The sequence below is a fragment of the Triticum aestivum genome, chromosome 4B, assembly GCF_018294505.1.
Source record: "Triticum aestivum cultivar Chinese Spring chromosome 4B, IWGSC CS RefSeq v2.1, whole genome shotgun sequence".
Lineage (NCBI taxonomy): Eukaryota > Viridiplantae > Streptophyta > Magnoliopsida > Poales > Poaceae > Triticum > Triticum aestivum.
Window position 1 is genome coordinate 439332895 of NC_057804.1, and position 72089 is coordinate 439404983.

General features: G+C 46.4%; 1 long non-coding RNA gene across 28 annotated transcripts; it reads left to right on the forward strand.

Moving 5' to 3' along the window:
• The first annotated feature begins 53591 nt into the window (after nucleotides 1–53591).
• Nucleotides 53592–59955, forward strand: LOC123092594 (uncharacterized). Of its 28 annotated transcripts, none has more exons than XR_006444772.1 (8): nucleotides 53596–54283; nucleotides 55614–55738; nucleotides 55917–56221; nucleotides 56672–56789; nucleotides 56868–57535; nucleotides 57614–57831; nucleotides 58330–58427; nucleotides 59391–59955. It is a non-coding gene; the product is annotated as an uncharacterized lncRNA (long non-coding RNA). The 28 variants fall into 28 exon arrangements; XR_006444773.1 differs by having other exon boundaries at nucleotides 53597–54283; nucleotides 57614–58427; nucleotides 59391–59465; nucleotides 59570–59955; XR_006444775.1 differs by having other exon boundaries at nucleotides 53597–54283; nucleotides 57614–58427; nucleotides 59394–59465; nucleotides 59570–59955.
• The last annotated feature ends 12134 nt before the right edge of the window (nucleotides 59956–72089 follow it).

Genomic DNA, 72089 nt, shown 5'->3' on the forward strand with positions numbered 1-72089 from the left:
ATGCACTTATGATTGGAACTCTAGCAAACATCTGTAACTACTAAAGATCATTAAGGAAAAACCCAACCATAGCATTAAAGTATCAAGTCCTCTTTATTCCCATACACCATGACCCACTTATCCATGTTTGTGTTTCATTCACTCACGCAACACAGACAATAAGCAAACCATGAACATATTGCAAACCCTATAGTGGAATCCCTCACGCTTGCGCGACACGGAGAGCGCCATGGGACAACACCAATAATAAAACATGCAACTCAAACCAATCACGATCATCAATCAACCCATAGGACAAAACGTATCTACTCAAACATCATAGGATAGCCATACATCATTGGGAAATAATATATAGCGTTGAGCACCATGTTCAAGTAGAGATCACATCGAGGAAAAGGGGTGTTACACTACTGCATAGAGGGGGAGAGAGTTGGTGGTGACGGCGACGAAGTTGTTGGTGTATATTATCGTGGTGATGATGGCCCCGGCGGCGTTCCAACGCCACCGGGAGAGAGGGGGAGAGAGCCCCCTTCTTCTTCTTCTTCCTTGACCTTGCCCCTAGATGGGAGAAGGGTTTCCCCTCTGGTCCTTGGCTTCCATGGCGGCGGAGGGGCGAGAGCCCCTCCAAGATTGTATCTTTCTCTCTGTTTCCTTCTGTTTCTGCACTCCCAGATTCTGGCCTTTCACCGTTTCTTAAATTCCCAGAGATTCGTAACTCCAATTGGGCTATAATTTTAACACAATTTTTATCCAGATATTAGCTTTCTTGCAGTGAAAGAGGGGCACCAACTACCTTACGGAGTGGCCACAAGGGCCCAGTGCGCGCCTTACCCCCGGGGCGCGCCCTTCGTCCTTGTGGGCCCCTCGGGCATCGTCTCGCATTGATTCCACTTCCAAAATTCACATATATTCCAAAAAAATATCTTGATAAGTTTTATCCTGTTTGGACTCCATTTGATATGAACTTTCTGCGAAACAAAAAACATGCAACAAATAGGAACTACCACTGGGCATTGGATCAATATGTTAGTCCAAGAAAATCATATAAATTGTTGCCAAAAGTATGTAAAAGTTGTAGAATATTGTCATGGAACAATAAAAAATTATAGATACGATGGAGACGTATCAGCATCCCCAAGCTTAATTCCTGCTCATCCTCAAGTAGGTAAATGATAAAAAAGATAATTTTTGATGTGGAATGCTACCTAGCATAATCTTGATCATATAATCTAATCATGGAATGAATATTAAGACACAAGTGCTTTAAAGCAATAGTCTATCATTTGACATAAAGACAATAATACTTCAAGCATACTAATAAAGCAATCATGTGTTTCTCAAAATAACATGGCCAAAGAAAGTTATCCCTGCAAAAGCATATAGTCTGGCTATGCTCCATCTTCATCACACAAAGTACTTCATCATGCACAACCCCGATGACAAGCCAATCAATTGTTTCATACTTTTAATGTTCTCAAGCTTTTTCAACTTACATGCAATAAATGAGCATGAGCCATGGATATAGCACTATTGGTGGAATAGAATATGATGGTGGAGGTTGTGTGGAGAAGACAAAAAGGAGAAAGTCTCACATCGACGCATCTAATCAACGGGCTATGAAGATGCCCATCAATTGATGTCAATGTGAGGAGTAGGGATTGCCATGCAACGGATGCACTAGAGCTATAAGTGTATGAAAGCTCAAACTGAAAACTAAGTGGGTGTGCATCCAACTTGCTTGCTCATGAAGACCTCAGGCGTTTGAGGAAGCCCATCATCGGAATATACAAGCCAAGTTCTATGATGAAAATTCCCACTAGTATATGAAAGTGATAACTCAAGAGAGTCTCTATATGAAGAACATGGTGCTACTTTGAAGCACAAGTGTGGTAAAAGGATAGTAACATTGCCCCTTCTCTCTTTTTCTCTCGTTTTTTTGTGTTCTCTTCTTTTTTTGGGCTCCCTCTTTTTTTGCCTATTTTTTCGTCCGGAGTCTCATCCTGACTTGTGGGGGAATCATAGTCTCCATCACCCCTTCCTCACTGGGACAATACTCTAATAATGATGATCATCACACTTTTATTTACTTACAGCTCAATATTATAACTTGATATCTAGAACAATATGACTCTATATGAATGGCTCTGGCTGTGTACCAGGATGTGCAATGATCTAGCATAGCAAATATATCAAAAAACGGACAAGCCATGAAAATTTCATGCTAGCTATCTTACAATCATGCAAAGAAATATAACAATGAACACTCAAGTCATGTATATGATGATGATGGAAGTTGCATGACAATATATCTCAGAATGGATATGGAAATGCCATGATAGGTAGGTATTGGCTGTTTTGAGGAATATATAAGGAGGCTTATGTGTGACAGAGTGTATCATATCACGGGGTTTGGATGCACCGACGAAGTTTGCACCGACTCTCGAGGTGAGAAAGGGCAATGCATGGTGCCGAGGAGGCTAGCAATGATGCAAGGGTGAGAGTGCGTACAATCCATGGACTCAACATTAGTCATAAAGAACTCACATACTTATTGCAAAAGTCTATTAGCTATCGAAACAAAGTACTATGCACATGCTCCTGGGGGGATAGATTGGTAGGAAAATACCATCGCTCGTCCTCGACTGCCACTCATAAGGAAGAAAATCAAAAAATAAATCATGCTCTAGCTTCATCACATAATAGCTCACCATACGTGCATGCTATGGGAATCACAAACCTTAACACAAGTATTTCTACCAATCCACAATTACTCACTAGCATGACTCTGATATCACCATCTTTATATCGCAAAACTATTGCAAGAAATCAAACATATCATATTCAATGATCCGCAAGTTTTATGTATAATTTTATGACTAACCATGTGAATGACCAATTCCTGTCAACTCTCTAAATAGATATAAGTGAAGCAAGAGTGATAAATTCTTTCTACAAAAGATATGCCCACACTCCAACAAATATAAGTGAAGCAAAAGAGCATTCTACAAATGGCGGTTTTCTGTGTGTAGGGAAATAGGCAATCCAAACTTCAAATGATACAAGTGAAGCAAATGAAGCATTCTATAAATCCATACTCAAAAGATATAAGTGAAGTGCATGAAGCATTCTATAAATCAACCAAGGACTATCTCATACCAGCATGGTGCATAAAAGAAAAGTGAAACATAAAAGACGCTCCAAGATTTACACATATCACGTGAACGAAACGAAGACGAAAACATACCCATACTTGTTGAAGAAAGATGGGATGCCTTCTGGGGCATCCCCAAGCTTAGACGCTTGAGTCTCCTTGAATATTTACTTGGGGTGCTTTGGGTATCCCCAAGCTTGAGCTCTTTCCTCTCCTCCTTCTCCACATATCGAGACCTCCTCGATCTTTGATCACTTCATCCACACAAAAAAAACAGAAAGCTCGGTAAGATCCGTTAGTATAATAAAGCAAATCACCACTCTAAGTACTGTTGCAAACCAATTAATATTTTGTTTTTTCATTGTAACTACTATAATATAACTTTTCCATGGCTTATACCACCGATAGAATCGATAGTTTCATCAAAACAAGCAAAACAATGCATCAAAAACAGAATCTGTCTTAAACAGGGCAGTCTGTAGAAATCTGAACACCTGCCATACTTCTAGTACTCCAAAAATTCTAAAAAATTAGGAAAAAATAAAAAATTTGTATAGAAATACTGTGCACAAAGTTTCAGAAAGGTTTGACGTTCCAGTAAATAATGAAAATTCATGCGCTACAACAAAAGTTTCTGTTCCTACACCGCACATACCAACAAGCAATCTAATCATCCTAAAGGCAAATCTTGGCACATTATTTTTATAATACAATAGATTTGTACAAGGGGATAATTATTTTTTTGAGAATCTTCACAAAAAATTCTACATTGTTTCCATGAGCATGAACACAAGTGTTCAAGGTCGACCCTAACTTCACCAATGCATCACCTTTTAATCCTTCTCTTTTTGTGAAGTTTTAAGTTCCCCTCTATACTTTTTTGTTTTTAAACTTTATAAAAGCACTCAACAGAAATAAATGACTCTCTACAACTTCCGAGTTGTCTCCCTGGCAGCGCTTTCTTTAAAGCCATTAAGCTAGGCATATAGTGCTCAAGTAATGGATCCACCTGGATCCCAAGGTATACAAAAGCCAATTTTAATTAGCAATGATTTGGCATTTAGTAGTGAGCACAAAGCAACATAAATCATGCAATGACGAAGTCTAACTCTCTTCCTATGCATTGGCATGTCATACAAGAACAATTCATGCACATCAAGTAAAGGCCAATACATAGCATAAGTAGTTTCTTGCAATTTTATCGTGTTGGAAACATAGAGAGGTGGAGATGTAGTTCCTCTCTCATAATAATTGCAAGTAGGAGCGGCAAGCACATGCATATTACATTCATCAAAATTATCATGTGCAATGGTAAAAGGCAACCCATCAATATAATCCTTAATACGAACAAACTTCTCCGATATAGTGTAGTTTGGAGAATTCAAAAAGATAATAGGACTATAATCTATGGGTGCAATAGCAACAATTTCATTCTTAACATAAGGAACTATAGCAAGTTCATCTCCATAGGCGTAATTCATATTGGCATCTTGGCCACAAGCATAGCAATTATCAAGTTCATCAAAAAGGGACATTTCAAATGAAACGGGATCATAGCAATTATCATAGCATTCATCCTTCGGTAATAACGAAAGGACATTAAACAATGTATGAGTTGGAGGGTTACTCTCATTAGAAGGTGGGCACGGGTAGCCAATCTGCTCTTCCTCCTTTTGTTCTTCGCTCTCCTCATCATCTCTTTCATCCAATGAGCTCACAGTTTCGTTATTTTCTTCTTCCATAGACTCCTGCAAAATGTTAGTCTCTTCTTGGACAATGGTTTAACATAGGCATTAGAAGCATAATTATCATAATAATATTTAAGTATGGCAAAAATTTCAGATTTGTAAAGAGTATCATCATACTTTTTAATCAAAGAAGCAATTTCATAAGCACCCTTAAAAGCAACAAAATCTTCAATTTGTTGAACATCATAGTAATTATAAACACCCTTAGCATACGAAGATATGATTCCATTATCACTAAACTCACATTGGTAGGGAAGGTGTTTCTTAGGGTCTTCAGAACAACAAGTAAAATCATATATTTCACATAAATTCCAAGCATATCATTGCAAACGATGAATTTGATCAAGTAAAAGTTTCCCTTTTTGAGATAAGCGGTGTCGCACATAACAAGCATGCTCATCTAAAGATTTGCCCTCAACTAAGCTAGTTGGGGTTTCAGCACAAGCACATAGGGATCAAAGATGATCCAAGTAAAAAGCTTCAGCAGTATGATATATTTTGGGTGGTTCTTCAACCATTGGTTTAGTAGGTACAACTAATTTTTTTGGTATTTTGTGTTTCTTACTCATAACTAAATATAAAAAACAAGAGCACAAAAAAAATTACTTAGTGGTAAAGCAAACAAGCACACACGAGAATATTCACCCCACGCTATTGCTCCCCGGCAATGGCGCCAGAAAAAGGTCTTGATAACCCACAAGTATAGGGGATCAGTTGTAGCCTCTTTTGATAAGTAAGAGTGTCGAACCCAACGAGGAGCTAAAGGTAGAACAAATATTCCCTCAAGTTCTATCGACCACCGATACAACTCTATGTACGCTTAACATTCGCTTTACCTAGAACAAGTATGAAACTAGAAGTACTTTGTAGGTGTGAAGGGATAGGTTTGCAAGATAATAAAGAGTACGTAAATAAAAATTAGAGGCTGTTTAGATAAAGAAACAACTAAGTTAGTTTTAGTAGAGAGCTTTTTGTCATGAGAAAGTTATTTGTCCCTAGGCAATCGATAACTAGACCGATAATCATTATTGCAATTTTATATGAGGGAGAGGCATAAGCTAACATACTTTCTCTTCTTGGATCATATGCACTTATGGTTGGAAATCTAGCAAACATCCGTAACTTTGAAAGATCATTAAGGTAAAACCCAACCATAACATTAATGTATCAAGTCCTCTTTATTCCCATAAACCATGACCCACTTATCCGTGTTTGTGTTTCAGTCACTCATGTAACGCAGACAATAAGCAAACCATGAACATATTGCAAACCCTACAACGGGGATCCCTCACGCTTGAGCGACATGGAGAGTGCCATAGGACAACACTAATAATAAAACATGCAACTCAAACCAATCACTATCATCAATCAACCCATAGGACAAAACGTGTCTACTCAAACATCATAGGATAGCCATACATCCTTGGGAAATAATATATAGCGGTGAGCACCATGATAAAGTAGAGATTATAGTGTTGGGGAACGTTGCACAAAATAAAAAAATCCTACATTCACCAAGATCAATCTATGAGTTCATCTAGCAACGAGAGAGGGGAGTGCATCTACATACCCTTGTAGATCGCGAGCGGAAGCGTTCAAGAGAACGAGGTTGAGGGAGTCGTACTCGTCGTGATCCAAATCACCGGAGATCCTAGCGCCAAACAGACGGCACCTCCGTGTTCAACACACGTACGGTCAGCGTGACGTCTCCTCCTTCTTGATCCAGCAAGGGGGAAGGAGAGGTTGATGAAGATCCAGCAGCACGATGGCGTGGTGGTGGTGTCAGGACCCCGACTCAATGCCACATTGATCTAGCATGTAACACCTCATATCACTTTGCGGCCTCACGCACGGTATTCCCACGGGTGTTGCCTTACCTTTGCCCGGGACCATTTGTGCCTTTTGGCACACGTATATGATAGTGTCGCTAGCATCCATATGATAAGGAGCCCGGGCTGACATGGCTAGTCGTGAACCCAAAGTGGCACAAACCTACAGGGACAGGCATCCATGACCCAGCATCGAACATGTCGGTCATCAGCGAGTGAATCCAGGCTGTAGCACTGGGCTAGCAGGACTCCGGTGAACCGGGCTGTAGCGGGCTAACAGGACTCCGGTATCCATCGCGTGACATTTCCCTGAGGGGACAGACACAGGAACGAAGAAGGACACATGTCGGTCAGCCTAAGTGTTCCGGAGCAGTAGCAAGCTACCATGGCTCAGAATGAGATTATCGTCCATTTAACTACCAAGCAACGGAGTTGCTAGCAGTATTGATTTCACACACCACGATTCACTTGTCGGCATTCCGGTTACAATAACACAGGAACCGAGGAATGAACAATGATGGCAAGAAGTATCACTGTACCAAGAGTTCATAGGATGGTGTGCAATTCCTACAATAATCCCGATATAAAAGATGGTAATACTCCAAGGTAGAACAGAGCAAAAGCTGGATTGGCATTTTGATCTGCGGAGTACAATTGTTTTGACCCAATCCTAGATATGGATGAGGTACTGGAGTTTGTTTCTCCTAGTCATTCCGGAATAGAATGGCTTGACTGACCACAAGAGTAATAGGTATCGATGAACGAATGCACGCATACTCTTGACTATCAAATGATAGACAGGGGTATGAATACAACTAAGAGGGACAACTCAAAGAACATATAATTTTCTGAGTTATGGATGCATAGATTAGTATGTCGAACCAAGTTCAACATGTTTCTTCCGGATAAGCCATGCAGAGAGGTAGGACTGGCAGAGTCACGATTTATGAATGGAGAACTCCTCAAGAGTACTCTAATTGTGATCTATTGATCCAATAAACATCTGCCATAAGCGGTTCATAGTATTTGGAAGAAGGAAATACCACGGACCTCGAGGACTATCGCAAAGTTACTAATATCCTAAAGGAACTAGCAAACACTATCAACATGAAGTAAGTAGAGTGAATCTCGGGTTCAGAACCCAGAAATAGAATGCCTACTAACTAAATGGCATCACGAGATGCTTTCGATAATGACGGCCAGAATCATCACACTGGAAACACAGATCATGGCTAGACCACTAGATGATCCTCTAAGCACTTAGGGTCATAATAGGAACTCCAACATATATGTCAAGGCAATAGAATACCTTAACTCAGCAATTAGTGTGATTAACCTGGCCCAAGGAACATAAAAACCAGAGGGAAAGGACTTGCAAGTGCATCAGATTGTTTAGAAACCTGGGATGACTCGGACAGCATAACGGATGTAAATGCTCAAAAAGATTTGAGACAATCACAACAATGGTGGCATAACCACTCAGAAGCACAATATCAAGGTTTCGAGATCAATAGTTAACGTACGGGAGTAGTAGAAACTGAACAGAGGCTTAAGTCCAACAATTCTATAAGTCTACGGATTAGTAACACGTGATCCTGATAGAAAGAAGAGAAAGCCTAGTTCCTTAGCCCCGTAGGAAAGATAAGATGACTCAGATCAGAAGGCCATGAGGTATAAGGAGTAAAAAGAGCCTTACGTTCCATCCCACAATCAATTCCCTTACATAACTAAAGCATTTCTAGACTCGACTTCGACCAGTTTGGCTTGGTAATCCTACAGGCAGTCAAGCTCTGATACCAAAGCTGTTAGGACCCCGACTCAATGCCACATCGATCTAGCATGTAACACCTCATATCACTTTGCGGCCTCACGCACGGTATTCCCATGGGTGTCGCCTTACCTTTTCCCGGGACCGTTTGCGCCTTTTGGCACACGTATATGATAGTGTCGCTAGCATCCATATGATAAGGAGCCCGGGCTGACATGGCTAGTCGTGAACCCAAAGTGGCACAAACCTACAGGGACAGGCATCCATGACCCAGCATCGAACGTGTCGGTCATCAGCGAGTGAATCCAGGCTGTAGCACTGGGCTAGCAGGACTCCGGTGAACCGGGCTGTAGCGGGCTAACAGGACTCTGGTATCCATCGCGTGACATTTCCCCGAGGGGACAGACACAGGAACGAAGAAGGACACATGCCGGTCAGCCTAAGTGTTCCGGAGCAGTAGCAAGCTACCATGGCTCAGTGGAATCACTAGGAGACATTTCCCGGTAAGAGAGGCTACTAAGGATAAACAACTAGATAGTCAGATCCCACACATACCAAGCATTTCAATAACATACACACAATATGCTCGATATGTGCAAATACAACATGGCATCACAACATGACTCTATGACTCAAGTATTTTATTCAATAGGCTCCGAGGAGCGAGATATTACAAACAGGGGTCTCATGACCCAACATTCAGAGCATACAAGTCAAAACACAAGCGGAAGCTATCATGTCTGAGTACAGACATCTATAAATGAAAAAGGCTGAGAAGCCTGACTATCTACCAAATCCTGCCGAGGCACAAGATCGTAGCTGAGGTAACAAGCTAAATGTCGAAGTCCACGCGGAACTACTAGCGAGACCGAAGTCTCTCTGCAAAAACATAAAATAGGCAAACGTGAGTACAAATGTACCCAGCAAGACTTACATCAGAACTAACTACATATGCATCATTATCAACAAAGGGGATGGTGGGGTTTAACTGCAGTAAGCCAGCTTTGACTCGGTGGCTATCCTAAACTACGACTGCAAGCAACTCTTTTGAGGTGGCGCACACGAGTCCACATATTCACCATATCAATACACCACTATGGATCCGCTCCCGTCTCCCTACGAGAACGCCATCCATAGCACTCACGCTTATCTTGCGTATTTTAGAGTATCCACTTTCACTTGTCTATGAACTGTACAGGCAACCCAGAAGTCCTTTTCCGTGGACACGGCTATTCGAATAGATGATGTTAACCCTACAGGGGTGTACTTCTTCACACACGCTCTCACCACTTACCGCCGTTCACACGACATGTACTCGGCAACCTTCAAGCGGAAGCCCAACGTGGGTGTCGGCCACGGCCTACCTAAACACTCAAGTCTCTAGTCCAGGTTTATCGCCTATTCGGGTTCCATCTATGAGGAGATCCGGCCGGAGTTTCGCTCACAGCTCCAAACGATGTGTGCAGGGTTCCCGAGACACCAAACGGGCGCTCGGTACACCGGGCCACGGTGTATCTACCGCATCACAGCCCACCCCTCCGGTCAGCGTTGTCCACGGCCTCCAACACATATCCTACAAACACCAGAAACTAGTTGCAACTCTTGGACAGAGAACAAGGGTGATTAAGAAGCCGAGAGGGTCCATTGGTTTCGGGCCCAATGCGTGGTAGTATCTGTTTCATGGATCACAAACACAGAACTCAGTTCCTGAGGACGGCTGCAATGAGACAACCCACCATGTACTCCTACATGGCCTCTCACCGCTACCTTTACCAAATCGTATTCACACATATTAGGACATGTTCATACACCTCTGATTCATCCCCGATGAATTAGACCTGACTCAACTCTAAGCAGTAGCAGGCATGACAAACAAGCATGAATGAGTAGGCACAACAGGGCTCAAACAACTCCTACTCATGCTAGTGGGTTTCATCTATTTACTGTGGCAATGACAGGTCATGCAGAGGATAAAGGGGTTCAGCTACCGCAGCAAGTAACAGTTGAATCGTTGTTGTCCTAATGCAGTAAAAGAGAGCAGGAGCGAGAGAGTAGGATTGTATCGGAATGAACAATGGGGTTTTGCTTGCCTGGCACTTCTGAAGATAGCATTGAGTCTTCATCAGTGTCAACGATCACATCATCGGTATAACGTCTATCAAGGGGGAACAACACCGGCAAACACAGAAGAAACACGATCAATGCAATGCACAATATGATGCATGCTATGACATGGCAATATGAATGTGTTTTGGGCTAATGCACCTAGCTATGATTTAAATGAAGTTGGTTTGAATACATGATTCAAATTCCAACTCCATATATGGTTATTTAAATGCCCTTTATTTGTTTTGTCCAAAATAGAGGACAAACATTGTTCAAACATGCATGAAAATGGTACATATGGGTTCCTTGAATTTTTCTGATAATTTTTCATATATAATTTGTCTCATTTGGAGTTACGGTTGATTTTATATGATTTTTAGAAGTTTAGGGCATTTTCTGGAATTTCCTATAAAAGAATAAATCCAGAAAATGAATTATTGCATCAGCAGTGCGTCAGGGTGACGTCAGTGGTCAACGGAGCTGGTCCAGGTCAAACCTGGCCAGTGGGGTCCACACGTCAGTGTCTCTGACTGGTTTGTGTCGCTGACATGTGGGCCCAGTCAACGGCCACGTCAGCGCGGTCAAAACTGACGTGTGGGGCCACTGCGATTAGATTAAACTTAATCTATTTTAGTTAGCCGGTTGGTTAGGCGGTGGGGCCTGGCTGTCTGTGACACGGTGCCGTGATTAGTGGCTAATTAAGCCAGCCACATCAGCAAGTGACGCCGGTGACGACGGCGTCGGCGAGACCTCGCCGGAGTTGCTCGGGACGGCGCTACAGCCCGCGGCTGGTCGCGCTGAGGGCACCAAGAGGGAGCCCGTGCTCCCGCGCATCTAGGGGCGCACGCAGCTGGGCACAGGGAGACCGGGGTCGACGGCGGCGACCACTTAGGCGGCGGCCGGAGCTTGGGGGTTCGCGGGACCGGCGCTGCGGTGTGCAAACGAGACGGTTGTCGCGCTAGTTTTACTCTACGGGACGTTGCGAGTGCAACGGACGCACGCGTGGGACCAAAAGGTCACTGGGGCTTCGCCGGCGACGAGCCCGTGCGGCGGAGCATCTCGGCTCCGGTGGAGGGGGCGGCTAGAGCTCGAAATCGGACATGGAGTTAGGGGGAAACGAAGCAGGGGCTCACGGAGATCACGATGAGACGGTCGGCGTGCTCGGGGAAGGCCTGGGGCGACAGGACGGCGACGGCGATCTCCGGCGACCGAAGCTTGAAGACGAGTCGAGGCGGTCGAGTTGGGGCGTCCGAGCGCTCGGGGCTTGCTCGAGGTGGCGTAACGGGCGGTGGCGGAGCTTGCAGACTGCACGGGGAGGCGAGAGGAGCATGGTGGGCGTGGTGGCAGCGAACGACGGCGGCGGCTCTCTGATCGGGCGAAGAACGAAGAGGAAGAGGGGAAGGAGAGCAGCGAGTGAGGGAGAGGAGAGAGGGCCACCAGGGGGGTTTGTGGCATCGCGGTGGCGTGAGGGGGAGGCTCGGGAACGCCTCGGTGGAAGCAGGAGGTGGCCACGGCGAGCGTGCGCGCGGGCGACACGCCTCTGTCCTTCTGGCGAGGGAGGCAGACGACAGGGGGGGAAGCGGCGGTGGGCTGGGCCGTGCTGGGCCGGTTGGTGGCACCAGGTAAGGTCCAGGTACTAACTCTCTCTTGTTTTTCTATTTCTTTCTGTTTTCTAGTTTTTGCTATTTGTTTTGATTTAGTAATAATACCAAACCATTTCATAAAATCCTGGAAACAATTATGGGTGCTTTCTGAATTATTTCAGTGACCCTTAACAATTTCCAACATTTATTTGAACATTTAAATTATATATAGTATTTAAATGTCCAAAGTCAAATACAATAGGATTTAATTCAAAAATCCAGAATGGCCTAGAAATATGTGCATCATTGTTGGCAGGGGTTTTCACCTTTAACAAAAATAATGAACTTTTCTAATGGGCATTCTGGCTTCATTGAAAATATTTTTATTTTGATCCTAATTGCATTTTATTTAGTGCTAGGGTTTGTCATCCCCATTTCAAGTTTAAAAGAAATTTAGACATGATGCAGCAACCAAGCTAGCCCAAGTGCATAGCAAAGCCAGGGATGTGACTGGTGGATGCAGCAGGGATCCCAGCAGGGCTCCGCCAAGCGTCTGCGGGAGAGAGAGGTGTAGCAAGGGGGGAGGGAGGCGCCAAGTGCAAGGGTGCGGCTGCCCTCCCTCCCCCCCTCTTTATATAGGGTCCCCAGGGGGGCGTCGGCGCTAGGAGATTGAATCTCCAAGGGGGGGCGGCGGCCAAGGGGTGCCTTGCCCCCCAAGGCAAGTGGAGGCGCCCCCTCCCCTAGGGTTCCCAACCCTAGGCGCAGGGGGCCCCAAGGGGGCGCACCAACCCACCAGGGGCTAGTTCCCCTCCCACTTCAGCCCATGGGGCCCTCCGGGATAGGTGGCCCCACCCGGTGGACCCCCGGGACCCTTCCGGTGGTCCCGGTACAATACTGGTGACCCCCGAAACTTTCCCGATGGCCGAAAATCGACTTCCCATATAAATAATTTTTACCTCCGGACCATTCCGGAACTCCTCGTGACGTCCGGGATCTCATCCGGGACTCCGAACAACTTACAGTTTGCTGCATACTAATATCTCTACAACCCTAGCGTCACCGAACCTTAAGTGTGTAGACCCTACGGGTTCAGGAGACACGTAGACATGACCGAGACGGCTCTCCAGTCAATAACCAACAGCGGGATCTGGATACCCATGTTGGCTCCCACATGCTCCTCGATGATCTCATCAGATGAACCACGATGTCGAGGATTCAAGCAACCCCGTATGCAATTCCCTTTGTCAATCGGTATTTCACTTGCCCGAGATTCGATCGTCGGTATCCCAATACCTCATTCAATCTCATTACTGGCAAGTCACTTTACTTGTACCGTAATGCATGATCCCGTGACCAGACACTTGGTCACTTTGAGCTCATTATGATGATGCATTACCGAGTGGGCCCAAAGATACCTCTCCGTCATACGGAGTGACAAATCCCAGTCTCGATCCGTGTCAACCCAACAGACACTTTCGGAGATACCCGTAGTATACCTTTATAGTCACCCAGTTACGTTGTGACATTTGGTAAACCCAAAGCACTCTTACGGTATCCGGGATTTACACGATCTCATGGTCTAAGGAAAAGATACTTGACATTGGAAAAGCTCTAGCAAACGAACTACACGATCTTGTGCTATGCTTAGGATTGGGTCTTGTCCATCACATCATTCTCCTAATGATGTGATCCCATTATCAATGACATCCAATGTCCATAGTCAGGAAACCATGACTATCTGTTGATCAACGAGCTAGTCAACTAGAGGTTCACTAGGGACATGTTGTGGTCTATGTATTCACACGTGTATTACGATTTCTGGATAATACAATTATAGCATGAATAAAAGACAATTATCATGAACAAGGAAATATAATAATAATCCTTTTATTATTGCCTCTAGGGCATATTTCCAACAGTCTCCCACTTGCACTAGAGTCAATAATCTAGTTACATTGCAATGAATCAAACATCCATAGAGTTCTGGTGTTGATCATGTTTTGCTCGCGGAAGAGGTTTAGTCAACGGATCTGCGACATTCAGATCCGTATGTACTTTGCAAATATCTATGTCTCCATCTTGAACATTTTCACGGATCGAGTTGAAACAATGCTTGATGTGCCTGGTCTTCTTGTGAAACCTGGGCTCCTTGGCAAGGGCAATAGCTCCAGTGTTGGCACAGAAGAGAGTGATCGGCCCCGACGCATTGGGTATGACTCCTAGGTCGGTGATGAACTCATTCATCCATATTGCTTCATGCGCTGCCTTCGAGGCTGCCATGTACTCCGCTTCACATGTAGATCCCGCCATGACGCTCTGCTTGCAACTGCACCAGCTTACTGCTCCACGATTCAACATATACACGTATCTGGTTTGTGACTTAGAGTCATCCAGATCTGTGTCGAAGCTAGCGTCGACGTAACCCTTTACGACGAGCTCTTCGTCACCTCCATAGATGAGAAACATGTCCTTTGTCCTTTTCAGGTACTTTAGGATATTCTTGACCGATGTCCAGTGTTCCTTGCCGGGATTACTTTGGTACCTTCCTACCAAACTTACGACAAGGTTTACATCAAGTCTGGTACATAGCATGGCATACATAATAGATCCTATGGCTGAGGCATAGGGGATGACACTCATCTTTTCTTTATCTTCTGCCGTGGTCGGGCATTGAGCCGAGCTCAATCTCAAACCTTGCAATACAGGCAAGAACCCTTTCTTGGACTGATCCATATTGAACTTCTTCAATATCTTATCAAGGGTATGTGCTTTGTGAAAGACCTATGAGGCGTATCGATCTATCCCTAAAGATCTTGATGCCTAATATGTAAGCAACTTCTCCAAGGTCCTTCATTGAAAAACACTTATTCAAGTAGGCCTTAATGCTGTTCAAAAGTTCTATATCATTTCCCATCAAAAGTATGTCATCTACATATAATATGAGAAATGCTACAGAGCTCCCACTCACTTTCTTGTAAACGCAGGCTTCTCCATAAGTCTGCATAAACCCAAACGCTTTGATCATCTCACCAAAGCGAATGTTCCAACTCCGAGATGCTTACTGTCGGTGTCAAAACCGGCGGATCTCGGGTAGGGGGTCCCAAGCAGTGCGTCTTAGGATCAATGGTAACAGGAGACAAGGGACACGATGTTTTACCCAGGTCCGGGCCCTCTTGATGGAGGTAAAACCCTACGTCCTACTTGATTAATATTGATGATGTGGGTATTACAAGAGTAGATCTACCACGAGATCAAGGAGGCTAAACCCTAGAAGCTAGCCTATGGTATGATTGTTGTTGTATATGTCTATCAACTAGCCTAGCCCCGGTTTATATAATGCACCAGAGGCCTAGGATAACAAGAGTCCTAGCCGAATACGCCGGTGGGGGAGGAGTCCTTGTCTTGATCGCCAAGTCTTGTGGATTCTTCCTTGTATGCGGCAGCTGTCCGGACTGGCCCATGAGTATACGGCCATGGGGGTCCTCGGCCCAATCCAACTGATCGGGAGACGACGCGTTGAGTACCCCCTAGTCCAGGACACCGTCAGTAGCCCCTTGAACCGGTCTTCAAGTTAGGGACGCTCCTCGATTCTTCTGAACTGTTCTTCATCTTCGGTTGCCAGTCTTGAAAACTGGTTCAACAAATCTTCTCATCTTCTATCTTGAGGATCGCCGAAATGCATTCGACGAGTTTACACATTGGGTATCCGAGGAGCCCCTTTAAGTTTCGGCCTTTATCAATGCCTTGTTATTTTTATGCCATGCCTCGGGTTTGAGGTTGTTCCCGGGTGGCAACGTCCTCTTGCGTCCGAGCTCCAACGCCGGACTGCATTCGAGGTATCTTTTGTAGCCGAGCACCAATGTCGGACTGCTTCCCAGCTCTAACGCCGGACTATGTATCCGAGCTCCAACGCCGGACGGTATCCGAGCTCCAACGCCGGACTGTATCCGAGGTGTCGTAAATCACCTTGGTTCAAAGAAGTTTGAAGGAGTTTAGCTTAATGCCGGAAGTGCCCTCTATGGAGCCGGCCACTAGCGCCCGAGCTTTACGCCGGACTGCTTCTGAGGTGGTGCACCACCCCGAATGTGGGCCGATTTTTGTCAATATTTTTGATTGGTGCTAGTAGCCCTCAAGGTGGGTATCGGTCTAAAACCCGAGATGCACATGAAGGATGACATAAGACCGTTGATCCCCGTAGCCGCTGAGACTCATGTTGATTTGCAAAATCGGTCTGAGGATCAAGTCCTAGCTCGGCAGAATACTTCGGGACACAAAAAGCGGCATGCTCAGTCCTCGAGACTTAGGTTTTGTGCGGCCGACCAACCTAAGGATCAAAATCTCCTCGAAAACTGTATTGCACTTAAAATTTTCTGTATAGAACAGGCAATGCAGTAGCCCCCGAGACACTGGTCACATGGCAACACCAGATCAGGGGATCGATGTGCCTCTTTAATATTTGTAAATAATAAGCCCGAAGCCCAGTAGCCCCCGAGCCTTAATGCGGGCACGGGAGGCCGAATTAAGGATCGATATCCATAGTAAAATCACAAATTATGTGTAATGACTCTATGTATCCAAGTACTTTACGTCATTAATGCTCGGATCCGCATTGTACAAAACTTTGTTGACCGACCATCGGCTTCCACCTCCTCGGCCAATAGCCGAGGAGTGTTTGTCCTACTTTATAAAGCCTTTATGAGGGCAAAGATTTACAACAAACAAGGCAATCTGGCCATATGGTTTTATAAACAAAGGTACGCGGAGAGACATGTTATATTACTGTTTAACAGAAGAAAGGTCTTCCAAAGAAAATAGTCCCGCTATCGGTTCCTTTCTTTGGGTTGTCATGCTAAGCATGATCATGAAACCTCAGCTCTAATGGAAGAGCCAAATATTGAGGATTTAGTTTGGGGGGGCAGTTACTAGCCCCCGGTAGTGTCCGGCGACAGTCGAGGTCAAGCCATAAACACTTCGGCCAATGTTATGAACGGCCCGTTATTTAATATATTCATCGAATCGCTGACTAGTTTACGCCTATTGTGACAGTCAGTTTTCGGCTTTCTCCACTGAGGTGCTTGACCATGCGAGCTGGAAGCACAATCGCAGTGGTTCTCCCTTGGCACACCTAGCCGAACAAAGCGGAACGTAGGTGGCAAACACAGGAGCCGGGCAACCCAACTATTGACCAAAGACACAATTCGAAACCGATGCATATATAGCAATATCCGAGAATGTTTTTACCGAATCTCTAAAGGTGTCCGGCGATGCACTGCGAGACTTGTGCTGAAAACAGACAAATAGTTTAAAAGTGCCATGGGCTCAAAAAGCCAAAAAACTTATTCAAAAGGTTAATGTCCGAACTAGATCAAGTGTTCGGTGCCAATCCGAAAATTGGACTTTAGGAAAAAAAAAGGTGCTTCTGCCGTGCTTTGACACATCCTATCTCAAAACTTCAAGCGGGTCAGCCTACGGCTTCAACCTCCTATCCCGAAGGTGGAGTAATTCTTACTAGGCCAGTTTAGCAAACTAAACTCTAGCGGCTTTGAGAGAGAAATTAGGCTCCCCAGCTAGTGACCGCACACTTGTGTCGAAAAAAGGAGTGATAAATAATAATAATAATAACTTTGCAACGACTAAGAAGAAAAACACTTATCATAAAACGACTCATATAAATTTAAGAGCCCCCAAGTGACTTGGGTAAAAGAATGATTGCATGTACCGAAGTACTTATATCATATCTATGTTCAACCGAACTTTAAACGCGTCTTAACCGACCGTCGGCTTCTCCCTCTTCGGTCAAGGACCGAAAAGTGTTATGTACTCCATCTGTCGAGAATATCGACGGTGTTTCCAATAACCAGGCAATCAGGCCATAAGGCTGTAACAGACAAAGCGCGCTCAGGGAACTTATGCTATATTACTGCGAAGTGTAAGAAGCATCTTCGAAGAAAATAGTACCCCCACCGATACCTTTCTTCGGTGCTCATTGTTATTATGAGACTTGTGCAATAGATTTTTTGTACTCATGAGTTCCGTTGTGTGCCGACCATGATTGAAAACAATAAGAGCGCTAGCTTTCGGCTTCACCCAGTCTGAGGTCCGGCTCGGTTGACCCGATCGTGACAATCGCAGAGGTGCTCCCTTTACTCCCTAGCCGAACAATCGGGAACGTAGGGGTAAGCACAGGAGCCAGGCAACCCAGCTTGCAAATCGCTTAAGTCAATATGGTGCATATTGTGGCGTAATACACGAACAAGGAACGAAGCCGTACAAGTATAACCATATGCAAGAGGAAAAAGCTTCATGAAGGAAGCCCCCAAGTAAACGGGGTATTTGAATTTGCGCGTCACAAACAAAGTTTGGACAAGGAAATTTTTACAAGCAACTTTTTTCCAAAAAAGTATAATGCTTGGCCGAGCCAAACACAAGTTAAAAATTTAAAACTTTGAGCATGAAGACAACTTAGCTGGTTAATGTGTTCGGTATTGATGACGCGGTCCGAGCTTGATGCGGGACAAGGTTCCATCCCCGAGCCGGTCCCGAGGTGGCGGAGCAAAGAGCTCGGCACTCCGAAGTGGTGACATAGCACGGTCAATGCAGGACGGCAGGGTGATGCCGAAGTCCCCGGCATGGGGTAATGAAGTGTTGACGAAGCCCCCCGTCCAGCCGAGGTGACGCCAAAGGATATAGTCCGGCTGGATCATTTTCCTGTGCACAAAAAATAGTGCAAACCGGAGATAATAGTAATAATAAAAATAAAAAAAATTCGTTGCATAACAAATAATTTATGCAAAGTGAGTAATAAAAGAAATATGGCCTGGCGCCGAAGTCAATGTCGATGCAGGGCGGCGGCGTGATGCGGTAAAGGCATGGCAAGGCCTGAATTCACAGGTCGGTTCGAGTTCCGGATGCGGCGTTCGCCGGACTATGTACGGAAACTGACCGAACCACCATGCGACCGTCGTTAATGCGGCCACCATTTGATAGACCTGCGTACATATGACGGACAAACCAGAGTAATAATTCATTGGAAAAAATGAACCCTAACAAGCAAAAAATACTAGGATTAATAGCACCTGGCTTATTTGTTGTAGCAATCCGAAGAAAGGTGATTCCCAAAATTGGGACTCGATCCGCACACCTATCGCCTGATGGGCGATAAAGCAACGGCATGGCGATGCTGGCAAAGGTTGGCTCGCCGAGGCAAAGCCCTCGGTCCAGCTAACGTGACGGAGCTGGTCGGCCAGCGACGCCGAAGTCTCCGGAGTAGGTTGATGAAGAGATGATGAAGCCCCCGGTCCAGCGATGCAGGTCGTGACGTGGTCGATGCCGGCTTGATGAAGTGACCGTGTGGCGATGCAGGTGTGCCCGCTCCGTGTAATCCGTGGGGCGGCGATGTTGGTGACGATTTATCCTTCGCAATGCCGAACTATTGTTCAGCTGGCTGAGATGATGATCCGAAGAAATTGAGCTTGGCTCAACAAAGCGACGACGTGTCTAACGCAGGTCGGCCGCCGTGGAGTGATGTTGTCGGGCTGGTTTGACACCGGCGCGACGGTGAAGTTCGTATTGCAAGAATACTTTTAATACTACTGGGATGTGTTTGAGAATAAAACACAACACCCCATACAAAAACTTCCTTCAAAAAGGATGTTCGAGATCCCGTTCATAAAGAAGATGAATTCGGGTCGGATTCGTTCTCGCGCAGAAAGCAGATCCAAAAAGTGATGCACTAATCGGAAGTTTCCCGGAGTTTGGACGGTCGGATCGAGCTGAATTTTGGCAGGTGGTAGATATGGGAATTCCGCAGCAAATCAACGGTTGGATCCTCCAAAGGACATCCGAGCTAGATGCTGGATACCACGCCCTAAACTCGTCCGGATTCTCGTCCAGATTCAACAGGGCTCCGGTATATCGGAGATTGCCGGAGATTCCTCCATCGGAACTCGACGAAATTTTTGCAGGGTTGTTGTAGACTTAATTCCGCATAATTCCACCGAAGTAATCGTTTAAGCGACACTCGAGGAGGCGGTGGCGGCGGATACAAGTTTGTTGTCCAGAAAAACAGCATGGTCGCCTGAGGGCAATGTTGACGTTGAGCCCCCGAGCTCCATGGATGACTCCTCCATGATCTTGATAGAGATCGGAGTTGGTGTTGATGAAGGCCTCATCCGAACATGACGATCGGAGGTAGGGCGCAGTCCTCGGTCAAGCCAAGGTGACCAGTCGAGCTGGTGATGAAGAAGCCAACATCGCAGTTGACCTGCAGTCGAGCCACTGATCCTTTCACCGATCACACAGCGGAACTCTCAATGAAAGCACCAATGTCGGTGTCAAAACCGGCGGATCTCGGGTAGGGGGTCCCAAGCAGTGCGTCTTAGGATCAATGGTAACAGGAGACAAGGGACACGATGTTTTACCCAGGTTCGGGCCCTCTTGATGGAGGTAAAACCCTATGTCCTGCTTGATTAATATTGATGATGTGGGTATTACAAGAGTAGATCTACCACGAGATCAAGGAGGCTAAACCCTAGAAGCTAGCCTATGGTATGATTGTTGTTGTATATGTCTATCGACTAGCCTGGCCCCGTTTTATATAATGCACCAGAGGCCTAGGATAACAAGAGTCCTAGCCGAATACGCCGGTGGGGGAGGACTCCTTGTCTTGATCGCCAAGTCTTGTGGATTCTTCCTTGTATGCGGCAGCTGTCCAGACTGGCCCATGAGTATACGGCCATGGGGGTCCTCGGCCCAATCCAACTGATCGGGAGACGACGCGTTGAGTACCCCCTAGTCCAGGACACCGTAACTTGCACCAGCCCATAAATGGATCGCTGGAGCTTGCATACCTTGTTAGCATTCTTAGGATCGACAAAACCTTCCGGCTGCATCATATACAGTTCTTCCTTAAGATAGCCGTTAAGGAATGCCGTTTTGACGTCCATCTGCCATATCTCACAATCATAGTATGCGGCAATTGCTAACATGATTCGGACGGACTTCAGCTTCGCTACGGGAGAGAATGTCTCATCGTAGCCAACCCCTTGAACTTGTCGATAACCCTAGCGACAAGTCGAGCTTTATAGATGGTAATATTACCATCCGCGTCCGTCTTCTTCTTAAAGATCCATTTGTTTTCTATCGCTCGCCGATCATCGCGCAAGTCTGTCAAAGTCCATACTTTGTTTTCATACATGGATTCTATCTCGGATTGCATGGCTTCAAGCCATTTGTTGGAATCTAGGCCCGCCATCGCTTCTTCATAGTTCGAAGGTTCACCGTTGTCTAACAACATGATTTCCAGGACAGGGTTGCCATACCACTCTGGTGTGGAACGTGTCCTTGTGGACCTACGAAGTTCAGTAGCAACTTGATCCGAAGTACCTTGATCATCATCATTAATTTCCTCTCCAGTCAGTGTAGGCACCACATGAAAATTTGCACTACTTTCCGGTTCAAGAGGTAGTACTTCATCGAGTTCTACTTTCCTCCCACTTACTCCTTTCAAGAGAAACTCTTTTCCCAGAAAGGATCCATTCTTGGCAACTAAGATCTTGCCTTCGGATCTAAGGTAGAAGGTATACCCAATGGTTTCCTTAGAGTATCCTATGAAGACGCATTTTTCTCACTTGGGTTTGAGCTTTTTAGGTTGAAGTTTCTTGACATAAGCATCGCATCCCCAAACTTTTAGAAACGACAGCTTAGGTTTCTTACCAAACCATAATTCATACGGTGTCGTCTCAACGGATTTAGATGGAGCCCTATTTAAAGTGAATGTAGCTGTCCCTAGAGCGTATCCCCAAAATGATAGCGGTAAATCAGTAAGAGACATCATAGATCGCACCATATCCAATAGAGTGCGATTACGATGTTCGGACACACTGTTACGCTGAGGTGTTCCAGGCGACGTGAGTTGTGAAACGATTCCACATTTCCTTAAGTGCGTACCAAATTCGTGACTTAAATATTCTCCTCCACGATCTGATCGTAAGAACTTTATCTTTCGGTCACGTTGATTCTCTACCTCATTCTGAAATTCCTTGAACTTTTCAAAGGTCTCAGACTTGTGTTTCATCAAGTAGACATACCCATATCTACCCAAGTCATCAGTGAGAGTGAGAACATAACGATATCCTCCGCGAGCCTCAACGCTCATTGGACCGCACACATCGGTATGTATGATTTCCAATAAGTTGGTTGCTCGCTCCATTGTTCCGAAGAATGGAGTCTTGGTCATTTTGCCCATGAGGCATGGTTCACATGTGTCAAATGATTCATAATCGAGAGACTCTAAAAGTCCATCAGCATGGAGCTTCTTCATGCGCTTAACACCAATGTGACCAAGGCGGTAGTGCCACAAGTATGTGGGACTATCGTTATCAACTTTACATCTTTTGGTATTCACACTATGAATATGTGTAACATTACATTCGAGATTCATTAAGAATAAACCATTAACCATCGGGGCATGACCATAAAACATATCTCTCATATAAGTAGAACAACCATTATTCTCGGATTTAAATGAGTAGCCATCTCGTATTAAACGAGATCCAGATACAATGTTCATGCTCAAACTTGGCACTAAATAACAATTATTGAGGTTTAAAACTAATCCCGTAGGTAAATGCAGAGGTAGCGTGCCGACGGCGATCACATCGACCTTGGAACCATTCCCGACGCGCATCGTCACCTCGTCCTTCGCCAGTCTCCGCTTATTCCGCAGCTCCTGCTTTGAGTTACAAATATGAGCAACGGCACCGGTATCAAATATCCAGGAGCTACTACGAGCACTGGTAAGGTACACATCAATTACATGCATATCACACATACCTTTAGTGCTGCCGGCCTTCTTGTCCGCTAAGTATTTGGGGCAGTTCCACTTCGAGTGACCCTTCCCTTTGCAATAAAAGCACTCAGTTTCAGGCTTGGGTCCATTCTTTGACTTCTTCCCGGCAACTGGCTTACCGGGCGCGGCAACATCCTTGCCGTCCTTCTTGAAGTTCTTCTTACCCTTGCCTTTCTTGAACTTGGTGGTTTTATTGACCATCAACACTTGATGTTCCTTTTTGATTTCTACCTCTGCTGACTTCAGCATTGAAAATACTTCAGGAATAGTTTTCACCATCCCCTGCATATTGTAGTTCATCACAAAGCTCTTGTAGCTCGGTGGGAGCGACTGAAGGATTCTATCAATGACCGCCTCATCCGGGAGGTTAATGTCCAGCTGGGACAGGCGGTTGTGCAACCCAGACATTTTGAGTATGTGCTCACTGACAGAACTATTTTCCTCCATCTTACAACTATAGAACTTGTCGGAGACTTCATATCTCTCGACCCGGGCATGAGCTTGGAAAACCATTTGCAGCTCCTCGAACATCTCATATGCTCTGTGTTGCTCAGAACGCTTTTGGAGCCCATGTTCTAAGCTGTAAAGCATGCCGCACTGAACGAGGGAGTAATCATCAGCACGTATCTGCCAAACGTTCAAATCGTCTTGCAGTGCTGGGAGAGCAGGTGGGTCACCTAACGGTGCTTCAAGGACATATGCTTTCATGGCAGCTATGAGGATGATCCTTAGGTTCCGGACCCAGTCCGTATAGTTGCTGCCATCATCTTTCAGCTTGGTTTTCTCTAGGAACGTGTTGAAGTTCATGTTGACATGAGCGTTGGCCATTTGATCTACAAGACATTTTTGCAAAGATTTTAGACTAAGTTCATGATAATTAAGTTCATCTAATCAAATTATTTAATGAACTCCCACTCAGATTAGACATCCCTCTAGTCATCTAAGTGTTACATGATCCGAGTCGACTAGGCCGTGCCCGATCATCATGTGAGACAGACCAGTGATCATCGGTGAACATCTCCATGTTGATCGTATCTTCCATGCGACTCATGTTCGACCTTTCGGTCTCTTGTGTTCCGAGGCCATGTCTGTACATGCTAGGCTCGTCAAGTTAACCTAAGTGTTTTGCATGTGTAAATCTGTCTTACACCCGTTGTATGTGAACGTTAGAATCTATCACACCCGATCATCATGTGGTGCTTCGAAACAACGAACTGTCGCAACGGCGCACAGTTAGGGGGAACACTTTCTTGAAATTATTATGAGGGATCATCTTATTTACTCCCATCGTTCTAAGTAAACAAGATGCAAAAACATGATAAACATCACATGCAATCAAATAGTAGTGACATGATATGGCCAATATCATATAGCTCCTTTGGTCTCCATCTTCGGGGCTCCATGATCATCTTCGTCACCGGCATGACACCATGATCTCCATCATCATGATCTCCATCATCGTGTCTCCATGAAGTTGCTCGCCAACTATTACTTCTACTACTATAGCTAACGGTTTAGCAATAAAGTAAAGTAATTACATGGCGTTAAATCATTGACACGTAGGTCATACAATAATTAAGACAACTCCTATGGCTCCTGCCGGTTGTCATACTCATCGACATGCAAGTCGTGTTTCCTATTACAAGAATACGATCTCATACATCACAATATATCATTCATCATTCATCACAACTTTTGGCCATATCACATCACAAAGCAATTGTTACAAAAACAAGTTAGACGTCCTCTAATTGTTGTTGCATCTTTTATGTGGCTGCAATAGGGTTCTAGCAAGAACGTTTTCTTACCTACGAAAAAGCCACAACGTGATTTGTCAACTTCTATTTACCCTTAATAAGGACCCTTTTCATCGAATCCGCTCCAACTAAAGTGGGAGAGACAGACACCCGCTAGCCACCTTATGCAACTAGTGCATGTCAGTCGGTGGAACCTGTCTCACGTAAGCGTACGTGTAAGGTCGGTCTGGGCCGCTTCATCCCACAATACCATTGAAGCAAAATAAGACTAGTAGTGGCAAGAAAGTTGACAACATCTACGCCCACAACAGATTTGTGTTCTACTCGTGCAAAGAGAACTACGCATAGACCTAGCTCATGATGCCACTGTTGGGGAACGTTGCATAAAATAAAAAAATTCCTACGTTCACCAAGATCAATCTATGAGTTCATCTAGCAACGAGAGAGGGGAGTGCATCTACATACCCTTGTAGATCGCGAGCGAAAGCGTTCAAGAGAACAAGGTTGAGGGAGTCGTACTCGTCGTGATCCAAATCACCGGAGATCCTAGCGCCGAATGGACGGCACGTCCGCGTTCAACACACGTATGGTCAGTGTGACATCTCCTCCTTCTTGATCCAGCAAGGGGGAAGGAGAGGTTGATGAAGATCCAGCAGCACGACGGCGTGGTGGTGGATGCAGCAGGGATCCCGGCAGGGCTTCGCCAAGCGTCTGCGGGAGAGAGAGGTGTAGCAAGGGGGAAGGGAGGCGCCAAGTGCAAGGGTGCGGCTGCCCTCCCTCCCCCCTCTTTATATAGGGTCCCCAGGGGGGCGGCCCTAGGAGATTGAATCTCCAAGGGGGGGCGGCGGCCAAGGGATGCCTTGCCCCCCAAGGCAAGTGGAGGCGCCCCCTCCCCTACGGTTCCCAACCCTAGGCGCAGGGGGGGCCAAGGGGGGCGCACCAGCCCACCAGGGGCTGGTTCCCCTCCCACTTCAGCCCATGGGGCCCTCCGGGATAGGTGGCCCCACCCGATGGACCCCCGGGACCCTTCCGGTGGTCCCGGTACAATACCGATGACCCCCGAAACTTTCTCGATGGCCGAAACTCGACTTCCCATATATAATTCTTTACCTCCGGACCATTCCAGAACTCCTCGTGACATCCGGGATCTCATCCGGGACTCCGAACGACTTTCGGTTTGCTGCATACTAGTATCTCTACAACCCTAGTGTCGGTGTCAAAACCGGCGGATCTCGGGTAGGGGGTCCCGAACTGTGCATCTAGGCGGATGGTAACAGGAGACAAGGGACACGATGTTTTACCCAGGTTCGGGCCCTCTTGATGGAGGTAAAACCCTACATCCTGCTTGATTGATATTGATGATGTGGGTATTACAAGAGTAGATCTACCACGAGATCAAGGAGGCTAAACCCTAGAAGCTAGCCTATGGTATGATTGTTGTTATTGTTGTCGTCCTACGGACTAAAACCATCCGGTTTATATAGACACCAGAGAGGGCTAGGGTTACACAGAGTCGGTTACAATGGTAGGAGATCTACATATCCGTATCGCCAAGCTTGCCTTCCACGCCAAGGAAAGTCCCATCCGGACATGGGACAAAGTCTTCAATCTTGCATCTTCATAGTCTTGGAGTCCGGCCGATGATGATAGTTTGGCTATCCGGACACCCCTTAATCCGGGACTCCCTCAGTAGCCCCCGAACCAGGCTTCAATGACGACGAGTCCGGCGCGTATATTGTCTTCGGCGTTGCAAGGCGGGTTCTCCTTCAAATTCCATGTGCCTGCCGAATAGTGTCCGACTTCCTTATAAATGTTGCGCTCCTTGGCTTCCACGTCCAATAATGGCCCTCTTCCACGTGTCGTATGAATGCAAAAAGCTAGGGTATTTATGCGTTTTACCCCCTAGCCGCGCAAATGAGCTGCCTATAAGAGAGGCGAGGATCTAGATCCAACTCACACCATCCTCCTTCCGCAAGTACTCATCGAAGCGCCTCTAACAAAAATCCATTCCATCATGGATAGTCGATGGGGCTCCTCCTCTCGCGCTCCCAGCCCTCAGCCAGGAGATTGGGGGAGATGTTCAGTTCCACACAGCAAGCTAGTGACGCTCCAAACCGAGGGATATCTTCCCCCAGCCTTCATGGTTCCGGTTCGAGCCGGACTGGCCACCTACAGGGGTGGAAAGCAGGCGGAGAGCGTCCCCAATCCCTCCAAAGGAGAGCGGGTATGCTTCATCCCCTATCTAATAAGGGGACTCGGATTTCCGATACATCCATTTCTCCGGGGGCTCCTGGAGTTCTATGGACTCCAGCTTCACCACCTTACACCTGCCTCCATTCTGCACATCGCGGGCTTTGTAGCTCTTTGCGAGCTGTTCCTGGGCGTCGAGCCCCATTTTGTGCTGTGGAAGAGATTGTTTTGCCTCGTACCCCGTTCTCACGAGGGGTCAATATATCAAGTGGGCGGAGCCAAAATATGGTGCATCGCCGGGACCGGATATCTATCCGGAACCCCTAAGAAGGCGTCCGAAGACTGGCCTTTGGAATGGTTTTATATGAGGATGCCCCTCTGCCGGATCCAGTTCGGATCGGCCTCCTAGAGTTCAGCAACGCTCCCTTGAAGAAACGCCTGAGTTGGCGCCCGCGGAGCCCTCAACGGGAAGATGATGGGAGCGTCCAGTATCTGATGGGCCGGATAAGGTTACTGGCTCACTCCGGATTGACCATTATTGGAGTCATGGCCACGTGCATTATGCGAGGGGTGCAGCCACTCCAATATAGGGGCCACCCCATGTGGGATTTCAACGGGGAGGATGACGCCACCCGTCATGGCCGCAAGGGGCCGGGATCGGCCGCCGATCTGGTGAAGATCCTGTCTGGCTTGTACAAGGGGGAGAAGGAGGACTTCCTCCGCATGAGTGCATTGAATGGATTCTCCATGAATAACCCTCGGAGCTGGGTAAGCGGACGTTTATCTGTCCGATCCATATTCCCAAAGTCAAGTGTCTCACTTTGTGATTCTGACGCAGGAGCTGCGCTGGGACGTGGAGGGCAAACAAAGCCTGACTCCACAGCCCAAGGATCCGGGACGATCCCTTGATCCGGCCTCCGAAGAGGATCCGGACATAAAGGTGGAGCTGATTGACGGGGTGTTCCACCAACTTAGCATGGACAATGCTTTAGTCGCCATTACGGCTGACTACCCCGGTTGTATCTCCGGCTTCCCAGGTGACTACGATCAGAGTCCTGACACCATCATTTGATCCATGCTCATTTCTGACCATCGTATACCAATGGTGCATCGCAGGAGGCGCCTTTAAGGCGAGAAGCCAAACCCGCGGAGGCTGACCAGCAAGGGTCAGTTCGGTCCAGCAGGCGGAAGAGGAGTGCGGCGTGAATCGAAACGTCACCGCAACGGTACGGCGCACCGCTGTTTTTAAGGGAAAGATCCCTAGGAGGTATATTGACTCTCATGATTTTCCCAGGAAGAAGAGTGCTTGCCGGACAGTGTCCGAAGAGGTTGCCAATCAAGCCTCTGCCAGCCATGCTCCAACGCGTGGTCCGGAAGGGGAGGCGAACACAAGGCATGAGCCAGATGCTCCTCCAACGGAGGATGCCGATAGGCTATCCGCCACCAGGTCTGAGGTGGAGAGCGCCATGAATCACAGGCGTCGCCGGACGGTTCTTCATGACGCGTGTTTCTCTCCGGAGGCATTGAATGCCTTTAATGCGGGAGACGCGCACCTCCGTGCCGCTTGAGATGGTCTAACCAGAGCCACGGAGCAGTATGTGAAAGACATACGGGTGAGGAATTTTAATAGTTATATATGCCAGTAGCCCCTGAGACTTAAAATAGTTAGAATAACTGATTTAATGATCATTTGTTTATGCAGGATCTTACGGAGAAGAACACCCGTCTGTCCCAGGAACTTCAAGAGTGCAAGGCCCAACTTGAGGCCGCACTAGCCGCCACAGGAGGAGGCACAGAGACTCCCTCTGGTAATACATGCTTCGAAAAGATAAGTAGTTTATGAAGTGCGGCGTGTGCGTAAGTCTGACAATTGAATTGCAGAGGGTGCCGGATTGGAACCGGACAAGCAACATCTGCTACGCCAGCTGAAGGCCGGCGAGAAGGTGCTTATGAGGGTGCAGCAGGAGAGGAACAAACTCCAAGATGCCAACACCCGGCTGGGCGAAGAACTAAAAGATGTTCAGGTCCAGTTGGCTGACTCCGTAAAGGAGAATCGGTGGCTTCGTCGCGGCATTTACAGTAAGTGCTTGAGAAAACTCTTTTGAAAAGAAGAGTTCGGTGAGGAAGTCGATTGACAGAAATGTGTCTGTAGGTGTGCTCACGGGTCGTCCGGCGGAGGAAATGCCTGCTTCCACGGGTGACCTTCTTCCCGAGCTGCTGCAACTGCACGAACGTATTCGGCAGGCGATGAGCGGCGTCGTCCAGGCCTTATGGCCGTCCGTCTCCCTACCCGAGGGTCTTGGAGGGCTTGCTGACAAGCTTCAGGGAGTACGGCAGCGCTTCCGTCTGTGGAAGATATCGGCCTGCCGTCAAGGCGCCAGAGAGGCCTGGGCCATGGTGAAGACGCGGTACACGAAGGCTGATCCAAACCACATGGCCGAGGTCGGACCTGTGGGGCCCGATGGGAAGGAGATCCCTGTGAGCTTAATGTACGGCCAAGTAGAGTTGGCCGCGAAATATTCCCAACGGGACTATAAACTAGACAGCCTGTTAGATGGGATTGAAGAGGAGTTCAATCAATCAATTTGACGATGTAATTTTAAAATGACATGAAAAATGCCTTCTAGCCGGATTGTAGATCGTTTGTCTTTGCGGACCTTTTCGCTTCAACCTCGGTACCCAACAGTCCGGAGTGTGTCCGAATACCCTAGCGGTTAAAAAAACCGGGGCATGCATGGAGACCAGGCGTAGGGGTCATTAGTGCTTTATCGGACAAGTGCCCAACTAGTTATGTTATATTACATGGTTAGTAAGAAACATCTTCCAGGGAGAATAGTTCCGTTAGGGGTTCCTTTCCCTGGGAGGCATGCCCTAAGGTGCATGTTCGTACTGCGAAAAGAGCAGAGAAGGCATCTGGGGGCAGATAAGTTTAAATAAGTAATAAATCATCTTTCAAGTCACCGACCGAATATTCCCTTAAGAACGCTAGCTTTCGGCTTCACCCAGTCTGAGGTACATATCCGGCTGACCCGGCAGTAACAATCGCAGAGGTGCTCCCTTTACCTCCTAGCCGAACAATCAGGAATGTAGGGGTAAGCATAGGAGCCAGGCAACCCAGCTTGGCCAAAACTTAAGTCATATCGATGCATATAATGGTGAATAAAAGGTACATGCGGAAGTATGACACATGTGTTGGGCATGAAGCCCGTATAAATAAGCTTCTGTTAAAGAAGCCCCCAGGTATAAGGAGTGCTAGTAGCACATCAAGTGTGTGCGAACAATGCGCAGATCAGCCCATCAAAGGCTTTTAAAAAAGGGGGAAGAAGGAGGGGAACAAGAGACAGTGAAAATGTAAAAGGTGGACGGAGGAGAGAGACGAACTCTGAGTCCGGCGCTAGGCGTAGAATCTTCGGAGACGGGCTGCGTTCCATGGGTTCGGCTCGAGTCGGTTGTCAGATGCGTTACGTAGACGGTATGCTCCGCCGGTCAGGACCTGGTCGATGATGAAGGGAACCTTCCCATTTGGGCTTGAGTTTGTCCTTTTTCTTGTCCGACAGGCGTAGAACAAGTTCGCCAACATTGTAAGTTTTGGCCCGTACTTCTCTGCTTTTTCGAGCCTGTTGCTGGTAAAATGCGGAACGAGCTTTTGCCACGTCCCGCTCCTCCTCCAAGGCGTCCAAACTGTCCTGCCAATCCAACTCGGCTTCTCTTTCTTCGTACATGAGCACACAAGGTGAGTCATGAATTATATCGCAGGGCAAAACTGCCTCTGCGCCGTACACCATAAAAAATGGTGTGAATCCGGTAGTGCGGTTCGGCGTGGTCCGCAGCCCCCAGAGTACGGAGTCGAGCTACTCTATCCAGTGCGTGTTAGATTCCGTGAGGGACCGCACTAATCTGGGTTTGATGCTGCTCATGATTAGACCATTTGCTCGTTCGACTTGACCGTTAGTTTGGGGGTGATAGACTGAAGCGTAGTCGAGTCTGATGCCCATGTTTTTGCACCAGAGTTTAACCTCGTCGGCCGTGAAGTTTGTGCCGTTATCATTAATGATGTTGTGGGGGACACCATAACGGTGTACTACCCCGGATATGAAGTCTATCACGGGTCCGGATTCGGCCGTTTTAACTGGCTTGGCCTCTATCCATTTGGTGAATTTGTCCACCATGACCAGTAGGTATTTTTGCTTGTGGGTTTCCCCTTTAAGGGGTCCAACCATATCAAGCCCCCAGACCGCGAACGGCCAGGTGATGGGTATAGTTTTGAGGGCGGTGGGTGGCATGTGGCTTTGATTAGCAAAGAGCTGGCAACCGACACATCGTTGGACTAAGTCCTGAGCATCTGCCCGGGCAGTCGGCCAATAAAAACCTATACGGAAGGCCTTGCCTACAAGGGCCCGGGCTGCGGCGTGGTGCCCACCGAGTCCGGCGTGAATTTCAGCCAGGAGATTTTGCCCTTCCTCTTCGGAGATACACCTTTGAAGGACTCCGTTTGTGCTTTTCTTATAAAGTTCTCCCTCGTGGACCTTGTAGGCTTTAGATCGCCGAACTATGCAGCGGGCCTCATTTTGATCTTCGGGGAGTTCCTGCCTAGTTAACTAGGCTAGGAATGGTTCCGTCCATGGGGCGATTACTGCCATTATTTCGTGGGCTGAGGGTGTTATTTCATTGGCTGAGCCACCGACTGTGTCAGAATGTTTCGTGTTGGGTGGCGCGGTTGGTTCCGGGTTGCTATTTCCGGACTCCTCTTCACATAGTACGGATGGCTTAAAGAGCCGCTCCAGGAAGATGTTTGGAGGGACGGCATCGTGTTTTGCGCCGATGCACGCCAACACGTCGGCTGCCTGGTTATTATCCTGGGCTACATGGTGGAATTCGAGTCCTTCGAACCGAGCTGACATTTTTAAGACGGCGTTACGATAGGCTGCCATTTTCGGATCCTTGGCGTCAAAGTCTCCATTTACTTGGGATATTGCGAGGTTTGAATCCTCGCGCACCTCTAGGCGTTGAATACCCATGGAGATTGCCATCCAGAGACCATGTAGAAGGGCCTTGTATTTGGCCACATTGTTGGAGTCCGTGTACATTATCTGAAGTACATATTGGACTGTGTCTCCGGTTGGGGATGTCAGTACAACGCCAGCCCCCAAGACGGCCAACATTTTGGAGTCGTCGAAATGCATGATCCAATTGGAGTATGCACCGTACTCTTTAGGGAGTTCGGCTTCGGTCCATTTGGCGATGAAGTCAGCCAAAACCTGCGACTTTATAGCTCGCCTTGGTTTGTAAGTCATGTCAAATGGTAGGAGCTCAATGGCCCATTTTGCAATCCTGCCCGTCGCGTCACGGTTGTTTATAATGTCGTTGAGAGGTATTTCGGAGGCCACTGTTATCGAGCACTCTTGAAAGTAGTGTCGCAGCTTCCGGGATGCCATGAACACCGCGTACGCTATCTTTTGATAGTGTGGATACCGGGACTTGCATGGAGTTAAGACAGTGGATACATAGTACACTGGTTTTTGAAGAGGGAATTTGTGTCCTTCTGTTTCTCGTTTGACGACGAGCGCTGCGCTGACAACTTGATGTGTTGCCGCGATATATAATAACATTGGTTCACCTAGGTTGGGCGCGGCCAGGACCGGATTTGTTGCTAATATGGCCTTTATTTCTTCGAGCCCGGCCGTGGCAGCATCCGTCCACTCGAAGTGTTCGGTGCGCCGGAGGATGCGATAGAGAGGCAATGCCTTTTCTCCCAAATGGGAGATGAAGCGGCTTAGAGCCGCCATGCATCCTGTCAGTTTTTGTATTTGTTTGAGGTCTTTTGGGGTATCCAGTTGTGACAGAGCTTGGATCTTGGCTGGGTTTGCTTCAATTCCTCTACCGGATACAATGAAGCCCAAGAGCTTTCCGGCTGGTACGCCGAAAACGCATTTTTCCGGGTTGAGCTTAATGTCATATGCTCGGAGGTTGTCGAATGTGAGCCTCAAATCGTCTAATAGAGTTTCGATGTGTTTGGTCTTAATGACCACATCGTTTACGTATGCCTCCACTGTTTTGCCGATCTGGGTAGCCAGACATGTCTGAATCATGCGCTGATATGTTGCGCCGGCGTTTTTAAGTCCGAAGGGCATTGTGTTGAAGCAGAATGGTCCGTATGGAGTAATGAATGCCGTTGCGGCCTGGTCTGTTTCCGCCATCTTGATTTGATGGTATCCGGAGTATGCGTCGAGGAAACACAATGAATCGTGCCCCGCGGTAGCATCGATGATTTGGTCGATGCGGGGGAGGGGGAAAGGATCCTTTGGACAGGCCTTATTAAGGTCTTTAAAATCCACACAAAGGCGCCAGGATTTGTCCTTTTTTGGTACCATTACCAGGTTCGCTAGCCAGTCCGGATGTTTTATATCTCTGATGAATCCGGCTTCTAATAGTTTGGCTAGCTCCTCTCCCATTGCCTGTCTTTTGGGTTCGGAAAATCGTCGAAGAGCATGTTTGACTGGCTTGAATCCTTTTAGGATATTTAGGCTGTGCTCTGCCAGCCTGCGTGGGATTCCTGGCATATCTGAAGGGTGCCAGGCGAAAATGTCCCAATTTTCCCAAAGGAATTCTCGTAGTGTGGCTTCTACATCAGGGTTTAATTGTGCCCCAATGGAGGCCGTCTTTGTGGGGTCCGTTGGATGGACCTGGAATTTGACTATTTCGTCTGCTGGTTTAAAAGATGTGGACTTAGATCTCTTATCGAGTATCACATCGTCCCTATTCACCATGGAGCGTAGTGCAGTGAGTTCTTCTGCCGCTAGGGCTTCGGATAGTGCCTCTAGGGCTAGTGCGGCTGTCTTATTTTCAGCGCGGAGTGCTATGTCCGGATCACTGACCAGAGTGATGATTCCATTGGGCCCGGGCATTTTGAGCTTCATGTACCCGTAATGGGGTACGGCTTGGAAAATTGTGAATGCCTCTCGCCCTAATAGAGCGTGATATCCGCTGCTGAACGGGGCCACTTGGAACGTGACTTCCTCGGACCTGTAGTTGTCCGGCGAGCCGAACACCACATCTAGTGTGATTTTTCCTGTGCAGCGTACTTCCCGACTAGGGATTATTCCTCTAAAGGTTGTGCTGCTTCGCTCAATGCGGCTCCAGTCTATTTCCATTTTTTGGAGGGTTTCCTCGTAGATGAGGTTTAATCCGCTGCCGCCATCCATGAGTACCTTGGTAAGACGAAAGCCGTCCACTATGGGACTGAGGACCAATGCGGCTGGTGCTCGGGCTGTTCGGAATTTAGGTTCGTCGCTGGCATTGAAGGTGATAGCCGTGTCGCTCCATGGATTTGTTGTTGCTACTTGGTAGACTTCGGCGAGGCTGCGGATTGTTCGTTTCCGCATATTATTTGATGCGAAAGTCTCGAAGACTGTTAATACCGTACTAGTACTGTTGGGCTGGTTCTCCGGGGCTAGAAGCCCTTCGCCACTTTTGGCCACCTGTCGTAGTATCCAACATGCCGGAGGCTATGTGTTGGAGTGGCGCCTTCTGCATTATGGATTTTGCAGGGTCCGCTGAGCCATCCCTCCAGTACGGTTCCGTACCCTTTAGGGGTTTTTTGCTTTTTGGTTTTTGACCCAGGTGCTTGAGCATGGTGCACCCTTTTATTCCGGACTAAGGTTGTGTTCAGGGCCGGATTGTCCCAAAATCTAGTTTTGGTTTTCCAGGCACTCTCCATCGCACAGTATTTTCGTACTATGGTCGCCAGGTCGGCGAAGCGCGTGACCTCGCGACGACTTATGGCGTTCATGATTCCCTTGTCTGTGCAATTATTGCAGAAAATAGAGATTGCGCTTTCCTCATGGCAGTCCTTTATCCTGTCCATAACCAGGAGGAATCTGGCCCAGTAATGATGTACTGTTTCATCGGGCTCTTGCCGTATTTGAGATAGATCGCTTGTGTTTGGGTGGGCGGGTGGAACTAAATTCGGAACCCCGCCCAATCTGAGGCTCAAAGGCCGAGGAGTTTCCGGATTTGGAAGCTTGGATTGCTGGAGGTCGTCCAACGAATCTAGTCCGCTGCCTGACTTTAGGTTCAGTACTCGATTGACGTCCGTCCCTCCGCGGGAATCCGGCATGGAGGGATCGGGAATCCGGACATAACTGGTTTTTAACATAGAAGAAGAGTCGCCGCGTTGTTCTTCTACCACAGCAACATGGTGGGTAGCCTGGGGAGAGTTAATTTCTCTCAGATCGGTTTTAAGCCCAATCTGATCGTAGTCTGTAGCGACTCCCAGGGCGGCGATGCGATCCAAGAGCTCGTTTACGGAAGAGAGCTCCATCGGATCCAGCTGCTCGGCGAATTCCGAGTTGATGCGAAGATCGCTTTTGATGACCCGAGAGGTCATCGTCGAAGCGGTGGCCGGACAGGCGGTCATAAGAAAACCACCCAGCCGGATAGCTTGACCGGCGGCCAAAGCTCCTTTGGCAATGGTACCGTCTTTAAAGACGGGAAGAGGCATCCTTCCTGATTGCGATGGCACAGAGGAACTCTCAATGAAAGCACCAATGTCGGTGTCAAAACCGGCGGATCTCGGGTAGGGGGTCCCGAACTGTGCGTCTAGGCAGATGGTAACAGGAGACAAGGGACACGATGTTTTACCCAGGTTCGGGCCCTCTTGATGGAGGTAAAACCCTATGTCCTGCTTGATTGATATTGATGATGTGGGTATTACAGGAGTAGATCTACCACGAGATCAAGGAGGCTAAACCCTAGAAGCTAGCCTATGGTATGATTGTTGTTATTGTTGTCGTCCTACGGACTAAAACCATCCGGTTTATATAGACACCGGAGAGGGCTAGGGTTACACAGAGTCGGTTACAATGGTAGGAGATCTACATATCCGTATCGCCAAGCTTGCCTTCCACACCAAGGAAAGTCCCATCCGGACACGGGACAAAGTCTTCAATCTTGCACCTTCATAGTCTTGGATTCCGGTCGATGATGATAGTTCGACTATCCGGACACCCTTAATCCGGGACTCCCTCACCTAGCGTCACCAAACCTTAAGTGTGTAGACCCTACGGGTTCGGGAGACACGTAGACATGACCGAGACGGCTCTCCGGTCAATAACCAATAGCAGGATCTGGATACCTATGTTGGCTCCCACATGCTCCTCGATGATCTCATCGGATGAACCACGATGTCGAGGATTCAAGCAACCCCGTATACAATTCCCTTTGTCAATCGGTATTTTACTTGCCCGAGATTCAATCGTCGGTATCCCAATACCTCGTTCAATCTCGTTACCGGCAAGTCACTTTACTCGTACCATAATGCATGATCCCGTGACCAGACACTTGGTCACTTTGAGCTCATTATGATGATGCATTACCGAGTGGGCCCAGAGATACCTCTCCGTCATACGGAGTGACAAATCCCAGTCTTGATCCGTGTCAACCCAACAGACACTTTCGGAGATACCCGTAGTATACCTTTATAGTCACCCTGTTACGTTGTGACGTTTGGTACACCCAAAGCACTCTTATGGTATCTGGGAGTTACACGATCTCATGGTCTAAGGAAAAGATACTTGACATTGGAAAAGCTCTAGCAAACGAACTACACGATCTTGTGCTATGCTTAGGATTCGGTCTTGTCCATCACATCATTCTCCTAATGATGTGATCCCGTTATCAATGACATCCAATGTCCATAGTCAGGAAACCATGACTATCTGTTGATCAATGAGCTAGTCAACTAGAGGTTCACTAGGGACATGTTGTGGTCTATGTATTCACACGTGTATTACGATTTCCGGATAATACAACTATAGCATGAATAAAAGACAATTATCATGAACAAGGAAATATAATAATAATCCTTTTATTATTGCCTCTAGAGCATATTTCCAACATATAGTAGGGAGAAGGGGTGTTTGTCAGCGTCCTGGATTCGGGGGTATCCAGCCCTGCCTGCCTGCGGCCCACCGCACGGATCCATCGACGGCCTGGTACGGCCCAGCTCCAACACCAACACCACAAGACCCTCACGAGGGGCTAAGCCTCGTGAGGCGGACAACGCCAAGACCCCCGAAGGAATTGGCCTCCTCAGGAGGGCTCCTGACGGGCAGAGAGTTCTATGCAGGTTACCTCACGGGGCTCAGCTGACGTGAGCCATGACGACCAAGGCCAGGCGGGCGCCAGGGGGGCGCAGCGCGCAGGTTTCCTCTTCGGTGCAAGGGGGCAAGCCACAGGCGGGAGTCCCGAGGAATCAACCAAAGGTTTCCATTTTGGTGCAACAAGACCAAGACCGTCAGGACGGCAGGACGGAGGTCACGAACGAGCCCACCGCAGCGTCACGACTGAAGGCTTTTCGCAGGCGAAGACTACTTTTGTCCGGATAGACTGTACTACTTGTCCCCTTTCAAATCCTGTCGTTGTGGGATACCTTCCTGCTCATATTTGGGAAGAGGAGCAAGGCCACTATAAATAGGACTAGGCACCACCATAGGAAGGGGGCAGAAGGACAAGACGAGATCAGAACAAGTAGAGCTAGCATACACCACACCAGCTCAAGAACACCTCACCTCCTGAGGCTTGTTCATCCACTATACCAGTTCATCCACAGCCCTTCGAGGAAATCCACCACACCACACTAGATTAGGGTATTACACCACAACGGTGGCTCAAACTAGTATAAATCTCTGTGTCTTTGTGTCTCTTTGAGCTCGACGCGTTAGGCTTAGGAGGATCGCGAGTAGGCAAACTGGGTAGGTTGAGCTCTCCGCACACACCCCAGAGTTCGAACCTCTCAAGGGTTTGCGGATCCCTAAATCCTACAGTGTTACACCTTTGCATAGAGGGGGAGAGAGTTGGTGGTGACAGTGACGAAGTTGTTGGTGTAGATTGTCGTTGCGATGATGGCGCCCGCGGTGTTCCGGCGCCACCGGGAGAGAGGGGAGAGAGCCCCCTTCTTCTTCCTTGACCTTCCCCCTAGATGGGAGAAGGGTTTCCCCTCTGGTCCTTGGCTTCCATGGCGGAGGAGGGGCAAGAGCCCTTTCGAGATTGGATCTCTCTCTTTGTTTCCTTCTATTTCTGTGGTCCCAGATTCTGGCATTTCACCATTTCTTAAATTCCCGAAGATCCGTAACTCCGATTGGTCTGAAATTTTAACACGACTTTTATCCGAATGTTAGATTTCTTGCGGCGAAAGAAGGGCACCTACCACCTTAAGGAGTGGCCACAAGGGCCCAGAGCGTGCCCTACCACCTTGGGGGGCGCCCTCCATCCTTGTGGTCCCCTCGGGCATCGTCTCGCGTTGATTCCACTTCCCAAAATTCACATATATTCCAAAAAATCTCTGTAAGTTTTTATCCCGTTTGGACTCCATTTGATATGGATTTTCTATGAAACAAAAAACATGCAACAAACAAGAACTAGCACTGGGGATTGGATCAATATGTTAGTCCAAGAAAATCATATAAATTGTTGCCAAAAGTATGTACAAGTTGTAGAATATTGGCATGGAATTGTTGGAAATATGCCCTAGAGGCAATAATAAAAGGATTATTATTATATTTCCTTGTTCATGATAATTGTCTTTATTCAATCTATAATTGTATTATCCGGAAATCGTAATACACGTGTGAATACATAGACCATAATATGTCCCTAGTAAGCCTCTAGTTGACTAGCTCGTTGATCAACAGATAGTCATGGTTTCCTGACTATGGACATTAGATGTCGTTGATAAAGGGATCACATCATTAGGAGAATGATGTGATGGACAAGACCCAATCCTAAGCATAGCACAAGATCGTGTAGTTCGTTTTGCTAGAGCTTTTTCCAATGTCAAGTACTCTTCCTTAGACCATGAGATCGTGTAACTCCCGGATACCGTAGGAGTGCTTTGGGTGTACCAAATGTCACAACGTAACTGGGTGACTATAAAGGTGCACTACAGGTATCTCCGAAAGTGCTTGTTGGGTTGACACGGATCGAGACTGGGATTTGTCACTCCGTATAACGGGGAGGTATCACTGGGCCCACTCGGTAGTGCATCATCATAATGAGCTCAAAGTGACCAAGTGTCTGGTTACAAGATCATGCATTACGGTACGAGTAAAGTGACTTGCCGGTAACAAGACTGAACGAGGTATTGGGATACCGACGATCGAGTCTCGGGCAAGTAACATACCGTCTGACAAAGGGAATAGTATACGAGGTTGCTTGAATCCTCGACATCGTGGTTCATCCGATGAGATCATCGAGGAGTATGTGGGAACCAACATGGGTATCCAGATCCCGTTGTTGGTTATTGACCGGAGAGCCGTCTCGGTCATGTCTGCATGTCTCCCCAACCCGTAGGGTCTACACACTTAAGGTTCGGTGACGCTAGGGTTGTATGAATATGAGTATGCAGCAAACCGAATGTTGTTCGGAGTCCCGGATGAGATCCTGGATGTCACGAGGAGTTTCAGAATGGTCCGGAGGTAAAGAATTATATATAGGAAGTGCTGTTTCGGCCATCGGGAAAGTTTCTGGGTCACCCGGTATTGTACCGGGACCACCGGAAGGGTCCTGGGGGTCCACCGGGTGGGGCCACCTATCCTGGAGGGCCCCGTGGGCTGAAGTGGGAGGGGAACCAGCCCCTAGTGGGCTGGTACGCCACCCCCCTTGGGCCTCCCCTGCGCCTAGGGTTGAAAACCCTAGGGGAGGAGGCGCACCACTTGCCTTGGGGGGTACTCCAACCCCCCCCCCCCTGGCCGCCGCCCCCTTGGGAGATTGCATCTCCCAGGGCCCCCCCCCCTGGGGGCCTATATAAAGGAGGGCAGGGGGGAGGGCAGCCGCACCCTGTGTCTTGGCGCCTCCCTCCCCCTGCTACACCTCGTCCTCCTCCCGCAGCAGCTTGGCGAAGCCCTGCCGGAGTTCTGCTGCATCCACCACCACGCCGTCGTGTTGCTGGATCATCATCAACCTCTCCTTCCCCCTTGCTGGATCAAGACGGAGGAGACGTCACGCTGATCGTAGGTGTGTTGAACGCGGATGTGCCGTCCGTTCGGCGCTAGGATCTCCGGTGATAGGATCACGACGAGAACGACTACCTCAACCCCGTTCTTTTGAACGCTTCTGCTCGCGATCTACAAAGTGGCATGTAGATGCATCTCTCTTCACTCGTTGCTTAGATGAACTCATAGATGGATCTTGGTGAAACCGTAGGAATTTTTTTATTTTCTGCAACGTTCCCCAACAGTGGCATCATGAGCTAGGTCTATGCGTAGTTCTCTATTGCACGAGTAGAACACAATTTTGTTGTGGGCATAGATCTTGTCAACTTGCTTGCCGCTACTAGTCTTTTCTTGCTTCAGCGGTATTGTGGGATGAAGCGGCCCGGACCGACCTTACACGTACGCTTACGTGAGACAGGTTCCACCGACTGACATGCACTAGTTGCATAAGGTGGCTAGCGGGTGTCTGTCTCTCCTACTTTAGCTGGAGCGGATTCGACGAAAAGGGTCCTTATGAAGGGTAAATAGAAGTTGACAAAATCACGTTGTGGTTATTCGTAGGTAAGAAAACGTTCTTGCTAGAACCCAATTGCAACCACGTAAAAGATGCAACAACAATTAGAGGATGTCTAACTTGTTTTTGCAGCAACTGTCATGTGATGTGATATGGCCAGAAGTTGTGATGAATGATGATTGATATATTGTGATGTATGAGATCATGTTCTTGTAATAGGAATCACGACTTGCATGTCGATGAGTATGACAACCGGCAGGAGCCATAGGAGTTGTCTTTATTTTTTGTATGACCTGCGTGTCATTGAAGAACGCCATGTAAATTACTTTCCTTTATTGCTAAACGCGTTAGCCATAGAAGTAGAAGTAGTCATTGGCGTGACAACTTCATGAAGACACAATGATGGAGATCATGGTGTCATGCCGGTGACAAAGATGATCATGGAGCCCCGAAGATGGAGATCGAAGGAGCTATATGATATTGGCCATATCATGTCACTACTTTATATAATTGCATGTGATGTTTATTATGTTTTATGCATCTTGTTTACTTAGAACGGCGGTAGTAAATAAGATGATCCCTTATAATAATTTCAAGAAAGTGTTCCCCCTAACTATGCACCGTTGCTAAAGTTCATCGTTTCGAAGCACCACGTAATGATCGGGTGTGATAGATCCTTACGTTCACATACAACGGGTGTAAGACAGTTTTACACATGCAGAACACTTAGGGTTAACTTGACGAGCCTAGCATGTACAGACATGGCCTCGGAACACAAGAGACCGAAAGGTCGAACATGAGTCGTATGGAAGATACGATCAACATGGAGATGTTCACCGATGATGACTAGTCCGTCTCACGTGATGATCGGACATGGCCTAGTCGACTCGGATCGTGTAACACTTAGATGACTAGACGGATGTCAATCTGAGTGGGAGTTCATTAAATAATTTGATTAGATGAACTTAATTATCATGAACTTAGTCTAAAACTTTTGCAAAATATGTCTTGTAGATCAAATGGCCAACGCTCATGTCAACATGTAACTTCAACGCGTTCCTAGAGAAAACCAAGCTGAAATATGATGGCAGCAACTATTCGGACTAGGTCCGGAACCTAAGGATCATCCTCATAGCAGCCAAGAAAGCATATGTCCTAGATGAACCGCTAGGTGAAGCACCCATCCGAGAGAACCAAGACATTATGAACGCTTGGCAGTCACGTGCTGATGATTACTCCCTCGTTCAGTGTGGCATGCTTTACAGCTTAGAACCGGGGCTCCAAAAGCGTTTTGAGAAACACGGAGCATATGAGATGTTCGAGGAGCTGAAAATGGTTTTCCAAGCTCATGCCCGGGTCGAGAGATATGAAGTCTCCGACAAGTTCTATAGTTGTAAGATGGAGGAAAACAGTTCTGTCAGTGAGCACATACTCAAAATGTCTGGGTTGCACAACCGCCTGTCCCAGCTGGAGATCAACCTCCCGGACGAGGCGGTCATTGACAGAATCCTTCAGTCGCTCCCACCAAGCTACAAGAGCTTTGTGTTGAACTACAATATGCAGGGGATGGTGAAGACCATTCCTGAAGTATTTTCAATGCTGAAGTCAGCAGAGGTTGAAATCAAGAAAGAACATCAGGTGTTGATGGTCAATAAGACCACTAAGTTCAAGAAGGGCAAGGGTAAGAAGAACTTCAAGAAGGACGACAAGGATGTTGCCGCGCCCGGTAAACCAGTTGCCGGGAAGAAGTCAAAGAATGGACCCAAGCCTGAGACTGAGTGCTTTTATTACAAGGGGAAGGGCCACTCGAAGCAGAACTGCCCCAAATACTTAGTGGACAAGAAGGCCGGCAACACTAAAGGTATATTTGATATACATGTAATTGATGTGTACCTTACCAGTACTCGTAGTAACTCCTGGGTATTTGATACCGGTGCCGTTGCTCATATTTGTAACTCACAGCAGGAGCTGCGGAACAAGCGGAGATTGGCGAAGGACGAGGTGATGATGCGCGTCGAGAATGGTTCCAAGGTCGATGTGATCGCCGTCGGCACGCTACCTCTACATTTACCCACGGGATTAATTGTGAACCTCAATAATTGTTATTTAGTGCCAAGTTTGAGCATGAACATTGTATCTGGATCTCGTTTAATACGAGATGGCTACTCATTTAAATCCGAGAATAATGGTTGTTCTATTTATATGAGAGATATGTTTTATGGTCATGCCCCGATGGTCAATGGTTTATTCTTAATGAATCTCGAACGTAATATTACACATATTCATAGTGTGAATACCAAAAGATGTAAAGTTGATAACGATAGTCCCACATACTTGTGGCACCGCCGCCTTGGTCACATTGGTGTCAAGCGCATGAAGAAACTCCATGCTGATGGACTCTTAGAGTCTCTAGATTATGAATCATTTGACACATGAGAACCATACCTCATGGGAAAAATGACCAAGACTCCGTTCTCCGGAACAATGGAGCGAGCAACCAACTTGTTGGAAATCATACATACCGATGTGTGCGGTCCAATGAGTGTTGAGGCTCGTGGAGGATATCGTTATGTTCTCACTCTCACTGATGACTTGAGTAGATATGGGTATGTCTACTTAATGAAACACAAGTCTGAAACCTTTGAAAAGTTCAAGGAATTTCATAATGAGGTAGAGAATCAACGTGACCGAAAGATAAAGTTCCTACGATCAGATCGTGGAGGAGAATACTTAAGTCACGAATTTGGTACACACTTAAGGAAATGTGGAATCGTTTCACAACTCACGCCGCCTGGAACACCTCAGCGTAACGGTGTATCCGAACGTCGTAATCGCACTCTATTGGATATGGTGCGATCTATGATGTCTCTTACCGATTTACCGCTATCATTTTGGGGATACGCTCTAGAGACAGCTACATTCACTTTAAATAGGGCACCGTCTAAATCCGTTGAGACGACACCGTATGAATTATGATTTGGAAAGAAACCTAAGCTGTCGTTCCTAAAAGTTTGGGGATGTGATGCTTATGTCAAGAAACTACAACCTGAAAAGCTCGAACCCAAGTCGGAAAAATGCGTCTTCATAGGATACCCTAAGGAAACCATTGGGTATACCTTCTACTTAAGATCCGAGGGCAAGACCTTTGTTGCCAAGAACGGATCCTTTCTGGAAAAAGAGTTTCTCTCGAAAGAAGTAAGTGGGAGGAAAGTAGAACTCGATGAAGTACTACCTCTTGAACCGGAAAGTAGTGCAGCTCAGGAAAATGTTCCTGTGGTGCCTACACCAACTGGAGAGGAAATTAATGATTATGATCAAGGTACTTCGGATCAAGTTGCTACTGAACCTCGTAGGTCCACAAGGACACGTTCCACACCAGAGTGGTATGGCAACCCTGTCCTGGAAATCATGTTGTTAGACAACGGTGAACCTTCGAACTATGAAGAAGCGATGGCGGGCCCAGATTCCAACAAATGGCTTGAAGCCATGCAATCCGAGATAGAATCCATGTATGAAAACAAAGTATGGACTTTGACAGACTTGCCCGATGATCGGCGAGCGATAGAAAACAAATGGATCTTTAAGAAGAAGACGGACGCGGATGGTAATATTACCATCTATAAAGCTCGACTTGTCGCTAAGGGTTATCGACAAGTTCAAGGGGTTGACTACGATGAGACATTCTCTCCCGTAGCGAAGCTGAAGTCCGTCCGAATCATGTTAGCAATTGCCGCATACTATGATTATGAGATATGGCAGATGGACGTCAAAACGGCATTCCTTAACGGGCATCTTAAGGAAGAACTGTATATGATGCAGCCGGAGGGTTTTGTCGATCCTAAGAATGCTAACAAAGTATGCAAGCTCCAGCGATCCATTTATGGGCTGGTGCAAGCATCTCGGAGTTGGAACATTCGCTTTGATGAGATGATCAAAGCGTTTGGGTTTATGCAGACTTATGGAGAAGCCTGCGTTTACAAGAAAGTGAGTGGGAGCTCTGTAGCATTTCTCATATTATATGTAGATGACATACTTTTGATGGGAAATGATATAGAACTTTTGGACAGCATTAAGGCCTACTTGAATAAGTGTTTTTCAATGAAGGACCTTGGAGAAGCTGCTTACATATTAGGCATCAAGATCTATAGGGATAGATCGAGACGCCTCATAGGTCTTTCACAAAGCACATACCTTGATAAGATTTTGAAGAAGTTCAAAATGGATCAGTCCAAGAAAGGGTTCTTGCCTGTATTGCAAGGTGTGAGATTGAGCTCAGCTCAATGCCCGACCACGGCAAAAGATAAAGAAGAGATGAGTGTCATCCCCTATGCTTCAGCCATAGGATCTATTATGTATGCCATGCTGTGTACCAGACCTGATGTAAACCTTGCCGTAAGTTTGGTAGGAAGGTACCAAAGTAATCCCGGCAAGGAACACTGGACAGCGGTCAAGAATATCCTGAAGTACCTGAAAAGGACAAAGGACATGTTTCTCGTTTATGGAGGTGACGAAGAGCTCGCCGTAAAGGGTTACGTCGACGCTAGCTTCGACACAGATCTGGATGACTCTAAGTCACAAACCGGATACGTGTATATGTTGAATGGTGGAGCAGTAAGCTGGTGCAGCTGCAAGCAGAGCGTCGTGGCGGGATCTACATGTGAAGCGGAGTACATGGCAGCCTCGGAGGCAGCGCATGAAGCAATATGGGTGAAGGAGTTCATCACCGACCTAGGAGTCATACCCAATGCGTCGGGGCCGATCAAACTCTTCTGTGACAACACTGGAGCTATTGCCCTTGCCAAGGAGCCCAGGTTTCACAAGAAGACCAGGCACATCAAGCGTCGTTTCAACTCCATCCGTGAAAATGTTCAAGATGGAGACATAGATATTTGCAAAGTACATACGGATCTGAATGTCGCAGATCCGTTGACTAAACCTCTCTCGCGAGCAAAACATGATCAACACCAGAACTCTATGGGTGTTCGATTCATCACAATGTAACTAGATTATTGACTCTAGTGCAAGTGGGAGACTGTTGGAAATATGCCCTAGAGGCAATAATAAAAGGATTATTATTATATTTCCTTGTTCATGATAATTGTCTTTATTCATGCTATAATTGTATTATCCGGAAATCGTAATACACGTGTGAATACATAGACCATAATATGTCCCTAGTAAGCCTCTAGTTGACTAGCTCGTTGATCAATAGATAGTCATGGTTTCCTGACTATGGACATTAGATGTCGTTGATAACGGGATCACATCATTAGGAGAATGATGTGATGGACAAGACCCAATCCTAAGCATAGCACAAGATCGTGTAGTTCATTTTGCTAGAGCTTTTTCCAATGTCAAGTATCTCTTCCTTAGACAATGAGATCGTATAACTCCCGGATACCGTAGGAGTGCTTTGGGTGTACCAAATGTCACAACGTAACTGGGTGACTATAAAGGTGCACTACAGGTATCTCCGAAAGTGTCTGTTGGGTTGACACGGATCGAGACTGGGATTTGTCACTCGTATAACGGGGAGGTATCACTGGGCCCACTGGGTAGTGCATCATCATAATGAGCTCAAAGTGACCAAGTGTCTGGTCACGGGATCATGCATTACGGTACGAGTAAAGTGACTTGCCGGTAATAAGACTGAACGAGGTATTGGGATACCGACGATCAAGTCTCGGGCAAGTAACATACCGTCTGACAAAGGGAATAGTATACGGGGTTGCTTGAATCCTCGACATCATGGTTCATCCGATGAGATCATCGAGGAGTATGTGGGAACCAACATGGGTATCCAGATCCCGTTGTTGGTTATTGACCGGAGAGCCGTCTCGGTCATGTCTGCATGTCTCCCGAACCCGTAGGGTCCACACACTTAAGGTTCGGTGACGCTAGGGTTGTATGAATATGAGTATGCAGCAAACCGAATGTTGTTCGGAGTCCCGAATGAGATCCCGGACGTCACGAGGAGTTTCGGAATGGTCTGGAGGTAAAGAATTATATATAGGAAGTGTTGTTTCGGTCATCGGGAAAGTTTTGGGGTTACCTGGTATTGTACCGGGACCACCGGAAGGGTCCCGGGGGTCCACCGGGTGGGGCCACCTATCCCGGAGGGCCCCGTGGGCTGAAGTGGGAGGGGAACTAGCCCCTAGTGGGCTGGTGCGCCCCCCCTTGGGCCTCCCCTGCGCCTAGGGTTGAAAACCCTAGGGGGGAGGCGCACCACTTGCCTTGGGGGGTACTCCAACCCCCCTGGCCGCAGCCCCCTTGGGAGATTGCATCTCCCAGGGCCGGCGCCCCCCCCCCTGGGGGCATATATAAAGGAGGGCAAGGGGGAGGGCAGCCGCACCCTGTGTCTTGGCGCCTCCCTCCCCCTGCTACACCTTGTCCTCCTCCCGCAGCAGCTTGGCGAAGCCCTGCCGGAGTTCTGCTGCATCCACCACCACGCCGTCGTGCTGCTGGATCATCATCAACCTCTCCTTCCCCCTTGCTGGATCAAGACGGAGGAGACGTCACGCTGACCGTACGTGTGTTGAACGCGGAGGTGCCGTCCGTTCGGCGCTAGGATCTCCGGTGATAGGATCACGACGAGAACGACTACCTCAACCCCGTTCTTTTGAACGCTTCCGCTCGCGATCTACAAAGTGGTATGTAGATGCATCTCTCCTTTCACTCGTTGCTTAGATGAACTCATAGATGGATCTTGGTGAAACCGTAGGAAATTTTTTATTTTCTGCAACGTTCCCCAACAGGAATAATAAAAAATTATAGATACGACGGAGACGTATCACTCCTCGAGGTCAGAATAGTCATTAGGATCATATTCTGAACAAGAATCTGCAGGTGGGGAGCGTATGAGTTTCATTGCATCCAAAATGGAGCTCAATGCCTTGGTGCCAATTTTGTTAGTCATTGCAGTGTTCCACAATATTCTTCTAATGCACGCATTCTCATATTCATTGTGATTACGTTCAATATCTAAGAAGCATGAAAACATAAATAGTAGTGAGATTATCTTTGTAATGCAGAGGATATTCTAATATAGGGGCTCCTTGTAAACCCTTGCGTGCTATCACTGGATTCTGATGAGAGAGCCCCTGTGTGTTGTAATATGGTGGGTGCATTAATATAATCTGGCACAAGTACACAAAAAATAGGCTCCAGAAATAAGGATAGTTGGCAAATGATAGGTTCATAGTATACTGTGTAGAGAGTTTATTGCCAAACCATGATAACAAGAGCACACATCAATGAGGCAGATCATAGTGTACATAAAAAGGGTACTCCATAACCAACATATATAAATCGGGAAAGTGGAACTAGTTGGAAAATACGGTGTTGTATTGCCGCTACTAATTGAAAGCCTATCGATCACATACATGCCAACTCTATCAGCTGTTGACTGCAAATGTCCCTGCTCCCCTTCTTGACGTGGAACATAATGTACGTACTAAATACAAAATAACAAAATAGGAACATGTTAAAGAACAAAAGAGGAAGCATATTCTTGAGATTCCGCTTCTTTGCATACAATGTTGGTTGCCCACTCATGATGAATCGCAACACCCAAAGAAATGCAATTCCATGCTGTCTCTCTATATGTGGCCACATGCATTTGGAAAATCAAGTGGGAGCATTAGCTGACCAATTAAATGTGTGTCTGTTAACTAATATCAGTATCATTCACAATTCGTATTCGAAAAAGTAAGCTTTGGACTTATGATTCGTGTATTGTTTAGCTTCAAGAGTGGACCGCTGCTAGTGCAACACAAAGCAGCTACACAAATCATAGTGTAGATATAACGGGAAAACCGTAAGCATCACAAGTAAAATCAGGAAAGTGGAACTTGCTGGAAAATATGGGCTACTATTGCCGGTACGGCTAGAAAGGCTTTCGATACCTACTCTCTTCAACTGAAGGTGCGGTACTGTTAATATCAGTGTAACTCTTAAAGGCCGCACAGATCCTCGCATTTCCTTGCCAATCATATATGATTCAAGTGGACAGGTCACTACAATTCCTATTCCTATGTTTACGAAATCCTACGAATCAAAGAGGCCCAAAGAGTTGAAAGTATACATCACAACAGACCAAATAGCTAGACCTCTAGACTACAAATGTCCCTACTCCTCTTCACTACAAGGAACATACTGCACTACTATTATACTCCCTTCGTTCCAAAATATAAGTCTTTGTAGAGATTTCCACTATGGATCACATACAAATGTATACAAATACATTTTAGAGTGTAGATTCACTCATTTTGCTCCATATGTAGTCCATGGTGGAATCTATACAAAGACTTGTATTTAGGAATGGAGAGAGTACTTATTCAAGAAGAACAGAAGAGGATCATGCTAAAGAAGAGCAAGCAGATTTTGGATAATAAAATGTTCGTTGCGCAGTGCCCACACATGATGAACCAGAGCGCATTAAGAATGCAACTCCCTGCTGTCTCTCTATATGTGGTGCATGTGCTTTTTGAAAGTAAAGTAGGAACATTAGCTGATTAATGAAATGTTATTTGTTTTAGTAATAGCAGCATCATATCAGATTCATATCTGAGCAACAAGTTTGGAATTATGAGTGACACGTTGTTTAGCTTGATGGATTGAGGAGTAGTGCTAAGCAGCTACGATGATGGTACTGAATATAAAGGAATGTCTGCATGCAAGTCGCGTGACTTTTGTCATTTGGACCAGTCGACCATTTCAGGCGGTTGGATGAAGATCCTATGTCTTCTAACCCTTCTTCTTCCTTGTCTCTAATTCTTCCCCTACAGAACACTGCACGGGCCACCGGTCGAACCACCGGCCACGACCCCCCCCCCCCCGCCCTCCCCTGAACCGCCCCCACCGCATGTGTTCCTCCGCCACCCCCATCCCCGCCCCCGCCCACCCATGTTGAGTTTTTTTCATTCGGCGAGGCCCCACCACTGTCAGACCATCGCCGCCCACAACCACTGTCCCCACCCGAGCCCCTTCCTTCCCTCCCGCGAGCTCTCAAAAATCGACTGACCCAATTTTGAAATTTAGTCTACTGTGTTTAAGTAGTGTGGAATATAAAGGGGAAAACCATAAGCATTGCGAGTATAGTGTTGAGCGTGCCATGGCAGATCTGAAGGTGCAAATCGGACAAAGGCAACTCCGCAACCAATGTTTGGTTTCAACTAACAAGTAAGATCCTAAGTGATGGACGAGAAATCACAGTAAAGCAGTGGCGATCTATTTTCTTGCGGAGATAAATAAGTTGAACAGATAGGAAAGCATACCGCCTCTGGTGTGGCACCGTGTATGCATCTGCTGAGATTTTGACATGCTGCGATAGTGGTGGATGTAGGCGGCATGGAAGAAGATCTAGGAGGGTAGACGGTGGCGGCGGGGGAAATATCCTGGCACGATGGACGAGACGGTCGTAGGAGCAGCACCGACAAGGTGGACGACGGCGGGGATGAAGCGAGAGGACAGTATGCAAGGATCCTGGTCCGAAGCCGTGGATGAGAGAGGTCGTTCTCTTGTAATGGACGACGACGTCGGGGCATCATCTTTGGCATGGTGGAGGAGGACGGCGGTGGATGGGGAGGCTGGGGTGGAGAGAGTGTTTTGGCACCCAGGGAGTATGAATGGGGAAATGGAGGGAGAGAGGTAGGGGGAACCATTTCTTTGGGACGCGCTTGTTTCAAATGCAGGGAAGGTTACCAACTTATCCCCCGTTTAAAATTTCAGACATCACAGGAATATTAGGCTACTGGGGATAGGGCGGTAATCTCGCATACAATGAATATTTGCCGACGGAGATTTCGACCGAGGAGAGTTTGTTTTGGCGCCCACCGTGTATGAATCTAGGTGAGAGGCGATTTCGGCCAAGGAGACACTATGTTTTGGCGCCCATCATGTATGAATCCAGGTGAGAGGCGTTTATGTCACGTTTGAGTGAAATTACAAACCTGCCCCTATCAAGACCTATTGAAATCGAGCCGACATGTGTTGCATGTCAGGGACAGGCAGTAATTTTCATCTCCCATATTTTGGTTTCGGGCGGTTACTGCGAGTTTGGCCGCTTTGTTCAAAATTTTGAGAAAAAGCTTGCACGTTTACTGTGCCAACTCAATTCCAATCCATTTTGTATTCTTTTTTTTCGGGCAGGATCCATTTTCTTCAAAAGCACAACAAAGAATCCTACTCCTTTATATATATATAATATGATTTACAAATACAATGATTTCAAAATCATAAGGTTGAATTCAAAAAATTTAAATCAAATTATGTTCTACTCAAATGTATGGATCAGTAATATCTAGATATTAAATAACATAGATACACGCGAATTCATATGAGTATGCATGTTTGATAGATTAATTTTGGTTCGAGTATGAATTACATGTATAATCATCTCGAATTAAAATATTTTAATCCTTTTTATGTTGACATTTTCTATACATGCAACAAAATATTTGAATCTCCTTTCACGCCCATCTCTCTCACGTGGTCCTTCATGTAGCTATCACTCTCTTTTCTCTAGCTCACCCGCACGCTCACTTTATGTTTCTCCTATTTTCATAAACATGGTCTCTCGTCATCTCCCATGAGAAGTGTCACATTTTCCCTATCATTATACATTACACGGTTTTCATTATCTCTCACGTCTCTATCGTTCTTTGGTATCACTAGGTACCTAAGCTTTCTTTTTCATCGCCACACATACTCTCTCATTCATCTTTCTCTCTAGGGCTCTCTCATGCACCCTATATCTTTCTAGATATGACTCTTACCACTAAAATTACTCTCTTCTGCACACACAACATTTGTTGGGGTCTCATTTCCGTGTTTATCTCAGTTATAAAACTGACATTATTCATTTGTTTATCGATCAGACAAACTCTCCCCCATTTCTCTCTCTCTCTCTCTCTCTCTCTCTCACACACACAACTCCTGCTTCCACTCCCCCTCCCGACTACCGTCTCTCTCTCACACACAAAACTCTCGCTTTCGCACCCCCGACTCATATTTCTCTCACAAACATTGATCGACCAGCCTCCAGATAGGTTTATACATCCGCACACTCTTGCTTCCACTATCTTGTACATGTCTCTCTTGCGCTCCTTGTATCTATGTAGATTTTTCGTCCCTTCTTGAGACACGCCCTCTCAATCGTGCACACACACTATCACTCATTTTATGGTGATACCTCTCGCACACACGCTCTTTGTGTCTTTGTCACACACGCACCCCGTCCCGCTCCTCTCTCCCTCTCTCTCACATACACACCACACACACATGGGCTTTTTGCAACAATATACCACTTCTCGAATCTTGAAACCAACCACATTCCTCCCTTATCTCATCAAAACCACCAAAGGAATATATTTTGAGTGAAACATAACATATTTTTAGTGATATACGTATTTCAAAACTAGACTCTTTTCTATCAAATCAGTGAATATGTATTAGTCTACTTTGAACGTGTGGCAACGCATTGGCGCATTGCTAGTTATTACTGTATACTTTTTTGGACACTGGACAAACAGTGGAGTACATATACGAAGACAAGAGGCGCACACACACAGTCAGTCTCTCGCTGTCTCGCACACATGAGAGTTACGTAAAGGCACCGTAAACAAATAAACCCTAGGTGCACAATTGCTGCATGCGAGGGTACCGGGTACATGCTGGAGCGCACCTTTATAGGAATAGTCAGCCTGCGTGATAATTTGATCCATAGGAGTTGATGGTCGGGACCACAGGTGAACGACCTGGAGGCGGTGGCTCGCCAGTCGGCACTGACCGAGTAGCCACGTTTAAAATATCTTTTTTAGCACGATAAGAGTTCCAATTTTCAATGGCGCGTTATACTAGTTTTTAGAACGATTGGTATGGAGCGAAAATTGAATTCATAACTACTACCTCCGTCCTGGTTTACTAGTCCCCATAGTATTTTGGGTCAAAGTTTGTGCACGAATTTTACTTGTAAAATATGGATGGAAAATGTGATATTTTTATACCCAAACAAAAAAGGACCGGAGGGAGTGATTGCTCTAACACGGATGCGACCTCTCATAGCGCATGCATTGAACCGGCGCACCGACCAAGAGGGCCCCACTCGTTGCAGGCCAGGCTGAACACGCCTCCTCGCCGCATTTAACCAGCTTCAGACTGCCCCATCTGCCTCCATTGAATCCGCATGTGTGCCGGCAACATGTCCTTCCGCGAGCTGGCCGGCATTTTAGAACACAATGCCGGTTGGCTCCTCTTGTCCGCCCGCTATTTAAACGAGGCTAGACGTCTGGCAAGAACCGCACCACACCGCCGCTCCCCATATCCTCCTTGCACCATTTTCTCTGCACTCTCCATAGCATCCGGTGAGCAGGAAGATGAGTTCTCTGGCATAAAAGTCGGCTGGGTGCCGCGACGAGCCATGCAACTCTCTGCCCCACCTCCCTCCCTGCCCCAGGCCGTCAATAGCATGGGCAAGGTTGCAGGTGGGCAAGTGGAGGAGCAAGCCACCGCTCCAAGCTGGCCCCTCGTGCATCAACTCGACGCTCCAAGCCTGCTCGCAGAGGAATGGCCAGTTGCCGCACACCGGCACACGGGGGACCATAGCGTCCAGTGAACCGTGGTTGGCCACGCCATCCAATGCAAACATTGGCAGAACCGCAGCATGCTAGCAGAGATGGCCAACACGTCCGCGGCCACCGCCGACACCGAGGAATAGTACACCATGGGAGCCGCCACCGCTCCGAACGCACGAAATGCTACGACCACCATGTCGTCGGCATAGACACCCGGTGTGTTGCTTGGTTTGGCTCAAAACATCATGGACCCCAGCCGTGGCCGGCATTAGAAATTATACCTGCTTCCAGAAGTTCTTCACGTTTAGTCAAACAAATGTCCAAAATTTAAAAAAAAAACGAGGTTAGACAACTCACCTCCAGGAGGCTCCCCCGATTGGGCCTTCGTGGGCCGTCAGATCTGCCCTTCTGGCGTGTCCTGGCCGTCGGATCTTCACCTCGCTGTAATAGATTTTTCACTTCGCGGTCGTTTTGACTGGCCAATGACGAGTGGGCTCGTCTCGCGCGCTTGTTGGGTGGGTTGGCGGTGGCCGCGTGCATGAGATTTTGCCCAATCCGCGCCCCGCATCCCGCACCAGCCACCACCCAAACCCTAGCCCCGTCTCCCCTCGATCCCCACAGCCTCGCCCGCCTCCTCCATCCCTCCTCCTCGCCTCGCCACGGCCTCCGCCCCGGAGCCTCGCCGCCGCCTGCGATTCCCCCCTCCTGCTCGCAGAGCCCATTGGGCTCGCCAACCCTAGCCCCAATCCACATCCCCCGCGCCCCTCACTGGTCCCTCCTCCTCCTTCCCTCGTCCGCCGCCTCGCTCCCTCGCTCTCCTCCCTCGTCGCCGTGGCCTTCGGCCTAGGAGCCCCGCCGCCTACTGCTCCTCCTCCACCACCTCGCCTCTTTCTCCTCCTCGCCTTCCCATCGCTCGCGCGCAGGTCACCTCCGTCGGAGAACACGGGAGTGCCGGTCTTCAAGTTGGGGTGGTCAGGAGGGCTTCCCAACCTGACGGCGCCTCCTCCTCCTCGCAGCGTCGTCGCGCGTGCACCTTCTTATCCTCCCTCCTCCCTCCCTCGTCACTACTTCCACCAGTCCCCTCCCTTCCTCGTCCGTGGCCGCTGCTGACCCCTCCTCCGGCCTCCGCGTCTCCGCCCAGGCGGCAAGGCCCCCAGCCCCCCTCGGGCCTCGGCCCCTCCGTACAGCCTGCTTCTGCCTCGTCCAACTCGCTGCTTAGCTCCCAAGGTAATTTCAGTGGTGATACCTGACGCTGTATGTGTCTGACTGTCTGTTCACTGTCTTTCTATGGCGATAGCTTGATATATGGCTGATGTATGTTCAGTCTTCGTTTTTTCCCTCGTGGTGAATGGTGATATATGCATGGTGATAGCTGCTACTGTATGTGTATATGTTGTGGTATTCTTTCTTATTGTTGTATGTGTATGTATGTATGTATGCAGTGAGCATTCCGTTTCTGTCCTCCTTCGTTTTTGTTGGATGCATGCGTCCAGTTAGATTTTTCAGAGCATATGTATGAACGGCTTAGATTTTTGCAGAGCATATCATATGTGTAACGAGTTAGATTTTTGCAGAGGGTATCTATGCGATTCATCTCCCTCTGCTAGATAAATGGTTTGCCCTAAACAAGCATATACATCAGAATACAGAGGAGAATTATGCCTCTGTTTTATGTTATGTGTTCTGCTTGCTATCTTGTTTATGGACTCTCTGTAAGTGCGCCTTTCCATCGGCAACCTTGTGCTTTGGTTGTCAGATTGCCACTGTTTGTGATATGGTATAATGGTAATAGTTTTCCTTGGCGTTACTTAATTAGCCCTTGGTTATATTTTGTTGTTTCCCCTTGAAACTACATTCCTGATCTGGAGCGGGAGGCCAGGGATGCCTCGTATGTGTCTCCGTAATTTTCTTCTCAGTTTGACAAGGAATATGCCTATGGTAGTCTTCTGATTTTGGGTGTAGATTCTGATTTTGTTGGCAAAACAATGGCAGATTTCTCCATTAGCTTATATGATTTGGGGCTGATTTTCCTCGTGTGATTCCTGTTCATGGCCTTGCTGTGGGAGATTGCAAAAGTGAAGTGAATTAAGTGTGAAAAAATAGCAGGAGCAATGCCTGGGCTGTAGATTTCTCCATTGGTTTAGTCATGGCTAATATGAACTTCTCTATTATATTACTTATGGATTGTTCAGTAAAATGAAACCTCATGGTGTGGCATGTCACCTCCCTTGCACATATACTTGTACCCAACTTAGACCATCAGTAGAACTGTCTATATTGTACAGGTCAACTAATACACGTATGTATGTATGTATGCAGTGAGCATTCCGTTTCTGTCCTCCTTCGTTTTTGTTGGATGCATGCCTCCAGTTAGATTTTTCAGAGCATATGTATGAACGGCTTAGATTTTTGCAGAGCATATCATATGTGTAACGAGTTAGATTTTTGCAGAGGGTATCTATGTGATTCATCTCCCTCTGCTACTTGATTAAATGGATGAATCCAGTTAGATTCTGAATGTGATGAACATCTTATATATACGCCACACATGGTGTAGGCTCGGAGGGCAGCGTGCACGGCAGGCTCGGCAGGCAGCGGGCGCGGTGGTCAAGGCCAGGGGCGCGGATTGGGGAGATGCGCACACGAGGAGCGACGGCGACCGCGTCTGCCGCCAACACCGAGGTGAGCTTCACCCAATCTCTCTCTTACTCTCTTTGTGCGGCCTCCTCCCCTTGGCCCCTGATTCATTGATGAGGTATGCCAATATGCCATGGTTGTGTGTTCGCAAATCCTTCCCCTTTATCACTATCAAATAGTGTCAAACAGAGCATCTTATACTTTGTTTCTACGTGCAAATCAGCTCTTCGTTCTTTCAAGCCCTATGTTGCTTACTCAAATGTTTGTGGCGATTGTATCCTTGTGCCGTGAATATTTGTACTTAGCAGATCAATATAAACATATTGGCTATCTATTTACCAATTCAGAATTTAAAGCACTTTATTTTATGGCCTTGAGTAAAAGTTCAGTCGTTGTTGGCTAGAAGACATCTTCAATACGCCGTCAACACGAGCTTCCCAAGGTAATGATCTAAGAGGAAGTGAGTTGGAGATGAGATGGGGACAGAAGATCCTGCAGCGATGTTGTTTCTTTGTTCTCCTGCTCAAGGTTTGCTCTTTCCTACTTACTGTCATGGTGGTTGGTTCACTGCTCGTTTTTATTGTTTCGGAATTAGCCGCCTGTCGTGTATTGATTTGCCTCGTGCTGCTTATATTTCGTGTTTGCGTGTGGGAAGGATGTGTGCTATAGATTTTGTGTGTGCATCCGAGATACCTAGAATGGTTGAGAACTGAATGTGTTGCCCTATTTAATTGGCATATTCAACTTAATTAATACGCCTTTTAGCCGTGACTTCTGCCCAAACTTTTGAAAGTGCAGATGATCACTCTATCGGGTAATGGTGTTTTCTATTGCAATTTGTCAGCTATACTACATGCTGCCCCTGTTTCTTTTGCTCTGCTAAAAATGTGTGCTTACTTTCAATCTGATTACATCAATAGACTTGCGGGCGTATAGTATTTCTGTAATCTCTGTGCCTTACCGGTTTTGTGATTTCAGCTCAGGTGGATGAGCCCCGTCCTGTGTTATTCCCCTTGGTTTCTGAAGCTCCCAGGATTTAATAATGAGTTGTCTTGGGCTTCATTGGACAAATGATCTACCTCGAACAATGATACAGGTAAGTCTTTTATTTTAAACACTGAAAGATTAGGTTATCAAGCGCTAAAAATCTGAACTATGGTAATTGGCAGTGTAGGTTGGCTTGAAGCCTGATGGCGTTTTTCTTGCAGCAAATCTTGGCGGGAAGACTCTGAAGTGATAATCTTAAATTTGCCATTTACCGACATTTTCCAGTTTCTTGTTTGACTTGCCTTTTCTTGGATGCGATGATAAGGGAACTAAGAATTGCGTGCACTATTGCTCAAATCGAACGTAAGGGAGGCATCAGTCCTCGAATGTTGCCTTTAGAACAAGTATGATTCCTTTATAATCTGAGATTTTGCCCTTCCAGGAGTTGATGTAGATCGATATACAGTCAAGTACAATACTGGCGTGTATAAAAAAACTTGAATTTTCCTGGGATTGAACTTTGAACTAATAAATCTAGACTATGGAGGTAATGTGCTTTGCATTATTATAGATTGTATATGCTGCTCTTACTTAATTATACTTTCTAATTACATGCTGCCCCTGTTTCTTTTGCTGTGCTAAAAATGGGTGCTTACTTTCAATCTTATCGCATCAATAGACTTGCGGGCGTATAGTATTTCTGTAATCTCTGTGCCTTACCAGTTTTGTGATTTTAGCTCAGGTGGATGAGCCCCGTCCTGTGTTATTCCCCTTGGTTTCTGAAGCTCCCAGGATTTAATAATGAGGTGTCTTGGGCTTCATTGGACAGATGATCTACCTCGAGCAATGATACAGGTAAGTCTTTTATTTTAAACACTGAAAGATTAGGTTATCAAGCGCTAAAAATCTGAACTATGGTAATTGGCAGTGTAGGTCGGCGTTGAAGTCTGATGGCGTTTTTCTTGCAGCAAATCTTGGCACGAAGACTCTGAAGTGATAATCTTAAATTTGCCATTTACCAACATTTTCCAGTTTCTTGTTTGACTTGCATTTTCTTGGATGCGATGATAAGGGAACTAAGAATTGCGTGCACTATTGCTCAAATGGAACATAAGGGAGGTATCAGTCCTCAAATGTTGCCTCTAGAACAAGTATGATTCCTTTATAATCTGAGATTTTGCCCTTCCAGGAGTTGATGTAGATCGATATACAGTCAAGTACAATACTGGCGTGTATAAAAAAACTTGAATTTTCCTGATATTGAACTTTGAACTAATAAATCTAGACTATGGAGGTAATGTGCTTTGCATTATTATAGATCGTATATGCTGCTCTTACTTAATTATACTTTCTAATTTGCATAACCTGGTGTGTTCACATAGAAATTAGTGTGTTTGCATAGAGATCATAGATGCTTTCCATGATGATGTGCTGTTTATTGTCCAAGGACTTGATAAACTAGCAGAAACCATACATGCCAAGTTTCTAATGACGAAGACTTTACGCTGGTTCATGTTTGCATTGGAGCTAAAGTTTTGTTGTTATTTAGTGTGTTTTGTATTATATCCAATACCGTTCCGTACTTCCATTTCTCCTGGATGATTAAGATGATATTTTTTCTAACTGAATTAGTTTGTCCCCTATTTCAGAAGTAACGCTTAAAAGCCTGAATAGAATTCCTTGGGAAAGGGTAGATGTTAGCTTCAAGAGAAGTAGACAATGGATTTTTGCCCATAGCACCATTCAGGTATGTTATGAACCCCATTACCTTGGTAATAGTTTTCCTGGTGTTACTTAATTATCCCCTGGTATATTCTGTTGTCTCCATACATGTTAATCTGATAACATATACAAAGGCTGTGTAGGTAATGGCATAGCAGATTTTAGTTTCATGATCTTACTTAAATGTAGTTCTGGCGATAGATAGCTTTACACTATCCGTCATGTGCATGACTGTCGAAGTACATCATCATTATGATGTGTATGGTTTCTCTATTTTTAGCCCTACTGCTCCTGTCCCATGACCATGCCCCCACCTCTCCTTTGTTGAATGAAGGGAGTCTGGTTGCTAAAAAGTGAGTTTTCTTAATCAGTATGTATGGCCCCTCTGCACATGCTGTTTCTTCGTATTTATGAGGCCCTCAAGCTTTGTCAGTTTTCTGATAGATATGGAATTTTAATTTGATAGTCCCAACAACGGTGGGTATTGATGGAGCTATCTATTATTTATTGTCAATCTGTAATACTTTTGTCAGCTTCTAGCATGTCGTTGCTCTGCCAGAGTGCAATTTTCTCTGCATGGCATACACCAGTTACCATTAGTTGATATGTTTGTTGAAGTTTTATTGCAAGTTAAATAAATGTGGTGTGGCATACTGATTATTATAGTTTGATAATGTCAGGCGCCGATGGCTTTAGATATGTAAATAAAATATGGTGATTGTCACCGGCATGTAGTGTGGCATACTAATCAAATGACTAAGCATTTAATTATTGTTCTGTTATGTTATTGATTTCACCGGCTTTATGTCGGCCGATTAGTTCTGAAGGATTCCACATCGGCTAATTTAGATTATGTTACTAGAGTATTAGAAGAAGTTCCTGATATATGTATTTAGAGCATTTGCTGAGATTTGATGCAAAATATTGATGACCAGGCATTATACTGCGCATAAGCACAATTTTTTAGTTTTTCTTTTTATTGTTGCAGCAGCTTTTCTAGCAATAGCCAAATAGTGTGACATAACACTATTCCATTTTCACAGGCCATAACACATCTTTACATGTAAGTTTGTTCTCTAGATAGTTCTCTTTCCAAGATTTTCATATCATATTTGTTGTGGGATCTGACTGCTTTACCATATTTTCCTGGTGTGGACGATGTTATAGAGTGAGCTACCATCACTTCTCATTACTGACTGTAATCTATGTGTTTATGCCATAAAAGATGGATATTTGTCGAAGCCATTGTCGTGTCATGTAATTACCTGGAGATCAGCTATTTAGTTTTGTTCAGATTGTAAAGTGGAAATGACAACTCCCGTGTGATTGTCATTTGATTATTTACTTCCTCAAGTAGTATGGATATGGTGCTGCCAGGATATTAAGTATATTCATGAAGTTGTATAAACCACGTTCTACGATTCACTTCTGTTATGCATTTTTACTTTCCAGTTTTAGGACTGAAATCCATCCATTGTAATGAACTTGGTTGTATGGGCATTTACCTATTTGACTTAGGCTTGCTTCATCACATATAGACTGCTTTTCTTTTCCCCACTGCTTGTATGACCTAAAACTATCATGTATATGAGGCAAGTTATTAGCAATGTTTCACATTTTCTTACTTGCAATACTGTGCTTGCCTATTTCAGGTGTTCCAAGACCCAAATCATCGGAAAAACAACACATACAACACTTTTTTCTTTTGAACTTTGGTTACTCTTATACAAGCCCCCGTTCATTTTGTTTATACAATGGTTAGAATAGTAACCATATGTGCTTGCTCGATACTGATAAATGGAATATTTTCAAAGCACATATGGTGTGGGTATGTTCGCAATTTGGCGCAATGGGAGATTACTAAAAAATACACATTTTTTCAACATGACATGGTCTTGAAATGGGACTTTACTACCAAATTAAAATGTGTAGGTATATCTCATTGTAGATGACAAGTCTCTATTCTTTTATTAAAGGGTTTAAATTTGTCATCATATATGCTTGCCCGCTACTAAAACAACTAAAACATGGAATTTCTTTTCATGTTGAACATGGATTTAGTGGGTCTCTGTGCTATTTGTTACCCAGCCGACGAACCGAGAAAGAAAGGAAGGGGATAGACAGTCTTTGCTCGCTCCGCCCCCGCTGCTTCTTATTCAGCTCCTCACGGGCCACAGTCATCGCTCTACGTGAGTTGGGCTAAATAACATATGGGCTATCCTAATACCTCCTGATCCCTATAGCTCTGTATATGCACAACAAAGACATGTTTTTTTCTTAGGTTTCTTATATTTTTCCTTCCTTTTTTGCAGGAAAAATATGCATGGCGAGGTTTCTCATCATGATAACCATGTTTCCAAACTTCCTAAAAAATACAACCATGCCAACTTTACTTTCTCATCATAGTGCCCATATTTTCAAACTGAGCATATTCAATTATGCAAAGTTTCCCTTTTCCCATGCTATTATTTAACAACGTGATTTAATTGAAGGTTCTTGCAGCATGAAACTATTTTCATCGACAACATGTCTTCAGTAGGTCTCTGCGCCATTTGGCGCAACGGGTCAACTAGTATAATTAATTATGTATGGTCTTGACTTGTTGTGCTCGCATTGGTAGTAGGAACTAGAGATTTTTCTTTATTTATAACTCTCCTAACATTTTTTTGGCTTTGAAGTGAATCATGGTTGTGGACATTATTTATGAATGTGCAGATATCTGTGAACATGAGTTTGATGTGGAAGTTGAACTTGGAATGTTGGGTTTGCGTGTGAACTATACCATGTCCAATGGTTCGTCTGTTATTGTTTGGAAAGTAATGGCTATTATTACATGACCCCCAAAAATATTTTGTGCCACATCAGTAGATACACGGACATCACAATAGGCATGCTAACTGGATAAACATTTGAACCTATCTATTATGAAGGAAAATTTGTATTGGCAACAGTTTTAGATAGCAGGAGACGCCTAGCCTGCTCTGCCTCTGCTAGCTTCTTTCTGGCTTCTTCCATCTCTTCTTTGGCTTGGGTGAAGAGAGCATTTGCTTGCTCTTTTCGCTTCTTTGGGTACTTGGTTACATTATCAAGGGCTGCTGCATACTTTCTTTCAGCCTTTACTAGAGCCAGGATGACATGAACAGTTGACGACTCCACCTGGCTTGTGCGTAATCCAACATCATCTGGGAATTTGCACCTCGTGTCTAATCCAACATCAATAGGGAACGGGCACCTTGTGTGTAATCCAGCCTCATTTTGGAAACATGATCTCAAGGTTGACCATACTTCCCTCCTCGCAGGAACTGCATCTTGATATGAAGTTACTTCTTTTTTAGATCAATAGTCAGAGCTACTCAGATCCATTAATTAGAAGCCAGATAAACAGGACTCGGAGAAGTGAATTCAAAAGGAGAATTATAAAAATAGACTCCAATGTGAGAACACCTACTTCCTACATCAAGCTAAAAACGAAAGTATTAGGACGATTAAGACTCTTCTTATTACACATCATAGAACACGAGGCTAAGATAAATAGAAACTACAACATATACACATCGAAGAACACGAGGCTAAACGAAAGTAATTGAATGGGTGTTACTTACCAAAGCTCATTTTACAGGTTCGGTGCAGCTCCTCTTTAACTTGCCACGTTCCTTGAAGATGTCCCCAATATCCCGTGTTTGGTCTTCATTGCTCCTCTGCATGTTGGCGTTCTTAGTTTTAAAATCTCAACATGGCAAGAAAAATATAGTAATACTCATGCATCTTGTGGGAAACATTAAAGCACTCATCTACCATGTTAGAGCATCTCCAATGGAAGTGCAACGCGCGGCACGTTAAAAAGTGTTTACAGCACCGGAATAGCCAGTTTTTGTGGGTCACAGAGTGCTGGCTCCAGCGGTCGCTGCAAAAAATTGCGCGCGCGCGTGTTGCTCCAGCAGACGCTCTATATATTTTTCTCCTTTCTACTCTGACTCGATACACATCCGACTCCGAGTCGATACTAGCATAGATTGATACATAGATAGTTCTCAGCATAGATAGATAAAAAATAGATAGTTCAACTACTCCTCGTCGTCCAACTCTGCCTCGGTGATGTCCTCCTCCGACGTCTCAATGTAGGCGTCAAGATACCGATCATCGTCGGAGTCCCAGGGCGACATTGCTCCTAGCTTGATGTTGAATTGAGGGTCCGCCTTTCGCGTATGCCTGTCCTTGCGATAGGCGGCTCGCTCCGCCCTCCTCTTCTCCCTCTCCGCCCTCCTTTATGCGTAGAATTCGAGCTCATTGATGATGTCCTGCAGGAAGTGTTGGTGCCATAGAGCCATGGCTTCCTCGTCCATCTCGGCGATGCCGAGACGGTGCTCCCACCTCCGGTTGTCGCGATGATCCTCGTCGGTGATAAGTCGGGGGGGAGGCGCGAGCTCCTGCGCCTGCTCCCGCGTCGGCACGTTGGGGAAGTTCATGTCCCTACGAGGCCGTCGGAGATGCCACGCCGCCATGTCGTATGCATGGGCGGCCTCGTGGGCTGTGCCGAAAGTGCCGAGGCCGAGGCACACCTCACTGAATCGGATCTTGGCGAAGAAGCCATCAAAGGGGCGCGCGCAGATGCCGCGGTAGCCCCAAGTTTCTCGACGGCGCGGCGGCATGGTGGCGCGGCGGTGGCGAGGCAGAAAGAGAGGGGAGAGAGCGGTGGCGAGGCACAAAGCGATGGGAGGCATGGGAGGGCGTTGGACTTTATAAAGCGCGTCGGACGCCACATGCCCAAACTAGCGCGCGCCCGGCCGCTTTTTGTGTGCGTGATCCTTTCCCGACGTCCCTGCTATCTCTACTCTCTTCTCTACTATTATATATATGATATATATATTATGTATTATATATTTATTTTATATTTATATTTATCTCTACTCTTATAAAAAACAGAGTTGGTGATGATGGTGTGCCTGCCATCCTGCAATATAGGCCGTCCTATTTATATCTGACGGATAGGAAGGAAACTATGGCAATTTTGCGAAAACATACCCACACTCCTCTCCACATTTGCAAATAAGGCCTTCCCTCGTTCATCCTTTTCTCCCACAAGATAAACTACTCATACAAATGCATCTTGATGTTCTGTGTAACGCATGGGCATCTTGCTAGTTCTAAAAAACTTTCCATCATTTGCCACACTACTGGTTGTAGATGAAGAACCTACCCAAGCACATCGCAACACAGGAGCAACGCACAGTTACAAAGTGATATTCTATTGGACAATGCAAGATATAACCAATTACTTTTAGCGGAACAATAACAACTAAGAAATTTGAAGGGTAGGTATGAACAAAATTGGAACTGCACATGTACTCCTAAGAGATTCAATATACACATTACAAATCGAGGAGAAGTACGATGGTCGTGGTGGCGTCTGTGCATCATGGTCGGCAACGGGAGTCAGTTCATTGTCAATGACGATGGTGCTTCTGCGCTTGGCGTCGGCTTCTGGGAAGCAGATCCGAAACTATGGAAGACGGTGCTTGGGAAGAGGCTCTGTGTACGACGACGAGGGTGGACTGGCTCCAGTGTGGCGTACGTCGTCATCGATGAGGTAGATGCGCTGCGATGGACGAGTGTGCCGATGTAGAAGGGGAGGAGCACGAAGGCTGTGGTGCCATGGAGAAGTCTATTTTGCGGTGGGGATAGAAAATGGGGAGTATTCAGGTGTACTACTCTAGGGTTGGGGTGGGGTTGGCTGGATAGGGTGAACCTAAAGTTACCAACACAGCCCCCTACCCACCAGCATCCATAAGCCTGTTCCGAAGGGTATGATGGTAACTTCGCACTGCTTGAATCAGGGTCGCGGGAGATTTTCCCGCCGACCTCAAAATTTTGTAACACTCAACTCCCCGTCTGGCATGTTGGGTGATTGGGGTAAGCAACTAGCGAGTAGTACTATTAACTACTAGTACTCCCTTCGTTTTTATTAACTTTGCATATTGGGTTTGACTGAAGTCAAACTTCCTAAAGTTTGACCAAGTTTATAGAAAAATATAAACATTTACCATAACAAATATGTATGATGTGAAAGCACATTCAATAATGAATCTAATGGTATTTATTTGTTACTGTATATGTTAATATTTTTTGTTATAAACTTTGTGAGAGTTTACAAAACTTGACTTTGACCAATGCTAATACGAGGACTTAAATAAAAACAGAGGGAGTACACATTTGTTTTCTTAGTTTGTAGTGGAATTAATCATTTGTTGGAATCATGAAATAAATATATTAAGCTACTGACTTAGAATGTAATGGTTTATACAATTCAATAGTTAGAATCATTGTTGAATTCCAAGATATATACCAGGTCTATAGTACTTCACAATATGCTCAAACTCACATAACCCCAATCAAATGAAAATCTATTTCATAGTTATTACTTTGTATAGGATGCAACAAAACCAACCATAACTCTACATGATCCATTATAAAGCAACATTTTGAACACATCCCAATGTGTGAATGAAACATGTAGAGAGAGCTTGTGAAGATAGAGCAAATAGGGCAAGAAAGATTGTATGTATGTGGAAGAGAGAGTAGGAGAAAAACCTCATGAGAGAGAGAGAGAGGAAGAAGTTAGGTCTGTGAGAAAGATGGAGACATGTAATATACGTGAGATGCGTGTGCATCCAGATTTTGTACATGTGGAAGGAGAAGAGACAACGGGTTTTATGAGAGAGCTGGAAAAACATGGACGAGAGGGGAAGGATCTCATGGGTTGAGGGATTGATAATTTTGTTCGGGAGAGAGGTGGGAGGAGTCAGCCAGCCATCGTCACATCATCCTGCTTCCAAATGGCCCCGCATTCTCTAGTGCAGTGTGGTCGCCATCTTCGATCTCCTCGATGCCCTCTTTGAAGATTGAGGTGGTGTGCATGTTGGGGTGTAGATAAGCACAAGCGAGAGTTGTCACCATATAACCTTGGATGGGGATGAATTGTGTGCTCGGGGGAGGGGGTTTTGTGTGCAGTGTGTGTGTGTGTGTGTGTCAAATATTGAGAGAAATCAAACCTATAGAGAGAATTTGTGTGTATGTGACAAAAAGCTACATGGTAAATAGGGTTTTCATGAAGAGATTGTGCGTGCAAGATAGAGAGCGATGTGCGGGCCTTGAGGCGGGCATGGGCCGGGTGAGGGTGTCAAAATGTGTGCGTTGATGCATGTGTTACATGCAATCGTGCGAGCGATGGACGAATCGATAGAGATGGTTGTTGTGTTACGGATGCTCCTCTCTCTCTCTCTCACACACACACACACAAGTACAAATAGAAGACTGTTCTCTCATGTATACACAACATATCGACATCTCTCTATGTCTCACGCATGCATGATCATTTGCATATTCACACCTCTCGATGTCTCTATCACACGCACGCCGTCTCCACTTGCCCTTCGGCCACAACACGCATATGGACACATACACGCGTTCTCTCTCAGTCACACACATAATCTCTATTAAAAAAATGTCTAGGGCGCACCTAAAACGTCCAAACCCAAATAAGCACGAACTGAAGCTAAATTCAAATATATGAAAATATTATGGCATGAAGAACTTTTCCAGGAAAAAAAGTAGAGTGATATTTGGGAATTGTTTTCACACACACAAAAGGTTCGGTGGATGTCCTTCGAGCACGACACGGTGACGCACCGTTCCATCGACCACGCGGCCGCGGTGCATGTGCTTGCACATGATTTTGTATTGATGTTGTGCTAACTAATGTGGTAGTATAAGTGATGCCTCAGTCTAATGTTTACATGTAATAGTACGGTGTTCTTTTAAGTTTGACCAACCCTATATAAAACTAAACTAAGCTCCCATACACGCACTCATCAATATGCCGGCGCCGCCATTGCACATGCCGGCGCCCGCCTGCTCCGGCCGACCATTGCTCGCCGATCACCATCGTGTCCCCGCCATTCCTGTGCCATGAAGCCGAAGGCTCGCCCGCTCACGTCGTTTGCATCCCTCCTCGTGATGCCACGCGAGCAGGTGGAGTCGCATCTATGCCCGCAGCATACGAAGAGGAGGACGAGCGCGTGCTCCAGCACGCCGGCAAGGAGGAGCTAGCATGTCATTGTTGTCTCCGCTCGCGCGGAAGAGGCACACATGGTGGCTGTCACGGTGGAAACCGGTCGCGCCCGCACCGAGTCCGCAAACCGGGTGCGGATGTGGAATCTACCTTCGAGACCTTGAATGCCATATGGATCCTGCAATCTAAAGGAATAATTTGGGTCGATAGACTCTTGTGAGACATTGGATGCAACATGGACGGCCAGAAGGGCTTCTTCAACCTTCGCAAATGATGCACTGTTCATCTTCTCTCTTAGGCATGGAGCCGCCAGCCTGCCACAGGCCTAACCGCCTACCGCTGCCGCCCCGCCCTCCCTTGAACCGCCTGCCACCGCCATGCCCCCACCCCTGCCATCCGTTTAACCCTGGCCATGATCCATTTTTTCTTTCGAACTGCATTCCACACCCAACACTCATAAGATAGATCACGGGCACCCTGCCACCCTAATATAGATACTGGGGTAGCTTCTCTATCATATTCTTCCTTCGCTCCATCGAACTTCTTTCACGAATCGACTGACCCAAAATATACTGCTAGTACGTATTAAGTATAGTAGGAACGCGAAGATACGAGTAGTAGTACCAACTACAAGAAGAACATTTGTAAGACATACTAGTACTACTATATGTACTAAAGAGTTCAAATAACGAGAAATGACATAACATAGTTCTGCTGGGGGCTCAGCATAACACACCCCTGAAATAAAACTAAGCAACTAGCCCGCTTGACACTGTAGTAGAACCAGCATGAGTAATGGCACTGCCACCTCACTCGAAGTCTGAGTCCACGTCCCCGACTTCGTCCTCGTCCCTCTTCCTCTTCTTCTTCGCCGACACTTCTTTGCTTGAACTGGACACTGGGCTCTGCTTCTTCATCCAACCCTTGTAGATATTTAAACAAAGGTAGGCCTCCGTTGCTGCGTACATGATGTGATCTTCATCTATTGTCTTTGATTCCCATGCATGATGAAACTCCTGGTGAGGTTTGTTCAGTTGAGCGTATGAAGGATCAATCATGGCTGTTGCCAGGGTCAGCATTGAAGCCTGAGAGGAGGACACCAGGCTTTCCTTCTAGAGATCGAAGGGTTGGCCTATAACGAGGCCTATCTGATCCAGGACTCTCTCATCGTTCGTAAAGTCTACATTAACGAATTTCACTCTTTTGCCCTTGAGGAAGAACTCAAAATCCTGGCACCTAATGTCGGAATGGCATATGTGGTAGACCAAGCACACGTTATGTACGCAAACCTGGATCACGGCGGGCTTCTTCATCTCTGCTACCTTTAGAAGCTTCTCCTTTTCCATAACTATGGTGTACTCAACATCTAGCCCAGTGACCCACTCATCCATTGAACTTTTTAACATGTGTAGGAAGCGACCAAGGCATGCTTCCACCGTTGCGGATCTACGGGTGTAGATGATGATGAACTCATAGCTGGTGATGGTTCTAACCTTGTACTCACCGCCGATCATAGAGATTTGGGAGGTCATGGATTTTGGAGGCGGGTTAGGAGAAGTGGAACTGGTGTAATGTGAAAGGAAGGGACAACTAGGAGCGAACTGTTGTAAGGTAGATGACGGGGACGAGTAGGGCATGCGAACGACATGGGGTGGTGGCTTGCCCGGTGGATAAATGGCTGTATGCCCCCAAAGAGTTCTCAAGTACTATGCAGGAACCACTAGAAGTCATGTCTACCAAACCCACATCGCAGGCCTGATGGTATAGCTTCCGCCTGTTCGCATGCCATGTCGGCGCGTGCATGTAACTTCACTTAATTTCGTCAACCGTCGTGCCTCCCATGACCTTCGCCTCCCTCACGCGGTCATGCCCTTTGAGACTTCGGACGGCTATAAATGAGAATTTTTTTTGCCTACTCCACATGCATGATACTCCCTCTGGTCCTTTTTACTCCGTGTAAGATTTGTGTCAAGTGAAGGTTTGCAAAGTTTGACAAAATTTATACTAAAAATATCAATATCTACTATACCAAATATATATTTTATGAAACTACATTTCATACTGAGTATAAAAATATTGATTTGACATTGTGAATGTTTATACATTTTTCTATAAGTTTGGTCAAAGTAGAGGTACATTGACTTAAGACAAAACTTATATGCACAATGCAGACTAGTTCCTCCGTCCAGGTGCGTGCCATGTCCTATCTAGTCATCACAACAAGGTTGGCAATTAGAGTACTACTACCTCCCTTCTAGTTTAAACGGCTCAAAAATTTCACCTACTCTTACCAAGATAGAGGCGGTGGAATATTTTTGTAGTCTGCAAAAGTATTCAATTAATGCTATTGTTCTTCACAAAAAATGTGTTTAGGCTGGTCATAGTGGGGAGTAACTTAGACCAGTAACATGGATATGTTACTAGTCTATGTTACTACCTCTATAGTGTATAGTATCATAGATTAGTATCATAGATGGTCTCATTTATTGCCATGAATGACACATAGTAGCACCACATTTATTATGTTACGGTATCTATCAATGTTACTATAACCATCTCTCTCTTCTTTAATTGTCTGCCACATAAGCATGTTTGCAAGTCCCAAGTGCATGATACTACTTATGTTACCCCCACTATGGCTAGCCTTACCAATGCATTATCGCATGGCATGCATGCATGAACACTAGTAAATGACAAAGATTTTTTACATGCATTAGTCAATATTCTCTTTAGACTACTCATAGTGGAAAGTATCATATATTAGTATCATGTGCATGATACTAGTTTTTGGAGATATGCCCTAGAGGTAATCATGTATGATGATATTTACTATGTGTTTATGAATAAAGATAGTCCTTGGACATTATCAGTTATGTGTATCAGCAAGTACGTGACATGTTTGTGGGACTATCACTATTGCAGGATGCCGCTAACACGACACTATGATTAGAGACCCTTCGACGAAACTGTGTGCGATGCAATAATCGCAAACGGTGGTGTAAACAACCATCAAAAAAGGTACGAAACGTTTGCAATGACGGATGCATCAAACACGGTTCAAATTTGGGTTCCGTGTGCAACGCAGGGCATACGGTTCAGTTCAATTAACCATTTGCCATGAGGAGGAACAAAAGAAACGGGCATCCAGATGAAGGTGTGTGCGATATACAACATACGGTTCACTCAGATGAACTATTTGTGATTAGGAAACACAAAAGAAACGATCAGGGAGATCAAGGTGTGTGCGACATATGGCATGCGGTTCACTCGGATGATCTATTTGCGTTGAGACAAGAGAACAGAAACGGTTCAATATAACAAGATGTGTGTGATACGCGACAAACAGGTCTGTAATCAAAAATGTGTGCGAAGATCGATAATAACACAAACGATTGCTTCTAATAAGACGTATGTGATATGCTCTATCTACAGAACATGTATTGGCCATTGGGGGACGGGCGGTTATCCGGATACGCCATAAGGATGCGAAGAGGCATCCTATATTAGCAAGGTCTAGCTGTTCCACCAGTAGCTCATCTAAGAGAACTCTCAAGTTAAGTGTGCTCAGGCTGGAGCAGCCATCAGATGGGTGACAGGATGGGAAGTTGTGTTGGTGTTAAATTAACTGATAGGATGGGTCATTTTGGTCGAATGACCGAAATGACCCATTCCCTAAGCTAATTTAACCTTGAGGTCCTTGTTTTTTATTTTTATTTTAATTTTTAACATATGTTAAACAAGGTCTACCGCATTACTTTTTGACAATGTGTATACGTGGCATACAGTTGATCCATCCGACCTGTTTGTGATGGAATAAGCCGTGTGTGTTGTGGGCAAATGCTTGCAAGTGTACAACCGTTTACGATTGATGAATTCCTCACCGACGGGTTACTAGTGTGGTCCGTGTTCATCTCATCATCATCTACTTCTTGTGCTAGCTCGATGTTTCTTATATGCTAAGTTTCCATTAATTGATGGCGTTCTATGAACACGCCACCGTTTCCCGCCATTTCCTCACCTGTTTCCCGCCACCCAGCGATATTGCACATAAACCTAGGCATGGCACGACACACAGAGGCAACAAGCGCAACCTGTAGCACATCCACCTTTTCCAAGCATGCTAACGCACCAAAGCGCCGCCTCTGCCATCAACCTCGTCGACGAGGAAAACCAGAAGGCGCCACGGCCCATCGAGGCCGCGGCGCTCCCCGACAACGCGATGGATGACGCCCTGATGTGCGTCATCGCCAGGGTTGAGCAGACCCTTGGCGCATGGTGCTTCAACACCGCGGATCAAGATAGGCATGTCAACACCGAGAGGCTGTAGCTCGCCACACAACATGACCGATGGCGCACCGCAGAGCAAGCTAGGCGCGTCCGTGCCGATAGGCTGCGGCTTGCCGCATGGCGAGACCGTTGGAGCGCTGCAGAGCGAGAGGCGTGGCGCGCCGCACAACAAGAGCGGATCCATCGGCGCTTGCCTGCTGTCGACAGGGCATCGCAGCTGGGTACACATCCTGTCAGTACCCCCATTCCTCGCCAGGAGTGGGAACAGGCCCTCTGCGTCGTGCTTGCACCAGAGGTCGGCCGCGCCGTACTTGCACCGGATACCCGCCAGGCCGCTCGCATGGGTCGCGCCGTTCGCCTTATCCATGGCCCGCTTGATGCTAACACGCTGGTTGGTTGGCTCGACCGCCTCCTTGGCCCAGGTGTCCACCTGGGCGCAGTAGAGGAACATGGCCGTCGCATCCTCGAGGTGGTGATCTCCGATGAAATAGCCAACTTGGAGCTCGAGATCGAGCTCCAGATGTACCGCGAGCATGTCGACCGCTTGGAGGAACGCTTGCACGAGTTTAGGTAGAGCCAAGAGCTACCATAGGCAAGGGCTGCTGGTCATGGTCTCATGGACGCGTTTTATTTTGTTGAGTTGTTTCAACGTGGATACCTATGTATTCACAGCAATCATACTATTGCTCTGTTTCACTGTGTGTACTCTATTTTCCATTCTTATATGTTATGTTTCAATGTGTGTACTCTATTTTCCATTCTTATATGTTATGTTTCCATGTGAGTTTATACGCTTTCCGTTCTGTATATGTGGATGATAACAGATAGATTCAAATTAGTATAGAAAAAAGATAGAAAATGGGATTCATAATATAAATAATATTAATTGTTCATTAGTTCATCACAGAATATATATAATATCATCACATATACGATACTTAACTACTAGGTACAATGCATAAAGTTGAAAAAAAACAATAATAAAACTAATAATCCCTCCTGGGGCCAGTATTCTAGCAGCCCCTCACCACTAGCTCCCTGGTGCGCGACGTCTTCCCAGAGCGGAGGCAGTACTCTGCATGCTCCACCTCACAGCGCTTGATGTGCCGATCCACCTCTTGCAGGCGGACACACGCAAACGATCTTGCCATTTCGTTGGGCACCCATGGGAGCTCCTCGTTGGTGGCACGCTAGAGCTTATCGACCCAGCTCCACGCAGCGACGAGGCGCCTAGTGCCTCTGGTCTTCCTCGCGAAGTACCCGTCTTCGTACACCTCCTCCTCACGATGACGCGACCGCCCCCAAAGCTCCAGCGCCTCCTTTTTCCAGGCG